Source organism: Malus sylvestris, chromosome 13 (genome assembly GCF_916048215.2).
Source record: "Malus sylvestris chromosome 13, drMalSylv7.2, whole genome shotgun sequence".
NCBI classification, from domain to species: domain Eukaryota; kingdom Viridiplantae; phylum Streptophyta; class Magnoliopsida; order Rosales; family Rosaceae; genus Malus; species Malus sylvestris.
This window is the reverse complement of record NC_062272.1, coordinates 24,648,307-24,720,034: the sequence shown is the minus strand read 5'-3', so window position 1 is coordinate 24,720,034 and position 71,728 is coordinate 24,648,307. Positions and strand designations below refer to the sequence as shown.

General features: G+C 36.8%; 6 protein-coding genes and 1 pseudogene across 10 annotated transcripts in view; 3 read left to right on the top strand and 4 right to left on the bottom strand.

Annotated features, from left to right (window-relative positions):
* LOC126596352 (probable splicing factor 3A subunit 1) overlaps positions 1-1,293 on the bottom strand; it is a 3,508-nt gene extending 2,215 nt beyond the window's left edge. Inside the window, exons 1-2 of the mRNA XM_050262907.1 lie at positions 1,164-1,293; positions 1-513 (exon numbers count right to left, since the gene is read on the bottom strand). The exon at positions 1-513 is cut by the window's left edge and continues 1,637 nt beyond it. Of these exons, the coding sequence (XP_050118864.1) occupies positions 1-508 (508 nt within the window). The 5' untranslated portion in view covers positions 509-513; positions 1,164-1,293. The remainder of the gene's footprint in view (positions 514-1,163) is intronic.
* A 20,473-nt stretch (positions 1,294-21,766) lies between these two features.
* Positions 21,767-26,261, top strand: LOC126596242 (conserved oligomeric Golgi complex subunit 6). The gene is made up of 9 exons (XM_050262759.1): positions 21,767-22,318; positions 22,490-22,597; positions 22,680-22,747; positions 23,039-23,162; positions 23,236-23,382; positions 23,466-23,729; positions 23,842-24,126; positions 24,640-24,786; positions 25,552-26,261. The coding sequence occupies exons 1-9, from the start codon at positions 21,899-21,901 to the stop codon at positions 26,059-26,061; spliced, it is 2,073 nt and encodes a 690-aa protein (XP_050118716.1). The 5' UTR covers positions 21,767-21,898; the 3' UTR covers positions 26,062-26,261.
* A 486-nt stretch (positions 26,262-26,747) lies between these two features.
* On the bottom strand, positions 26,748-32,059 carry LOC126596241 (pentatricopeptide repeat-containing protein At5g57250, mitochondrial-like). 5 transcript variants are annotated; one of them, XM_050262757.1, is made up of 4 exons: positions 28,545-32,059; positions 27,878-28,011; positions 27,715-27,805; positions 26,748-27,204 (listed from the first exon to the last, which is right to left on the bottom strand). In XM_050262757.1, the coding sequence occupies exon 1, from the start codon at positions 31,916-31,918 to the stop codon at positions 28,628-28,630; it is 3,291 nt and encodes a 1,096-aa protein (XP_050118714.1). In that variant the 5' UTR covers positions 31,919-32,059; the 3' UTR covers positions 26,748-27,204; positions 27,715-27,805; positions 27,878-28,011; positions 28,545-28,627. The 5 variants fall into 5 exon arrangements, with proteins under 5 accessions (XP_050118714.1, XP_050118711.1, XP_050118712.1 ...); XM_050262754.1 differs by having other exon boundaries at positions 27,878-28,001; positions 28,545-32,058; XM_050262755.1 differs by lacking the exon at positions 27,715-27,805 and having other exon boundaries at positions 27,878-32,059.
* A 337-nt stretch (positions 32,060-32,396) lies between these two features.
* On the top strand, positions 32,397-34,465 carry LOC126595102 (protein COFACTOR ASSEMBLY OF COMPLEX C SUBUNIT B CCB2, chloroplastic). Its single transcript, XM_050261445.1, has 6 exons — positions 32,397-32,745; positions 32,823-32,932; positions 33,039-33,110; positions 33,528-33,671; positions 33,889-34,042; positions 34,136-34,465. The coding sequence occupies exons 1-6, from the start codon at positions 32,562-32,564 to the stop codon at positions 34,336-34,338; spliced, it is 867 nt and encodes a 288-aa protein (XP_050117402.1). The 5' UTR covers positions 32,397-32,561; the 3' UTR covers positions 34,339-34,465.
* Positions 34,466-39,284: 4,819 nt separating this feature from the next.
* Positions 39,285-40,139, top strand: LOC126595086 (uncharacterized). The gene has a single exon (XM_050261429.1). The coding sequence runs from the start codon at positions 39,395-39,397 to the stop codon at positions 39,998-40,000; it is 606 nt and encodes a 201-aa protein (XP_050117386.1). The 5' UTR covers positions 39,285-39,394; the 3' UTR covers positions 40,001-40,139.
* Positions 40,140-41,605: 1,466 nt separating this feature from the next.
* Positions 41,606-46,738, bottom strand: LOC126594784 (oxysterol-binding protein-related protein 4C-like). Its single transcript, XM_050261041.1, has 7 exons — positions 46,534-46,738; positions 44,543-44,698; positions 43,892-44,137; positions 43,633-43,729; positions 43,001-43,286; positions 42,623-42,725; positions 41,606-41,996 (listed from the first exon to the last, which is right to left on the bottom strand). The coding sequence occupies exons 1-7, from the start codon at positions 46,534-46,536 to the stop codon at positions 41,739-41,741; spliced, it is 1,149 nt and encodes a 382-aa protein (XP_050116998.1). The 5' UTR covers positions 46,537-46,738; the 3' UTR covers positions 41,606-41,738.
* A 13,837-nt stretch (positions 46,739-60,575) lies between these two features.
* Positions 60,576-63,686, bottom strand: LOC126595160 (uncharacterized; annotated as a pseudogene).
* Between the last annotated feature and the right edge of the window lie 8,042 nt (positions 63,687-71,728).

The following is a 71,728-nucleotide window of genomic DNA, read 5'->3' as shown; positions in this document are numbered from 1 at the left end:
GTGGTTCGAGCACTTTGCGAACAGGTCTAAACTGGGCAGAGGGATCAGGCTTTGGGGCTCCTGCTTCACCATCTGCAGCTGGAGCTGGTGGGGCAGACTCAGGTGAAGCAGAATCTGCAGGCTGTGTAGATGGTTGCTGTCCAGAAGACTGATTCAGGGCACGGAATTCAGACAACCGATGCTGATAATATGCATGGTAGGGATCTGTCGAAATCAAGAAACTGAACTTTGCATTTCCGGTATTATTAGCCATAATCCTTTTCTCAAACTCTGGTCCATTCTTTGCCACAAATTGGGCAGTTTTGTCAACAATGTTTCTAATGTCTGGAGGAGGATGTATGATACCAATAGCCCTGGTATGCGTTGCAACTGAAGTAGAGTTGGCTTTGCTCAGCTCCTCGTTCAATTGGTTCTCATCCTGACTAAGTTCAGTCACTTGGGATTCCGGAAGAGGCCCAAGGTCTCCATCAGAAGGAGGAGCCGGTAAGGGCAAAATGGACCCTATCATTTTCCCTACAGAAAAAACAAAACACTTAAGCATGAAATCGGCTAACTAACAGGCATAAAAACAACCTTGTCCTAACCACAACCTGCACATTACAATTCCAAAAACACTCGTATTAAAATGTCGAAGCATTTATATATACGCATAAGACCACTTTTGTAAGTACCGAGCTGTCATACTACTAAATACAGAAAACTAATTCACTCTGATAGCCAAATTTCGAAGATGAATCTGAAAAAGATGGGAACACGCATACTGAAAGTAAGACATCCAAATTACTAAAAAAATCCGACAAACCCATCTGCATATATTAACCATAGACACTAATCCTATATCAACTACAAAGAAATCTTCTATTTTTCGAAGTAAGAGGAAACCCAATTCGGAATAATAACTTCTGAATCTCAAAAATTTAGTGTTAATTGAATGAGAACCTCAAACCCAGATAGGAATCAAGCACCAGAAAATAAAAATAAAAACGATTGCACCGTTAAGCAAAACAAACATAAAATTTTGTAGCAAAGCCTAGTTGAGAGATTCGTCCGCCCTGCCCTGCCCCGTACTTCCGAAGTGGGCGACAAACGGGATCTTAGAACTTTTTGGAGGACGAAAATATTAGGGCTTAAGGCAGAGAGAGAGAGAGAGAGAGTGTGTGTACCTTAGGGTTCTAACCAGATGATTCCACCTCTTCTAGGGTTTCGAAGCCCTACTCTGTGTGTGTGAGAGAGGATGAATGAGCGGGTTTATGCGAACGAAATATGCAGTGCAATAACCGTGTTTATTTATTCATGGGAGATTTTATTTGGACCGACTAATCTTATTTTAACACGCAATTAAAAAAATGGGTGTGATATCCACACATTCCATTTTATTTCTCACACATCTTTTTAATTTTCGGCCGCCGGATCGGATGAATTGAAGAAGATCAACGGACAGAAATCATCAAGGGGTGTGTGAGAAGTAAAATGAGATGTGTGGATAGCACATCCCTAAAAAAATTTCTCTGCTAAACTTTCGAGTTTACCTTTAAATAAATAATAAAAAAAAAAATATTCGTTTTTTATCTCTACACGCAATAACTAAAAGTTTAACACACCAATGTACTCTTTCATTATTTCCGACGAAACCCATCCAAGTGACATCAAAATATTCTCTCGAGCTCATCAACGTCCATGGGTGGTGGTGTTTCTCAAATTTTTCAATGGGAATTATATTGGAATTTTTAGGAATAAATTATCAAAACCATACCTTTAACTATCAAGATAATCTATCACTTACATGTGTTATTTATTTTATTTGAACATGTAGGTTATTTTTCTATTTGGAAAGAACTTTGTTCTTTTTGATATATATTACTATATGGAATGAAAGTGTAAATTTTTTGTTTATTAAATTGATTTTGAAAAGTAATATTTTTAGTTTGTTGGAATTGTGCATAGGAAAAATAGAAGTTGGGATGATGGTCAAAATAGAAGTGGGGGATGGTGGTTTTTGAACCGTTTGTTGCAGAAAAAAAAATTTGAAAATTTTGTTGTGACCTATGTTTATCTGAGGGGTACGGCATGGAGAGAAAGAGAGTGGAGAATATACTTGAGGAATTGTGTGTTAATTCCTCAGTCCTTGTGCCTTTATTTATAGTAATAAGGAGGAGAGAAACTTGCTTTTCAAGTAATACAAAGTCTATTAGGAAAGATCTTCTGGATCCCAAAGGATTCCTAATCTATCTCTACTTAGGATTTACACAATCACAATATGTATTAGAACATATGTCACACCACTCCCCATTGAGTGTGCAACTACTCAAGTAAATGGTACATCAGGCCTTTAGGCAAATGTAGAAGCAGTTGATGAAGTCGTCTCGTTTAGTCGACACAAGTAACGAATGCGAGTCTCAAAACAAACGGAAGAATGCATGGGTGGTAAAACTCATAAAACCTCGCTATGGCAAAACCCAAGATAAGACAAAAGCCCATAGTCAAAGGAGAAACGTGAGAAGTTGCATTAAGTCAAAACTATACATCTTCGATACGCAAGTAGAACATACATAAGGGTATGATAAACCCAGGATGGGTGTCTCGTTAAAACCTAGTCAGGTAGCAAAAACCCAGTGGGAGAAATGCTCCTTATCATAGGAAAAAGAGTACATTAAGGTCAAATGGGTATACTTCTAAATACTCCCCCTGAGTTTGACAAAACTTCCAACTGAAACTACAAGCATCATAAGTGAGAAAGTTACGCATACCAATTCCTCAAACAAGATTTTGGAAGGTAGACTTCGGCAGTGACGTCGTGTAGAGGTCGGCAAGATTGTCTGGGATCATACTACTTGACTTCAATCTTCTGATGCTTATGTTGATGTAGACACAATATGCTTGGCGTTGACTTGTTAGATGTATCATGATTTGGTCGATACATACAACGTTGTCTTCATGGATCGTTGTTAGGACTTAACGATGGATGAAAATCATTGAGATTTTGAATATGCTCAACCATATCTCTCACGTGATGAGATAGAGTCAGTCTTGGAATGATTCGAAGGTTTCGCAACAAATGTCTATCTAGTTGACCTCCAAGATATTGCGGTGTTTCTTAATGGTAAAGACATTACCATTTGAGAACGTACCTTGTGTGGTCAGATAGTTAGTTTGATTCAGGGAATCCCACAAGGTAGGCATAATTCTAAAAATCAAGGGGGTGTGATCTATTCTGAGATGCATAGGAATAGATAAGCTCAAATCCGTAGTAATGGAAAAACGTCTTTAACACTACTTTGATGGTAGCGAGTAGGCGCAATGCTGCTTTATGCCAAAAGATTATCACCGCATAAGATGTCTAATCTATCGCATTGAGCTCAGTACAACAAACACCAATTGTACTTAGATATGGTTACCTCACGTTCCAATATGGAACCTGTTGGAAATATGCCCTGAAAGTCAATCTTTGGAAGAAATCTTTCAGGACAAATGAATCGATGTATGGATGATTCTTATACATCAAATGGCAAAGATACTAATTAGGACTATCTCAATAAACGAAATATGTCCTGAATAGTGAATCCATGGACAATGGATCGATTGAAGAAGTAATCTAATGATGTTAGACTACAGAGACCTTCTTCACATAAACAGATGTCCAAAAAGGTTCCTGGTCATTGGATTGTCGGAGGGATACTGAAAATGCGTATACCGGTACATACTATGTCTGCTTCAATTGGAAGGATGGAAAGTCTCATCCCATTCGTGTTGTGACACTAAGACAAGTATGTAGGTGCTCATTAAGGGAATGAGTTCACTGAACACAATCGAACGGGAGTACTTGCATGGAGGTCTACTCACATGTCAAGCAAGTAACTCTAATGGTTGGAAAGATGTAAGTAATCCTTAGACCTGAGGCATCGTCGTTGTCTTGTGGTTAAGTACTTAATCTTTGATTATGTCAAAGTCTCCCCATTCGAGGGTGTCCACGGCATAATTGGGGTTAAGCCACTTAGTCATGAAGGCAAGTGTATGCGCAACAAGGAATCTCTAATCCTCGATAAGAGAGGAAGAATACTCTAAGATATGATTCGGGAATCTTCGGCCGAAGTATCGAGCGTAATAAAGGAAAGCGTTCATAAACGACTCAATTGGATCATATAAGAAGGAATAATCACATTAGGGGTTTGACATGATATATCAATACCCTAATGATGTGATTGAGAGTATTGTATTAGAGAAGGATTGAATTACATTGTAATTCCAACTGACTAGGTTCTCCGAATAAACTTCTACATTAGCTTGGGTAGCTATGACATATGGTTAGATGTCACTCATAGCTTGTGAGTTCTTCTAGATGATTAGATGTAGTCGTCAAAGAAGAAAGGTGAATTAAAATGAGGTTTTAATTCACTAAGTGATTGAATTAAATATAAGCAATTGGATTAATGCCAATCACCTCACTGCCTTGCTAATTAGAACCTAAAAGGTTGTTCACCAATACACTATTGTAGTGAGTAATTAATGGATGATGGAAACAATTAATTGGATTAATTATGTGTTGTGATTAATTTAGAAAAGTCTAAAGAAATCATAAAAGCGATAAAGATCGTTTTGGGCTTAAAGAAACGTTCGGGTTTAATTAGGCCCATTGGGCCTAAACCCATTGGGCTTTTATTCAAGCATTGGATGACTTGAAATAATAAAAGCCCAAAGCCCAAAAACAACACAAGAGGGCCGGCCATATTATGTGGGTTTTGGAGAGATATTTAGTCAAGTGTTGACTAGGTTTTCTTTTTGTCTATATAAGCAACTTTATAAGATATTGTTCATTAGGGTTTTTGTGAGTTTTGAACAACAAAAGAGGCAAAAGAAAATAGCCATCTTGAACCACAAAGGCCGGCCACCAAAGGGGGTTTTTACTAACATCTCTTACACCCTTTTGGTTATTCCTTCATCCTTCTCACTACACTAGTGGGTGAGGATCTTTAGAGGTTTCCTACTTTGGGAACTTGAAGAGAACCTAGGAGCACTCATTGTAACAAAGTGGAGGAGGCAAGGAGGGAAGCTAGGCTCAAGGATTTCAAGGAGCAAAGGCCTTGGAGGTGGTCCATCCTTGGTCTTAAGTCTAGATCAAGAGGTATAAGACTAACCTTCACTTTGTTCTTGATTCAAAAATTGTTTTGATGCATTATATATAAACCTATGAACCTTGAAGGGGATTTGCATGACTATAGCTTTGATAATATGTTATAAATGCTTCCGCTAGAATCTCATAATTTTCCCTTCAAGTGGTATCAGAGCCAATGGTTTATATATAATGTGTCCTTTTGGATTTTATGCATATGGGTATTAATGTTATGTATGACATATTATTGTTTCATTCAAAGTATATTTATCTTTTGTTTTTCAATAGTTGAAAAATGTTAGTCAAAAGTTGAGAAAGATATGTTTGCAAAAGTGTTTTGTATACATGAATGAAAAATGAGTTTAGAACTAGTTTGACATATTATTTCTTCATTTAAAAGTATGTTTGTCTTTTGTAAATCAAGAGTTGAAAAAGATATGCATGTAAAAGTTGTTTTGTATGCATGAATGAAGAATAAGTCATGAACAAAATTTGGGGTTTTGTTCAAAAGGGTAGGCACGGTTTTGGGGGTGGTTTTTTGGGTTGTTTTTGTGTTTTATTGTAAACCACTCACACATCCTATTAAAGCTTAAAAGAAGTGTTCTTGTCACTTTTGTTTTTAGGTTTGAAAAATCACCAAGAATGTATAAATCTTGAAATTGTGTTCATGGTTTTGTTCTTGGTGTTCATGGTTTGGTTTTGGGTGAAAATGGTTTTAATTGGTTTTCATGCAGGGTTTTATGGTTTTGGATGATGTTCTTACCATCCATAACCATATTAAAAACTTATAAAACCCTAGACTTGACTAGGAGGATTTCCATCACCCATCTCACCTAAGTTTTAATGGCAAAACCAAGTGACAAGCAAAATTTATTTTTTCTTACATAAGGTGGCTTTTATTGCATGTTGTGTAAGATTGTGTAAGAGAACTCCCATCCCCTTAATGTGGCCGGCCTCCCTAGTGGATTTATCCACTTGTGGGACTATTTTGTAATCTTTGAAAAGTTGATATTTACTTTGAAATATTTACGGTTTTACCCCTAACTTTTCATATTTACATTTAGGCCCCTACTAACTAGAAAGTTAAAATATTTGATTTTAATTTTGTTAGTTGTTTAAACTCATAATACTATTAAGCCCATATGCACTAAATCTAAATGTTTATGTTGCATTCCATTATGATTATTTAAATGTGTTTAAGTAGTTATAAAATGGGTGACTTTGGACTTATGCCTTAAACGATAATTGAGCTATATGACAAGGCGCTAAAATCAAATTGTTTGAACCTTGGGAATGTGTTTTAATTACTGTTTAATTGGACCTTGTCACGTTTGACGTTAATCTTTCTCTCCCCTTTTAGTATATGTAATTTATAGGAATTTGTACAAATCGGTTTGTAATTCTTATTACTTCTTAATCTCTATTCGTTAGTGGATTCCCTCTAGTGCTAGACTAGAGTTTCTTTAACTATTGGTAAGGAGACATAACTAAAAGAGGGTTTTGACATGAGATTAAAGATTAAAAGGGTCCAATGCCCAAATTAGCAATGTATGATTGTCTTACATTTCTAATGGCTCAATTAAAATGGTTTTAATTGGATTGATAAGCACGTAATTAAATTGACACAACCTCCCCGAGTTTATATTCAACAATGATGGCTCGTTGTTGCAATAACCTAATAAGTCCATAGTCATCCAAGAGCCTAAGATAACTATAAAGTCCAATTTCAAAGGAATGCAAAAACCATAGTAGTAGTAGTTACTTCCAATATTTGAAAATTTTGTTTTTGATATTGATTTGCTTTTCTCAAAACAAATAGTGGGAGTATCATACGCTACTAGACTATAATGAATACAATTAGTAGTTATATAAATATCTCCAATATTTTGAAAAATGTTTTGATATTGATTTGTTTTATGAAAACGAATAGTGGGGATATTATATGCTACTAAATTCATTAACTTTGGACTAGTAGTTATAATAGGACAATTTATTTGATTATGATTAAATAAATAAAATTGATGAGACCTTAAAACCCCTCAAACAAACAATATTAAGTTATAAGCGTAAAAGTGCTTAGAACACTTTTTCGTGGCCTTCCACCGTGGTAGGCTCCAAGCGTTTATGACTTGTACACCGCCTTCACCCTATCATGGGATAGTGACAAAGTGCATGCTTATATTCAGGAGGAGTTTATTTAAAACATTTGATGAGGTTAAGGTAGGCAACGAGTATGGCCAACATCGTATCATCGTGAGGTCATGCTTGAACCCCTAGCTAAACCGGCATGGTGGGAAAGAACTTAACTAAGAAACATAATGCCAACATCGTATCATCGTGAGGTATTATTTTCTAGAGGCCAAAAAGATGGGTAATCACAAGAGGTTGTTGTGAATGGGTACTTGTATCCTCTCATTATTATTGTTGCTAGCCGACATCGTATCATCGTGAGGTGGGCTTGGTAATAGTGAGCCTCCCATAACCTGTTAGGAGCTTTCTTTGAAATCTCCCGGATTCCATTATGGGGGATATGGAATTTGCCAAAAATGGTGGGTGGTGTCATTCGGTTTAAAGACCCAAATCGTTTGACTTAAACAACAATCAATCTAATTATTTTATTTGTTTATGTATATAGATATGGTTGGAAGCACACTCGCGAAAATACTCGACAAACATTGCCTAGAGGGGCACAATTTCCCATCATGGTATCGTAATGTCAAGATTCTCCTAACATTGGAGAAGATTGTTTACGTACTAGACAAGGCTCCACCTCACATACCTCTTGGCCCTGACGCCACTGAGGATGAACGTGCTAAGTATGACAAGCACGTTGAGGATGATACACAAGCCAAGTGCTATCTGTTGGCTTCCATGAATGAGGAGCTACAGAGACAGCACGAGGGCATGGACAGTGCATCTTCCATAATACTCCATCTTACGGAGTTATATGGTGAAGGGACGCGCAACCGTCGCTTTAGCACTGTCTGTGAACTTGTGAAGACCAAGATGGTCAAGGGGGCTCCAGTGCATCAACATGTACTGAAGATGATAGGATTCATTGAACAATTGGAGAACCTTGGTACTCCACTTGACAGGGAATTAGCCCAGGACTTCATATTGGCTTCTCTTTCTGATTCATTCTCGCAGTTCGTAATGAACTACAACATGAATAAGATGGATAGCACTCTCTCCGAGTTACTAAACATGTTAGTAACCGCCGAGAAGACTATGAAGAAAGAGAACGTTGTAGGGACTGCTGCAGTAGCCTACAATAAGCCATCCTCTTCCAAGGCCAAGCCGCAAGGCAAAGGCAAAGGGAAGGAGAAGAAGTCCCCCACTCTTAAGCCGAAAGGAGGAGTGAGGAAAAAGAAGGCAATGGAGCCCAAAGGCACTTGCCACCACTGTGGAAATGAGGGGCATTGGAAGAGGAATTGCAGGTTATACCTTGCAACTCTTAAGGACAAGCCACAAGGTATGGTTTGTGTTCTTATCTTCAATTCTAATTGTTAGATCTTCTAAATATTTATATTTGATATAAAGGGCTAATCACTTGTATAATTGTATATAGGTGGAGGAGCCAAGTAGAAGAGGAACAAGCAAGGAAAAGTGTGGAGAAGAGTTCGGCCACCATGTTTTTTTTTTTTGCTTACTACTTAGGAAGTTTGTTAGGCATTTAAAGATTGTCTTTAAACTTTCTTATTTTGTTAAGAACTAATTATATGGCTTCATTTGATGGAAGGCCACTATTAGCGCCTAAATGTATAAAGGCATTTATATTAGTCTCTAAATGTATAGAGCTAATACCTTTTGTATTAAACATTATGAATGTTTGAACTATCATATTAATGTAATGTGAAGTATGCCTTTTTAATATACTATTCCCTTAAAGTAGTGTTATGAATTGAAAATTGTCTTGTTGTATCCTAGATGAGATACAAGAGTTATATCACTTAATTGTAATGTGATAAACCAAACTTTAGATTTATCAATTATGGATAGATCTTACATGTAGGACATAAAAGGATACAATGAATCTTTAGATTTGGTTCCATTTGTCTACTTATGAGTTCTATATGAATTGACAAAAGTCTAGAGAATCCTTTCTTGAAGAAAAGGAAGATCACATTACAATGATATAAGTAATAAGAAAAACGTTTCTTATATGGTTATCACTTGAAACACAATGATCAAGATTACTCTTGATTCAATTAGTAGTTTTGAACAATTAATTGGGCATTCTTAAAATTGTTTTAAAATGTCAATGGTGTTAGTGATTAAACCAAGAAAGAAGTGTCTAAATCTATAAAAGGTTTAAAGTATTTAGTCACTTAAATAACAAGACATTAAACTTAGTGAAGATTGAAACAAATAAGCTTGAAATGTTTCAAAGCTACTACACAATGTCTTCTACCAATATAATCCAATTTTATACATTTTGAATGTATGAAATGATTTCTCATTAAAGTCATGAGAAATAGTGGGAGGCGTGAAAATGGATATAAACTTGAATGTGATTGGTTTATAGTTGTCTAAAGAATAATAGTACTTGACTATTATTAAGAGTTTATAATTTTAATTGTTAAAAGGACTCAAGCTCTTCAAACGTTAAAATTCTATGTTGTGTAACATTTAAAGAATAGTCTTTGAATGTTGGTTTCGTCAACCTAGCATAAAATGGTTATATGTTGGGAGTTGTCCATCATTCTCTTTTATGAGAACATGCTAATGACAAAGCATATGGACAAGTTGATGAAACAAAAGGGAATAAGTTTCAAAATGAGTCACAACATATGGTTTAACAACAAGACAATCCAAATTCAACATCTCATGTAACGATATTGCTCTATGTAGTTTTGATAGAGAATTATATCAACCACCTAGAAGGAATGGTTGAGTATCTATATCCTTAGTAGGAGCCATACTTCCACTAAGGAATTAGATAATTCTTATATGACTACATTAAAGGTCTTAGTATGACTAAAACTTTTAGTATGGTGTATGACATCGTATAATTAAATGAATAGACTTGATAAAACAAGTCACATATTCAAAAGGAATTACTTTAGAAGGAATTCTTTTGTATGTGATTCATTTAAATAACTTGTGTTAGCTAGGGTTGTTGATGGTCTCAAAATTGTTGAGAACATCATCAATAAGCTAATGGATCTCAATAATTCTCAATGGATCCAAGACAAGTTAGTGGGAGCAACACGCATTCAAATCAAGAAAATATAAGTGTTATTTTTGAATGAATGCTAAGTTACAACAAGGCCAGTGGGAGTGATGTCATAATTTGAGCAACAAGATGTGAATAAAGTCTATTTAATAGACTTGATGAAACATAGATGTTACTCGAAAATGACAAAACATGACACAGTCAATTTTGAAGTATAGACTTGAAATTGGACTTACTGATATAGCAAGGCTATCTCAATAATGTTATATGGGAATTAAATCTCAAATGTTGAAGATTTAAGAAAGCATTTTCCTATGTGATAGGAAATCACTTTCATAACCCTTATAATGAATGTGTCATAAAATCACAAAAGGGACACATGTATTGACTTGTGAAGTAGATATCCAAAGGTGAAGAAAACCACTGAGTTTATCACTTTAAGATATTACTATATCCCAGGATCAGAACCAAAGCAACTGATAGAGTATTATTGCCTTTTAAGAAAGAAACATCAGAGTGGGACTCTGGAAGCGTGCATTCACTTAGGTTGTTAACCAAAGTGAAAAATAAGCCATTTTAACGAATGGAACTTCATATTGGATGAAGTACTAATCATATGAATGAATTGTTAGTATTGTACTACAATGGTCTCAAGATTGAAGCAAAGTTTGTATAAAGTATACAAACGAAATATATGTAGATATATATGTTTTAGAAACTGCTTCAAAAGGTGTTTTGAATGAAAGGGGTTCTTTTAAGAACCCATGATTGAATCCAAACCATAAGGTCGTTAGTAGAGTACTACGACGTAATGGGGCGATAGCTCAAGCCATGGAATCAAGGTCTCATCAAAGTATTCGAACACATTAAAGAGACATCATCAAATGTCTTGGAAACATTTGATAAGTAAATCCCTTTTAATAAAAGAGATTAATACATAACCAAGTTAACCTACGAGCATAAACTCTCTCGACAAGCTGTATGAGATACACTAGTGATTGACTTTAGTGCAAGTGGGAGATTGTTGGAAATATGCCCTGAAAGTCAATCTTTGGAAGAAATCTTTCAGGACAAATGAATCGATGTATGGATGATTCTTATACATCAAATGGCAAAGATACTAATTAGGACTATCTCAATAAACGAAATATGTCCTGAATAGTGAATCCATGGACAATGGATCGATTGAAGAAGTAATCTAATGATGTTAGACTACAGAGACCTTCTTCACATAAACAGATGTCCAAAAAGGTTCCTGGTCATTGGATTGTCGGAGGGATACTGACAATGCGTAGACCGGTACATACTATGTCTGCTTCAATTGGAAGGATGGAAAGTCTCATCCCATTCGTGTTGTGACACTAAGACAAGTATGTAGGTGCTCATTAAGGGAATGAGTTCACTGAACACAATCGAACGGGAGTACTTGCATGGAGGTCTACTCATATGTCAAGCAAGTAACTCTAATGGTTGGAAAGATGTAAGTAATCCTTAGACCTAAGGCATCGTCGTTATCTTGTGGTTAAGTACTTAATCTTTGATTATGTCAAAGTCTCCCCATTCGAGGGTGTCCACGGCATAATTGGGGTTAAGCCACTTAGTCATGAAGGCAAGTGTATGCGCAACAAGGAATCTCTAATCCTCGATAAGAGAGGAAGAATACTCTAAGATATGATTCGGAAGATATGATTCGGGAATCTTCGGCCGAAGTATCGAGCGTAATAAAGGAAAGCGTTCCTAAACGACTCAATTGGATCATATAAGAAGGAATAATCACATTAGGGGTTTGACATGATATATCCATACCCTAATGATGTGATTGAGAGTATTGTATTAGAGAAGGATTGAATTACATTGTAATTCCAACTGACTAGGTTCTCCGAATAAACTTCTACATTAGCTTGGGTAGCTATGACATATGGTTAGATGTCACTCATAGCTTGTGAGTTCTTCTAGATGATTAGATGTAGTCGTCAAAGAAGAAAGGTGAATTAAAATGAGGTTTTAATTCACTAAGTGATTGAATTAAATATAAGCAATTGGATTAATGCCAATCACCTCACTGCCTTGCTAATTAGAACCTAAAAGGTTGTTCACCAATACACTATTGTAGTGAGTAATTAATGGATGATGGAAACAATTAATTGGATTAATTATGTGTTGTGATTAATTTAGAAAAGTCTAAAGAAATCATAAAAGCGATAAAGATCGTTTTGGGCTTAAAGAAACGTTCGGGTTTAATTAGGCCCATTGGGCCTAAACCCATTGGGCTTTTATTCAAGCATTGGATGACTTGAAATAATAAAAGCCCAAAGCCCAAAAACAACACAAGAGGGCCGGCCATATTATGTGGGTTTTGGAGAGATATTTAGTCAAGTGTTGACTAGGTTTTCTTTTTGTCTATATAAGCAACTTTATAAGATATTGTTCATTAGGGTTTTTGTGAGTTTTGAACAACAAAAGAGGCAAAAGAAAATAGCCATCTTGAACCACAAAGGCCGGCCACCAAAGGGGGTTTTTACTAACATCTCTTACACCCTTTTGGTTATTCCTTCATCCTTCTCACTACACTAGTGGGTGAGGATCTTTAGAGGTTTCCTACTTTGGGAACTTGAAGAGAACCTAGGAGCACTCATTGTAACAAAGTGGAGGAGGCAAGGAGGGAAGCTAGGCTCAAGGATTTCAAGGAGCAAAGGCCTTGGAGGTGGTCCATCCTTGGTCTTAAGTCTAGATCAAGAGGTATAAGACTAACATTCACTTTGTTCTTGATTCAAAAATTGTTTTGATGCATTATATATAAACCTATGAACCTTGAAGGGGATTTGCATGACTATAGCTTTGATAATATGTTATAAATGCTTCCGATGCTTTCGTATATTAATTTTTGATTTGTATATGCATGATAGTCATTATGAAATCCCATTCTAGAATCTCATAATTTTCCCTTCAGAACCTTATGCTCCATATCCTTCATAAAGGTCTCATTTGCATCTAGCGTACAAACGATCAGGGTATACTTGGACATAACACATTTTGGGTCTAGTTTGAGTGGTGGACCAGAATACCATCAGAACTTGCTCGAAACTTTAGGTCAAGGTAATGTTAAGTTTTCCCAAGATCATTCATCTTGAAGTCCGACTTTAGGTGCGAGTCAGTATTCTCAACTCTTGCAATTTTGGATTTTGTACACGTAGGGGCATATATCCCTAACTGATCAAATATTCACTTAGATGGGTATACCACATCTGCCCGGATAGTTCTGCATCCGTAAAGTGAATGCCTTATCAGAACCGAGAGGGTGTTCTCGTGGTCTAGATCTATTTGAATTGGTACATGTAAGTCCTTTGGAAACTCCATGTAGTTTTCGTATCAAGATCCCAGAGATAATACAACCATGTTTGTAATGTTACAATTAATTACATGGCGTATGAAAGAAGCCTTACGCCACAAGGCGTCATTCACACTATTTAATTCATCTCATTCGTCATGGATTGATTCTTCTAGTTAAGTAATCAGTTCTACGTCGAACTAATCAACGGAACGCAATTCATTATCGTTGCTTTTCATTTATGTTGGTAGTTACCATATAAATGAAACATCATCTATGATAATCTCATTCCAATTCCATATCTCATCGAACCTAGTATACTAGACTAAGAACTTCAAGTCTCAGGAGTAATCTGGATTTAATCTCATGAAATGGAAATGATTGAGAACGTGATCAAGGGACAGATTCATTCATGCCATGCTCCTCCAATTTCGAGGAAATGAATCCTCAAACTGAGTGATATGCCATGTTTTTGGTGTATGATAAATTGATTGGCTAGTCGCCAGTGTATGAGGGTCAGCCACAGTAGTGGTGTTCTTGCTTTCGGGACGAAGATCCATCGTACATTTGGTACACATCTTTGTAGGCACATTTGCAGCTGATATATATGATCTCGTCACTTTTTACTAGATCAGAGAAAGTGTCTAGTTATACTCTGACTATCTAGATTGGGATCAAGCTGAGACACAATAGGGACATCCACGATAATTCGCGTCGTTCTGTATGAATGTTGACGTTCTTATCTCTCCTTAATGGCGGGAAGACTATCTCATAAATGTGACAATTTGCAAAACAAGCGGTAAAGAGATTGCTTGTTAAAAGGTTCTAAGTAACGAATATTAAAAGGAAAATCATAACCGACATAGCACAACCAAAGACAAGCAGATGCGATATGTCGAGTTCGTATATGGTAACCAACTGACAGACGCTTTACAAGGTTGGATTGTGATGGGCCTTAAGAAGACCAACATGGTTGCTTGCAATATTGCATGGCCCCAAGCAGAGATCGGGGAACTTGATATGTATGACCAATGATCGTGCAATCATTTGAAGGCATTTAATGAATGCTTCTGTTGGGTTGTTCTGGGTATGAACATGGGGTACTTTATGTTCAACTTCAAAAAGTCAACCGACATGCAATATCCATCAAAAGTTTTCAATGTAAATTTTCCAACTTATCCAATCAAATAGGTTTAATCAGATAATCAGGGTGGTGAGGCGTGAGCTTGTTAATCTGAGCCACTAATGTGGAAAATGTAGCTTGTGGACAATAGCCACACATGTGACTAACGTGTAGATGCATCAACCAGTACTATAAAGTATCTAAATGGTCCAATCAGTCCATAAATATCCCCTTGAATCCTTTGTAGAAAAGTTGAAGGGTGCTAAGGCATGATACGCTTCCAGGTATGATGTCTTTACTTCTAGTAAGAGGATGCCCAAAACGGCGCATCACGGATCATCCTATATATCCCAAACGTACATCCATAACGAAAATTCCTTTGAATTCGCAGGCATCTGGCCTGCCACATAGTGGGCCTGAATGGGTGTAATCCATTCATTAAGTGTTTCATCTTCTTTAGAATATGCTTCTGGCTATATTTGCAGGAAGTGCAATATGGTAATATGTGAAGGAATTTTACTTCATTTTCTACATTGATTTCAATATGGTAATAATGCTCTCGAATATCCTTAAGGCTTAAAAGGCGTTATTCCGGAACGAGTGAGTATAAGGCTTCCCTTTATGGTAAAATTAGTATCATTGGACAATATAAGGCAGTGCCATGCCCCACAATTAGGTTGGATAAGCCTGAAAGGTTGTCAAGGGATGGTTAGGTATGAAGTTAGCATAGAACCAGACTACTAACTTCCCCACAAAACATACCTAAGCATAAGTTAATTGTATTAGTCACATGGTAATTTTTGTTAATTAACTCTTATTCGAGAACAATAGTGACATCCAAACATCAATCTTAAATCTGAGAATAAAATAAATTGTTCACAAAGTAAACAAATATATAAGGGGGTTCAGCAAATACGGCATTCCATGTCAAATTTTGCTCACCAAATGTGTTAGGTGGAGCAAAATTAGTCTCACAAATTGACCACGGGAATGGTACTCCTCAACAACATTGGTAAAAACACGGAAAAGTGCATAACCAATGATCTATTCCGTCAAAACGGAGTTAGATTATACAGGGTTGAGGTTTAGGAATACTATCCCGTATTCTTGAAGTTTTTAGGTCTTAGGTACCAAGGATCATGCTTCGAGCATGATACCACCTCTTAGTAACCCCAGATTCTACCATAGGTTGTAAAACAAACTGAAATTATTGTATGAGAGAGAGATGGACCTAGACTTGGGTTCGGTAGGATCCAGTCGAAACTGGAGGGGTCAGTTTGTAGCCTCTGCCGAAGCAGAGCAATAACATCCGGTACACCTCTACAGAAGCAGAGCATGCAAGTCGGTGCATCCCTGCCGAAGCAGGGCACCACCATTCGGTAGACTCCAGCTAAAACTGGGTATAATCATTCGGTATCTCCCAGCCGAATTGTTAAGGTACCTTTCTCTCACAGGTGTGGTAGTAATCAGATCTGAGAATTTGGTAAACTTCTGCTCTCTATATGTTATTTTAGGAGCAATTTAGATATAGAAGGACGAGAAAGATTTTCTTCCAGTCAAAAATTCGATCGGATATAAACTTCAAAATTGTACCTATTCATGGACGTAAAGAATTCAATCATGTTTTGCTTCAGGCAAGAATTCATCTTTGCATAATTTAAAACAGTCCATGACGAGTCAAAGAGCCATGGAGTCTTCAGCAGTGAGGTACTTCCATTTGATATGTTTCAGGCATAAGTCTTCAAATAAAGATCAGGGCAGAGGCTTATTCAGCTCTTCCACACCATAACTGGCTACAATGATTTCACAACTAATCATAGTCAAGCGAGGTGTCACGTCTTGTATTCCACATAAAGTAGTTTCTTGTTCAACCAAATCAGTGAAATCGAACTTGTTAAGGTTCGACATACGCTGAATGGTGGAAACAAGAATGTTATTGGTGTTTAGGAAATAAAATTTCCATAAACAGCAAAGTTAGAACATGTAGGTTCTAAAACATGGTTTGATTTAAACATATTTAAGTATGGAGAACTTCAGGTCTCAACATGAGTGTTGCGCGTTAAGAAACTTTAGATTTCTATGGCACTTTTCCGAAACTTTTGGTTTGGGAGTATGAACTCCAAGTTCATAATACTTGCAAACAAACACAATATATACAAGACAAAAATATATAGCAATTGAAAAATGCATGTAAGCAAGAATATATAGTGATTTGATTAAGTATTGGTCTTCGGGCCAATGGAAAGAATTGGGCAAAAAATATAAACCTAATAGTGCCTAAAAAACAAATTTAGGTGATTAAATTTGGTGGCCCAAAATGGACCAAAGTCCATAGAAGCATAAAAAATATGTGCCTTGAGGCCCATGCCAAAGCCAAGGAGGAAGGCACAGGCCTTCCTAGCATTGCTCGGTTGCATCAAACAGGCTCAAGGAGCGGGGAAAATAGAAGGCCCAAAAACAGAGGCGAAGATCCTGTGTGATATAGCGTAGGATAAACTGGAGGGCCTACCTAGGGCTGCGATCCAGTGTGGCATGCCACATGGGAGCACCACACATGTGGGCTGAGCAAAGCAACTATACTAGGCTACTGCAAGCGAGCATAGGAAGAAAAAAAACTTGTTTGTTACAGGTCGAGTTCGATGCATGGTGATTTATCCATGAACCAGTCATAATGACGGATAAGGGTCCTCGACGTCGGGGATGTGTGAAACCCAGGGGATTCGATTCGGGAATCTTCTATTTCAATGAATTTCAACATAAATTCAAAGAACGTCATTGAAGTCAACTTGAAAACCCAAACTAACACGACTGCAGGTCGTGATGTCCAAAAAGAATGGCAAAGCCATGGTCTCAGCTTCCTGCGAGGGTAGGTTTTCTGGGTTGGGGATAACGTGCGCCAAAATGGCGTCGTGTTCTCAGCGCAGCAGAGTTCTTTCAATTATATGCATATATAATTCAATTTATGCATATTCAATATAATTCAGTAAGATTATGATTCTAATGCATACACAATTTATGTAGAATCTAAAATTCGAAAAACGTAAAGTTGGTTTATGCATTATGGTGAATGTTCATGTTATCGGGGCTGCAAAAATAGCAAGATAATAATCGTTGTTTTGGAAAAACTTGATTGCGTGATGACATTGATGAACTGGTTTGATGCAAAAAATTATTTCTTTAATTTCGGCTTTCCATCTCCAAAGCTTGTATCACGTTCAACATATGAAAAATAAATTGAATCAATAAAAGTAAATATGTGACAGCTCGTCCCGAACGTATATTTTATTTTATCCTTGAGAGCGTGGAAATTTCTATTATGCCCTTTAATCGTTGAGTCGTGTGTGTGTATAGGCTAAGATTTTGGACCAATTAGTTCTATTCCTAATTAATTGGACCTAATTAGAACTAAAAGGCCTAAGGTTTTGGTTGATTGGCACTGGACCACACACACACACACCAACCAATCCCGTTGACTTTCTCTCTCTCCTCCCTCTCGGATTTTCTTTCATTTCCGTACAACCATACGGTTATTTGCTAAACCAGTTTTTCCTTGCACTGATCGAGGCTATGAAGTTGGTTTTTGTATTCCTTGCGAGTCCAGGAGCTAATCCATACCTTTGGTGGGACGTGAAGACGTCAGGAACTCAAGAACCAAGAAGCTCCAAGGAGGTACACTGTTCACTCGACGTGATCGCAAGTGTTTCTTAAAGTTTTGAGCTTTTTGGAGGTCTTAAATTGTCTTCACGAAGCTTTTAGAAGAATTTTGGATGGTTTTGAACGTTAGGAAGCTTGGGTTTGGCAATTTCCAGGAGTGACCGGAATATCGAAGGATTTTCCGGCAACTTCCCGTTGGTTTTAGGACTCTTAAGTGGTAAGAACTTGTTCCTTTCATCCTAAGCTTCATTTTGGTTTAAGTTTCATGGATTTTGGTGGAAAAATGAGTGAGATATGAAGCTTTAAAACTTTTCCAAAATCTGGCGATCGCAACGGTGACCGGCGTCGGACTCTGGCGAACCAAGGAAGAAGGAGGAGAATATTCCATCAAAGTTGATGGAATATTCTAAAGGCGTCAGGTATCTTTAACGGCATATTTTATATTTTAATGGAATATTCCCTAACGCCGTTAGGGAATCCGTCAGTGTGCTAGACACGTGCTTGGGCGTGGGCGGCGAGTCTGGCCGTGCCTTGGCCGGCACGTAAGGGCGCTTAAGACGTCAGAAATTTTTTCTAAAAATATAGGGTTGTTCCTCAGGTTGAGTAGGTCACGGTGGTATATTCAAATACCCCAATTGAGCAATGTATGAGAAGTTATTACCTAGTTTTGTTTATGTGCTTAAAAATAACGTTTAAATAATTGTTTCGCATATAGATGAGACATATCCTGAGGACGAGCACAGTCAAGCTAGGCTCAGGGGTTACTATCCTTCCACATATCAGTGAGTGGGCTTTTGGTTTTCAGTATATATTTATATACTTGGTATTTGTCCCAGAAAACTTAATTAAATGGTTTTATACTTTGAAATGCCATGTCAAATACTCTTTATGTTTAATTGTGCATTATTATGGTTACATACATATTGTTGCTCGACGCTGTGGACGCTCAGGTAAGCTTCAGGTGAGTATATTGATGGTAGTGAGTACATTAGTGTTGAGATATATTTTGAGATTATTATCCTGCACCCCGGTGTTAGTGCTTCGCCCGAGGACAGGGCTTAGCCTTCACGTGATCGTTCACCTCCCACACCACACGCTCAACTTTGATCCAAGGCAGGTGCCAACCTGTCGTACAGACCACTTTAGATGGTTCCAACTCGTAGGTGACTTGCGATACTTCGCACAGCCTTCACATGACTGTAGCACTTGAGCGTATTTATTTACACCTAGCCTGTTGTACAAACCACATTAGGTGGTTTCGACTCGTGTGCAGAATTTGATTGATGAGTTGTGGACCCAACCGTACAGGTCACTTTAGGTGACTATGGCTGGCTTACTATTTCATAGTGATTAATTGCACCTGACTTACTTATTTCTTTATGAGATTTGACATGGTATATTCAATGGATTTGTTATTTTGAATATGATTTTGAGATATAATCGTATATGCTATTTTTTGGGTATGATATAGGTTTTACGGCAAGGGGTTACTACTTTTGATAAATGAAATGGTTTTGAAAAGCTTTGTTTTTTCCCACTCACGCTTTCTGTTTTGCGCCCCTCCAGGTTTTAGGTAGGAGTGCTCGTTGGTGGCACATGGGGAATTGACAGTGGTTCTGACAAATTATCACTATTGTAGGACCATCTTTGGTATTGTATAATTAGTATTCGTCCTACTGGATTGCACTCAGGCTACTTATGCTATGATCATTGCACTTACACCTTACCTTATCTAGTGCTCTACTTGGTTGTTTTTATTTATTCGCATTTCTTATATCATTATTGCTTCCGCACTGTGCACATGGCTACGTCACCCTCACGTGACGGCCATCATGCCTCGATATTAGGTCGGGGTGTGTCAAAATGAATTCAAGAAAATCAAAATTTAATCAATTAAAATAATTGAATAGTATTACTCTCTGATTGAAGATGAATAAATTCTCTTTAGCATAACGTGAAGAGTGTGTCTTTTTATGGCAGCGCAGCTCAAAACATGCAGCTCGCTGGTTGGATTCTCGAAACCCTAGTTCATTTTTTGTCTTTCAATTATATGCATATATAATTCAATTTATGCATATTCAATATAATTCATATAATTCAATAAGATTATGATTCTAATGCATACACAATTTATGTAGAATTTAAATTCGAAAAACTTAAAGTTGGGTTATGCATTATGGTGAATGTTCATGTTATCAGGGCTGCAAAAATAGCAAGATAAAGACCGTTGCTTTGGAAAAACCTGATTGCGTGATGACATTGATGAACTGGTTTGATGCAAAAAATTATTTATTTAATTTCGGCTTTCCATCTCCAAAGCTTCTATCACGTTCAACATAAGAAAAATAAATTGAATCAATAAAAGTAAATGAATTCAAGAAAATCAAAATTTAATCAATTAAAATAATTGAATAGTAATACTCTCCTGATTGAAGATGAATAAATTCTCTTTAGCACAACGTGAAAAGTGTGCTGATAATGTGTTGCGACCTATATTTATCTGAAGGGTGCGTCATGGAGAGAAAGAGAGTGGAGAATGGACTTGGGGAATTGTGTATTAATTCCCTAGTCCTTGTGCCTTTATTTATAGTAATAAAGAGGAGAAAAACTTGTTTTCCAAGGAATACAAAGTCTATTAGGAAAGATCTTCTAGATTATAAAGGATCCCTAACCTATCTCTACTTAAGATTTATACAATCACAATATGTATTAGAACGTATGTCACAACAAAATTAAATTATTTTTGGGTAATTTTTAGTTTTATTTGACTTATTGGGTTTGATGGCAATTTCGTAAATAATGTGAAGTTGTGTTAACATTTTTGGGTTAACATGTGTTAGTAACAAACTTGGAAGAAAGATTTGATGTTGCATGTTGAGCTTGGCCTCAACTCGTGGGATTTAATTTTTTGGGTCCGTCGTATGTTATTTTTGTCATTTTCATTAAGGTGGTGCTATTCACATACCCATCTTTTACCTCTCACAAATTTCTCTCAATTTTCAATTGTCGAATCGAATGAATTGAAGAAGGTCAATGAATAAAAATTAATAAGAATGTGTGGCAGGTAAAAAGGGATGTGCGAATAGCGCTACCCTTTCATTAAATCTCAAGCCATTTTTATGAAATAAAAGTTGTAGATGATTTTTTTTTAAAGAAAAAGTTGGCCTAAAACTCTTTTATTAAAGCTCTTATTTTTAAGGACTCTTTAACACAAATTGTAAAGTAAGGAAACAGTAAATTTTTTTAATTATTCTCAATATTTGACCATCGGATTAAATTAATTAGACAGATCAATAGATAAAAATTAACAAATTAAAATGTGTGAATAGTCTTGCCAGAAAAATCTGTTGGTAGCATTGTTTTATGGTGTAAATTGAAGAGAGAATGATTAAACGTACGATAATATTACTAGAGTCGGCCTTTCCCAACTTCCAGGCTTTCAGCTCCCAAATCTGGATCCACCATCTCCCGCCATTCTGCCACCACTCCGCCACCTGACTGCCCCTAAAAATGGGAACGACGACGCTGGCGCCGGGACTGTCCCGGAAGCTGAAGAAGGTCTTGGAGTGTCGCACCGACTCCCCCGATGTGCTGGCCTCACTCAACACCCTCTCTTCTTTCTATTCCGAAAATACCCCTCAGTCGCGGCGGAACCTCCGATCCACCATCGAGAAGCGAGGCCTCGCCACCAACCTCGAGTTCCTCGAGGCCTCCCTGGCAGCCCAAGAGGCCTTGGATCGCGTGGAGGACGAGGTCAGTGCCTTGTCCACTAGCTGCGACAAGATCGCCGTCGCTCTCAGCAGCTGCACCGCCACCACCGGTGACATTATCGCCACCACCGAAAGGCTCAAGCAGGAGCTCAACGTCACCACTCAGAGGCAGCAGATCGTCTCTTGCTTCCTCCGCGATTACCAGCTCTCTAATCAAGAGGTATCCATCAAACCAATTGCGTTTATAAGTTCTGAGATTTGATTCTATTGATTGATTTGGGTTTTTGTTGCGAGATTTGAATCAATTGATTTAGTTGTTGATTTGGGTTCTGGTGTTGATTTGTGTTGAGATTTGAATCAGTTGGTTGATTTGTTGATTTGGGTTTGTTAGATAAGTGCATTGAGGGATGAAGAACTGAATGAAAACTTCTTCAAGGCGCTTAATCATGTTCAAGAAATTCATGCCAACTGTAAATTGCTCTTGAGGACTCATCACCAGGTACTCTTTACTCTCATTGAAAAATTTTCGGGAGCCAGGAGACATGAAAGGTGATCCTTACTCAATTACAATTCACTTGCAGCGTGCCGGTCTGGAGCTCATGGATATGATGGCTGTCTACCAAGAGGGAGCGTACGAGCGCCTGTGCAGGTTTTTATTTTCTTACCATCTTCCTTAATATGCGTATGTATGAGGTAAATTTCTCTTCTCGAATGGTCTAACATGTTATCTTGGAAGACTGTCAATCTAGACCACTAATTAGGTGAATTCTTGTTTACATACGTGGCCAAGATTACAATATGGCAACATAACATTCTTTGATACGGCAAGAGAACTGAGAACATTACCTATATGTATAATTGTTTCAAAATTTTGAGACTAGCATTTTGCTGGGATAGATGAGATATGATGTATGAGTCTTTAATTATTCCTGTGTTCTAGGTGGGTTCAGGCGGAATGTAGAAGACTTGGTGACTCTGATAATCCTCAAGTTGATGATCTTTTGAAAACAGCAGTTCGTTGCCTCAAGGAAAGGCCTGTGCTTTTTAAGTATTGTGCAGAAGAGGTGATTCTCTGTGCTAACCATTTCTCCCTTTTATCTATTACCTTGCTTATTCACTTGTCAGTGAATCTTCTAGGTAGCAAACATGAGGCATAATGCATTGTTTAGACGGTTTATCAGTGCTCTTACACGTGGAGGACCTGGTGGAATGCCTCGACCGATTGAAGTTCATGCTCATGATCCCTTACGATATGTTGGGGACATGCTAGGCTGGTTACATCAGGTGTGAAAACAAAGATCTTGGTTGTGTTGCGCTTCCATTTGTGAATTATATTCATCGTCTGTCTTTTCTTGCTCCTGTTGCAGGCCTTAGCATCTGAGCGGGAACTTGTCTATGCGTTACTGGATCCAGATGCTACGGGAGATACAAGTCCAACCAGAAACCAGTTCTCCAAGAGCCCTGAGAGTGATTCTCGAAAGACAGAATCTGATTTGATGTTTGTTATGGATAGAATTTTTGAGGGAGTTTGCCGGCCATTTAAAGTAAGAGTTGAACAAGTTTTGCAGTCCCAGTCCAGTCTCATAATTTCATACAAACTAAGTAATACCCTGGAGTTCTACAGTCACACTGTAAGTGATGCCTTTTCATATTCATCAATGGAATAAGTTGATCCACATGTTATCTGGCTTTTCTTTTCCTTTTTCCCTAATATATGGCTGTCTATCTACTTGCTACTTGCAGGTATCAGAATTTATTGGGAGAGAAACAGCTTTATCTGATACATTGTGGACACTAAAAGATGCTGCTCAGAAAACTTTCTTTGATATTCTGAAAACCCGAGGGGAAAAGCTTTTGAGGTACCCTCCCCTTGTTTCTGTTGATCTCTCCCCTCCACCAGCAGTAAGGGAAGGAGTCTCACTGTTGCTAGAAATAGTTGAGACTCATAACAGCATGATGCTTCCAACTTTAGGCAAAGATCCTTCTTTTGGTCCAGTCATATCTGCTTTACTCGACCCAATTGTTAAGGTGCGTTGTGCTGGACATTTCGTTATGTGAATGGCATGATTGATAAGCTTGCTTCTGGTTTCATGATGGTCAAAGCAACATTGACATTAGTCTTTAGGCATGCTTGAAGCTTCAAAACTGTCACATTCCCATTAATTAGAACAAACTTACTGAGAACTTCCTTTGAGTGCTTTGCGCCTATTGTTGTGAGTTTGTGTAATCCCTCAAACAGTTGCTTTTTATATTAGTAGAACCACTCCTGTAAATGATTTAAGTTGGCACACCTGGCCTTGGAAGCCAAACTTGTTGCAGACTCGCAGTGTGGAGTCAAATCTTGAAACATCATACTGAGAAAATTGTTTCGTTGTACCTCTTTTATTAATCATGTTACAAATTTAAAGGGATTCAAAACCGTGCTGATGCACTCCATGTGAAAATTAGTCTCTTTAACTCTTCAGTCAGAAATTGAGATCTGAGATTGACGTTTAATTTATTAAATATGTTGAATTAAGTTCCTTGCTTCTACCATTGCAGATATGTGAGCAAGCTGCAGAGGCGCACAAGTCCAAGGGAGTTGGCCACTCTTCAAGAAGAAGTAAGATGAGTTCTGACTTAGGTCAATTTGGTAAATCACCAGTTGACGCACTATTGTCCAGCAGCAATTCTGCCCCGTCGTCTCAGGTTTCTTTTCTCATTACTTTCCTAGCCTCTAATTTCAGATTAATCTCCAGCCAGTCCTAGGATATCGTGGCTTACTGTTAGATTTTGTTGTAATTCTCGTCAACTCTAGTTTGTATCTGTTCCTGGTGCTAAGTTATGATGAATCCCATGTCAATCTATACCAAAAAAAAGTGCTTTTAAAATGGCTGAAAGCACTTTCGGTGAAAATGTTTTTGGAACCAATTCTTAATAAAAATGCAAGTGAATCCTGGAAAAGCACTTAAAGTGCTTTTAGAACCCAAAAACATTTTCGCTAAAAGCACTTTCAATCATTTTAAAAGTACTTCCAAACGAGCCAAAAGTACAATGATGGGGTCTTATTCTTAGAAATTTCTGTAACTACCTCTTTTCATGCTTGTTTCAAAGATTTTTGTGACGCACTCCAATATTCTGATCAATTGCTTTATTCTGTATTTATGCTTTAAGGCTAAAACTAGATTTCTGAGATTATCATGCTCTGCTACAAAGCCGAAAATTCTGGTACCAAAGATATTATTATACTTTCCTCAGGATTTTAGAATCTTAGATATACAAAAAGGACCTTGGTACTAGAACCCTATCTGCAAATATTAGATTATCAAAACCAGCCATGACACGGGAAATTGGTGTATTTTTTGAAAATAAAAGGTCCCTGTATTTAATGATATATAAATTGGATCGTGAGTCACTTGTGCATAATCTTCCTCACTGCTTTCGTCCTAATGCCTGTTTAATGGATTGGTGCAGTCTAGTGAAACATCCTCTAAAATTTTCCTCATCAATTGTTTGTGTGCCATCCAACAACCATTGCTTGGGCATGAGGTCGCAGTGGAATATATGAAGAACCTGGGGATGATGATAGATAAGCACATGCAAGCCCTTGTAGAAAATGAAGTCGATACGATCCTTAAAAGATGTGGATTGTCGCAGAAGATGACTTACTTCCGTGACTCACTCAGCAAGGAGACTGGCACTACCCCATTGGTAGAGATAGAGGACACTTCTCCAGCATCTCTTTCCGAGTGTTTGAAGGCTTTCTTTGGGCTTGTCTTGGGAAGTGAAAGTTCCCTGCCTGAATTTGAGCAGATGCAGGTTCCGAAGTTGCGTTCTGAAGCTTGTATCCAAGTGGCTAAATCATTGGCCGAAGCATATGACCTTACGTACGAGGCAATTATGGATCCCAAAAATGACTACTCAGATCCTAAGTCGCTGGCGAGGCACCCTCCAGACCAGATAAGGACCATTTTAGGAATATGAAGCACTGATTTTTCTTCTCCCCCTTACATTTGTGTTACTCTCAGATTTTCTCGTTCTACAGATTGTTGAAAACTCATATCTCCGTCGGAACAAGTTTTGTTGGATATGCGATTGTGAAATGTTAATATTATTTAGCAGAAGAAGAATTATATGCAAGTAAATTAATCTCTGTAATGGAATAAACAAGTTGTTCAGTTGAATTTCTCTTACGCCGAATGACAGATGCGTGGAATTGTGAACAATTTTGCTCATTTGGACTACTAATTGATGTGTGGATGACAAACTCCAGCGGCGACGGAGAAAACCCTGGCATGCAATGCTGTTGTTAAAACAGTAGAACAAATTTTCCGTTTTCTGCTAACGCATTGATACGAATGTATAAAGTTTTCTTATACAACTTCGTTAAGGCTCCGAATTTGGGGTTTAGCTTTCCAACGGTCTTGAGTTTTACTGAAACCACAGAAGCCACAACAGAATGAAGCGGCAAGCGTTCCTTGCGTTTTATCCCTTTCTCGTGTGTGCGTTCCATGTGTGGTTAGTCGGGCGACGGGCTAGGACCTAGCGCCTAGACGGCCATGCAGACCAAACGGATTTAAGTATATTTATTAGATATTGTATAAATAGCTGCCTATTTATACTTTAAAAAATACATAATTGTATTGTGATACATAAATTGAAAAATAAAATGACTTAGAAATTATAATGTATTGGGATACATATTGAGTATTAAAACATAATGAGTGTTCATTCAAGAATTCAACAAGTCTCTTACATTTTCTTGAAAAAATAAAACGCAAAGGGAAAGTTATTAATTTTTTGTACAAGTGGGAGTCCCAACCTAGAAATCGGTCTAGGCGTCCTTTCTTAATTTTCAAACCCCTAAGAATTAATCGGGACGGTGGCCAGCCACCTAAGCGAGAATTTTTAGAACAATGCTTACATCATTCACCAAAGCTTGCTAAATTTGTTCCTCACTTCTGCATTTACAGCAACGAATTGGCAGATCTACTGATCAACATCCGCATCCCGGGAACTTGAGCGACAATTGGCATGATTCTGCAAACACCTCAGGTTGGTTTCACCAGACATCATTTGTTGAGATTAAATCCAACCAGTGTCACCCGGTTGCACCAAGTCCCTTGGCTGAGATTAAAGAGAGAGATTGTTAGCTCAACGTATAGCTACCAAAACTCCTTGAGAAAACATGATCATCCACCAGTAACGTGAATTTAAAAGGATTTAGCACCGAAATAAACGAAAGAACAGGATTTAGTTGACGATATATGCCGTAATAAGCATTAAAATACAAACTGATATGTGCAACAAGCATTATCAGTTTGCACTTATTACAGAGGAACCTGCAAGAGGTTCAAAGATTTTTTTTCAGATGCCGATAAAACGCAAATGATTCTTTACAAATACCGGCAAAACAACAATGACAAAGAAAGCATGATAATCATCCCAGGTTAGTTATTACGAACGGAGTATGGAAAATGTAAATAAATTTTGAAACTTAGTTTGAAGGCCGAGCAGAATAGGTAGGCCCATAATTCAGGGAACTAAAAGAACACCACACATTCCGGTCAAAAGTTCAAAAAAAAAAAACAGATGAAAGTTTAACCTAATACTCATGCATCTGAGCTAGTAAATTACCTGAAAAAAAAAACATCCGTCAAGTTTTTCCAATGTATCATTCAACAGCAAGGGCAGCATCGGGTTGAATGCCATATTGTGCAGCAGGTTTCTGTAACTAACCAATAAATTCAAACAGACAAAAGAAAAACAAACAAAGAATTGAAACAATGTAGAGGGCTACCTTTTCATCTTAATGATGCCACACAAAGTTTAACTGGCGCAAAACCATCCATTATGTATTACTATCGCTTTCAATTTTCATGCTTCAAGTTCCACCAACTGAAACCGTTTAGCTTGACAGTATTCTGTTACAAGCTAAAAGTTGTACTTTAGGGCATAATCATCCAATGAAGTATTCTTTATATACTATCTATGTTATGTATATATACATCCATATATGTAAGAATGTGTGTACATATAAATACGCATTCACATATACGCGCACACACACACACACACACACAGAGATTACATAAGCCCAAAAAGAAGAAATATTAACAGCAAATCAAAACAGTATCAAAACCAATATATTAAAGCATAGTCTGAATTTATAACTTTTAATCAATATGTTTGCTTATCTGCGAGACTGATAAAAAAACCAACGGAAGTCCAAAAGTCTTTGGATACCATTGTGAAAAAGTGAATGTATAAGATCATTCGTATTATCAATTGGACATATTCAAAGAAAGATTGCTCAGAAACAATACATATATGCCTTTCCAAAACTAAAAAATTAAATAGCATAACACAATGAAATAAATAAACAGAGCCCACATACATAACACACGTAATCAACAATTATTTAACTTGAAAGAGTAGGCAAACCTTCAAAGAATGAAAAAATATACATGCAACTGCATGCATGGCACCTGTTCCCTCAATGAAGGGGAAGAAGGTTCCAACATCACTTTAGCCGGATTTTTCTATTATACTAACTGGCCCTTCTAAAATTAGAAACCATCTCCTTTGCTAATTGACTAGCCTTTTGTATCTCCCCACATGAACAGAGTGTAGCAACTTGCTTATAGCAATCGTCAAAATCTTTAAACTGAGACCATCTCCCTCCACCGTCATAATTTTCCGCCACCTTCTCTACTTTCTTCATTTCACAAAGCTGAATATCCAAATCTGCACCGGTGGAGGTTACAGAATTTGAAACAACTATACCAGAAGGCTCCCTGTCATAAGGCTTGTCTAATTTAAGAAATTGTTGGTGATTATTAGGTGAACCTCTAACAGGGAAAAACATGCACCCAATTTCATTAAGGACAGTAAGTGATTCTTCGATACGGCCTTGCTCACATAAAGACGCAAGAAAACCTTCTAATGAATCTGTTTCAACCTCAACATCAACTCTATTTATTAGCTCCAAAACAGACTGGGAGTTGAGCATTTCTCTCAAGATGGTTCTGGCTTCTTCCATCCTTCCCTTAGCGCATAGACCTCTTAGTAAATATAAGAAACCCAAAAAATCAGGTAATGTATCTTTTTCCTTGAGCTCAACAAAGAATTCAAGAGCTCCTTCTATATCACCCTTTAGACAAAAGCCATTGATTATAATACTAACAGTGAATTCATCAGGCCTGAGGGATTTTAAGTCCAATTCATAAAGAAGCTTCAAGGCATCATCCATATCTCCAATTTTGCAATAACCATCAATAATCAAGTTGTAAACATGTGTATTTGGCTTAAAGCCCTTGAGAACCATCCTCTCAAATAACTCCTTGGCATCCAAAAGAAAACCCTCTCTACGTAAGGCATCAATCAATGTAGCATATGTGATTTCCGTGGGTACCAAATTAATTCTCTCTAATGAATCAAATAGCCGAAATGCTTCAACAAGGTGGCCTTGGCGGCATAATGCATTTATAACTGAATTATAAGTGATGATATCAAGGGCCACTCCTTTATTTTTAGCAATACTACACAAATCTAATGCCTCACTGATATGTCCTCGTTTACAAAGACTATCAACCATAAGTGAATAATCAAATGCATCCAGGATAGGTAGAACATCTCCGGCCACCATGACAAGTTTATATGCATCCAAAACTCTACCAGTCTTTATAAGTGTCTTATAAAGACTAACAGGCAAAGTGACGGCTGCAGGCTTATCCTTCATTTTGTCTAGAAACCAGAAAGCATCATCAACATTCTTCAGACTTATGTAGTAAGCTAGAATCTTGCTTACCGTGGGTTCTTCTAGGCCATATTCTTTCACAAAGATGGTCAAGAAGGATTGAGTTAGCCACTCTTTCCCATCACTGATAAGACCTTCTAAAATTGAACAGTAAGTTTTGCTTGGGGCAACTGACCCTTTCCTCCTCATCACCAAATACACTTCACATGCAGACTCAGGAAAACCTCTCCTGCACAAGAAGCTGATAGCATCATTGCAAACAATATCATACACTTCTGTCTTCAAACTATCAATCCGTCGAACCAAATTTATAACTCCAACTGCACTTTTGTCTTCAAAAATTGCCTTCAACAGAATATTATAGATACCTACATCCAAACCTAAACCTTTCCCACTGAGTTCAATAAATACCTCTGTGGCCATATCTACCATTCCCTGCTTACAGAGCGAACTGATAATACAATTATAACATGCAACGGAGGAACCTAGTGTCCTTCTGAACTCATCAAATATCTCAAGTGCCTCATCCATTCTACCAACTTTACAGTACCCGTCAATCATTGTACAATATGTACTGGAATCTGCAACCAAACCCTTATCTGGCATTCCCTTGTATAGTATATAAGCATCGTCAAATGCCCCCACCATGAACAGTGCTTTGATAAGTATGTTACACATAACAACATCCATGTAGACTCCGGCTTCCTCCAATCTTCTCTTCGTTTCAAGAATCCCCGTGATATTTTCTTCCTCAATATATCCATGTAGCAGCGTACTATATGTAATTGTATCTCCAAGTATACCCTTTGAGATCTCATCAGCCTCGCATGTCCTCCCAAATTTGCATAATCCATTAATTACAGTATTGTATGTGACAATGCTTGGATTAATCCCCCTCTCCTCCATTTTATGTAGCAAATCAAAAACATCATCGAGATCTCCTCTCATGCAGGACCCGTGAATTAAAGTTGCATACATGAATTCATCAACTACAATTCCCAAATCTTCAACCATCTTGAAAATAGCAAATGCCTCCTCCATTTTCCCTTTCTTGCAAAACCCCAACAGGATGGCAGTATACGTGATCAAATTGGGTTCAAGCCCATCTTTCCTCATCTTTATTACAATACCGAGCGCTTTTTCCACATCTCCTAGCTTGGAAAACCCATCTATCATAATACTATGGCTAATTGTATCAGGTCTTATGCCTTTGTCCACCATCTTTCTATTCTTCCGAAATACCTCCATTAGAACCCCTTCCGAAATATAACCACAAATCCAAATACTGAAGAAAACAACATCAAATGCCCAACCTCTCTTCTCAACCCTACAAACCAAATCACAAACCTCATTAACTCTACCCAATTTACAAAGAGCACCTGCAAGTGCTGTATAAGTCACAACATTAGGCTCTAAAGCTCCCGAAGCCACAGCATTCTTGAAAAACTTGACTGCGATTTCCGGCTTCCCAATCTTACAAAACCCGGAAATTACTGAACTAGAAACAAAATTATCAAAAGGGTACTTAACTTTCTCATCAGTCATCAATTCCAGCACCTCAATTGCCTTGCTCATATCCCCCTGATTGCTAAACGAACGAATTAACGAGCAAAAAGTGAAAGAAGAAGGAAAAATACCGTAGCTCCCCAAACAATCCCGCAACACCAACAAAGCCTTCTCGGGGTCTTTCCGGTTGACACATAGGCCTTGAATCAGAGAGTCCCACATCCGATTCCGCCGCAAACTCGAAGCTTCGACCATCCGGGTCCTCATAAAATGCTCTGCTTCTTCATATTTCTGCAAGTTTAGGAGAGCCCAGGTGAGAATTACGTGCGTTTGGGCGCTGCCTTTGATTTGGTTGGACTCCATTTGGGAGAAGAAGTGGACGAGGGTGTCGAACCGGCGGGTTCGAGAGAGGAAGAGAAGGAATTGGACGATGGATTTGAGAGTGGGAGAGAAGCCGCTTTTGAGCAGAGTCTGAAGAGGTTGGGGTTCGGGGAGGTTGGTTCGGCAAGGAGATGAAGAAGAAGAGAAGGGTCGGATTAGTTTGGTGTGGAAGATTGAGGAGAAGAAGATTATCATTGTTTGGGAATTTCTTGAATTTGTGTGCTGCTGCTTCCCCTCGAAGCGTTGAGTGGGGGAGTTGAGTTTGAAAGCTAACCAAACATGCGGAAAAGTGTTCCATGCTGCTGCGCGGTGACGCTATGAGTATTGGATTGCCTCATTAGACCGTGATAAAATAAAGTGTAAAAAAATATGTTGATTAAGAAAAGTTAATATAGGTTTCGGTTCTAGGTTGGAAGACCCGTCAGAACCTATAAGCACATAGCAAACTTTAATACTGTTGATAGCTCAAGATTATATAAACATATAGCAAACCTCAATACTGAGGGTAGCTCAAGATTATATAAGCATATTGCAAACCTTGTCCCTCACCGATGCGGGATAACTCTCAACACACTCCCGCACGTGTGGCGGATTTTCAAGTCTACATGATTAAAAAGATGCTATGTATATATGATTATTCGTGTATGTCTCAGTATTCGTGACTGTGTGTGCAAGTTAGGGTTCCACAAGCGAGGAGTTCCCAAAATTTCAAAGTTGGGCCTAATCTCAACTTGGACCAGTGGACTGTCTCTTCAAAGTTAGCATTTCACCCCACTCATTCCCACTTTTTCTCAGCTCCCAAGCCACCCAGAGAAGCAGAAAAAGTACCTCAGAAAATATGACCAACACCAGCTCCATTCTTTCCCCAAATCCGTTAATTCAGTTGAAAATCCAAATCCCCCCCAAATTTCGCGCCAGAAAGTTCCCCACAAATTTCTTACCAGTCTCCGCTCGTCTCGACGATTCCAAAAGCACCTCCACCGACCCCCAACTCAACCTCTCCGTCCTCCGCTTCACACTCGGTAACTCTCTCGCTCTCTTTCTCTCTCTTTCTCTGGACTGAGATTTCGATTGTGATGGATTGATGGGTTTTGGGTAGGAATACCTGGGCTGGACGAATCCTACTTACCAAGATGGATTGGATATGGGTTCGGTTCGCTTTTGATTTTGAACCATTTTGTTGGTTCCACTGCAACCCCAGCACAGCTTGTAAGAGAATGAAACGTTTTTTCTTGTGTTGTATTTGTTTCAGTTTGTGTTGGATTTTATGTTAATTTTTGTGGGTTTGTGTGTTTTTTGTTGGGTTTTCGGATAGAGGACGGAGGCTTTGGGTCTGTCTTTGGCTGCATTCTCTGTCGCACTTCCCTATCTTGGAAAATTTCTCAAGGTATACTTTTCAAGGCACTTATAAATTCCACTTAATTAGATTACAATTAACATTGGTGTTAAATTCATGATCCGATTGATGCTGAAATTCGATGGATAAGCGCTTCTACGGTGCAAAAGATATGAACTGCTAACAACCCTTAGTTCCATTTTACTTTTGAAGATGATACAGCATTTCTGTTTTCCACCGGCTTAACCGGATAAGAGAATACCATTTCCTTATGTGAGTTAGAATAGGCAGAACTAGTACAACTTATACCATTCAACACTGAGAGTTCAATCGTAACCCAGTTCCCATAGAGAAAACAGGCGATCACTCTGTTTTTCTAATAAAAAATTTCGAATATGCGAGTAGCTTGTTGTGTGCACTGCCTACTCAGCCTTTTTGTAAGCCTGATTATGTGGAGTTATATTGCAGGGTGCTACTCCGATGGATCAGACGACCATCCCACAAGGGTGTGAGCAAATATTTGTTATATCACATAATGTCTCACATACTCAGAAGGAGGACTTGGCTTGGGCTACATACATATTGTTGCGCAATACAAACACCATAGCAGTGGTACACAACAGGTTTTTATTACATTTGGAACTTCACAGTAAAAAAATTTACCTGGCAGATAGATGGAGAGACAAAATCAATATTATTTTGGATGACTATGTAAAAAATTCTGTTGTGTTGCTAGAGAGTGATAAGTAACTGAACAAATAAATTATGTGCTTATGTTTGCAAATGTTTCATATAAGCTCTTCAGATGCAGTTGTTCCTAATATTTCAGATGATATCCGTACAAAATGAATTGTGTATACGCGGCTATTGGAACATACCAGATGAGGTTTCAAAAGCCAACGCACTTGGTTGGCTTGAGAAACAGATTGAAAGTATTGGCATTTCTGATTTGAAGGAGACCCTATACCTATCTCAGATTGAAGGTAGCTATAACTTGTGCATTATTTAATCAGCGCTTTTTTTGAAAATGACTGTCTTTTCTTGGAATAGTATTGAAACCTTGATTCATGTTTCAGATTCTGGACTTTGGGAGATGCTACCGCAGGGGACTCGTTCTCTCCTTGTACAACCGATTCTCCAAGTTGAGCATTCAATTGACAATGCGATCCAGAAAGTTGAGGGATTTGTCTTGTTGGCTTCCACCATGAGGTATGCATATAGTGATAAGGACAGGGCCTGGATTGGTGCTCTTACAAACAAGTTCAGAGGTAAGCAATAAAGATAGAGCCTTGATAGGAGCATTCCCGTAAAGAAAAAAAGCCCCAGAACATATGTGCAGCTTTGTATAGCATGTGAATTACACTGCAGCAATTATTATTTTAAATGCAGCTTTTTGGTTCCGTTGATCTCTTTTGTGATTCATATAAGATTAGCATGAGAAGAAGTTTTGCTTTTAGTTCTTTTAGCACCAGAATAGGAGGAAATACAGAAAAATGAACACAGTATTAAAAGCAATATTAAATTTTAGGATTAAGTACCTAAAATTCCCCAACCTTCTAGTCTCATTCCAGATTGGTTTCAACCTCTTTAAACATTCTAAACAAGTACCTAACCTAGTGAAAATGTCACATCTGTTAAGCCCCAATTAATTTTTCAAACCTAGATTATGTTCAAAATCCACCAATTGGGTTTATCATAGTCAACATTAATTTTAGTTGCCTCAAAATTTTAATTTCAAACATAGATTATGTAATATGGAACCCAATGAACAAACGAGTATTGAATTAAATAAAAAATAGACACAAATTGAAATTATATTAGGAGGGCAATCTCTTGACAAAGAAGAGGGTTAAGAGTTCAGATAACGTTTCAATGAGCTTGTTTCTGCTCGTGATTTCCTCATACGCCGATTCTCGGCTTGTAAAGCTTCTAGTTCTTCTTTGTGAGTGATGAAGATGGTGGTGATTGCATCATGACAGTCCATACCATTTCAGCAACCTCCATGACCTTCTTTTCGATGTTGGCGGCTAGAGTTGTAGGGTAAAGTTAGTGGTTTTGTGTTGGTTTTAAAGGTGATGGCATGGTGGGGCTGGTGGCGACTGTTTGTTGATGGATGACATGCTTCCATGACCTTCGAGTGATTTTGGAGACAAAGTATGGTCTAGTTAATTTACAAGATTTTTAACTAAGCCTTAATAGATGTGACATTTCAATAGGTTGGGTACTTGTTTGGAATGTTTAAAAATGTTAAGCCCAATTTAGAATGACACTAAAAGGTTGGGGGGTTTTAGGTACTTAATCAACAATGAAACAAATATTTGGTAAAATGATTGGGAAAGGGCAGAGAATTATAGCATATGAATTATGTGAATTTCACATAGAATTAGTAGACAAGAACACATTACTTGCCCACCATTCATCATCAGGGCCCAAGTTATAGTAGGAATTATGAAGGGAAGGTGGTTTTGTATGTGTTTTAGTTAAATTACACTTTTGTATACACAATTATTAAGAATTTAAGTGATTGAGTTTTGTCCAGAAAACGGGGAACCAAGGCCGAAATGATTATCTCACCTCGCTTCCCTTGTTGCCCGGCTTTGGTGGCCTTGAATTGTCATCACCATTGTTCGTTTGTTACTGTAACGCTACTATCGGTGTTCTAGTTGCCCCCACTCATGTTTTCAGATTGATTTATCAAAATACAGAATCTGAAACCTATCTCTTTGAATTCCGTCATTTCGAAATTTCTTAGTACTATCATGTACTTCAAACTATATGTCTTGCTAAACGAAATATGATATCCAAATTGGTTGGTTGCCCCAAATCTTACTTCTTTCTCAAGAACGAATTCACCCGTTTCGGTGGCTATCAGCCGTTAGAAAAAATGAATCTCACAATTCATCTTCAATGGTTGACAGCCACCGACACGCACAGAAAGACAATGTACTTCATGGAGTGGAAGAGTCAAGAGTAGTTTTGGAGTAATGAGTCAGTTTCACCAAAAGGTCAAGAGAATTTCTACGTTTGCTTAACCACTAAAGCAGTAAAGCAAGAATTAATAATGCTCCCACTCATATGACACTCAAATCATTATCTTTCACAAACCTTAAATGGATTTCTTTTGACTATTTCACACAATTAATTACTTTTAGTTTAACTGCAAACCAAACTTCACCTGTGTAAGTTTATCTTACACTGCTGGTCTCAAGCCCAGATGAAAGAGGAGGGGAGCGCGTCAAGTAATCGACAATCGGCACTCCATTCTCATGTTGAATCCCTTATGATAATGAACTCTAAACGAAATTATCCGACCCCACTTAATGAGATAAGACGTTATTGTTGTTGTACTTAAACTAAATCCAAAACGAAACAATGGATGATTGAATGAACGGTCAAAAATTCAATGGATCCCGAGTTTCATTTGATGTTTGAACCTTATCTTGGTTAATGATGCTAGTCAACAACACGAGGCCTCTCATATCATGATAAAGACTGTTTATTTTTAAATTGAGTAAATTGTAACCTTATGATGCTAATTAACATTTATTTTATTTTCTAACATGTTTTACTTGGTCTCCTCATATTTTATTTTCCAGTCATATCATATTTTCAAGTTGGCTTGGAATTTTTCGATTTCGTCATTAAAATTTTGAATCGGAATTCAAATATTTTAAAACCAATTCGACGGAAATTGGAATGTATGCACTTGAGATTCTAACATTTACAATTTTGATCCGAATTTTTTTTTGAAGTGTTCCAAGCTTATTCGATAAAAAACCTTCGAAATATTGTAATTTTCTAATAGTTATTTACTAAAATTATGTACTTTGTGATTAACTTTTATATTTTTATAATATTGATAACGATAAACATAGTACTACGCTACATATTTTCATTGAATTTATATAGAAGCATATACAAAATATAGAACAATAAATAGCATGTAAAAAAAGTTTGAGATATAAAAAAATGTGTAAAATATATGAATCTCAAACTCTGTTTCGAAAATTTTGAGATTATTCCGATTCCGAAAATTCTAAATTTGAGACTGTGTTATGATCGAATAAAATTGAAAACATTGATTCCAATTCGATCATTCTGAAAATGAGATCAAATAAAATTGAAAACCTTGTTTCCGATTCGACCGTCCTGAAAATGAGCTGAATGAAAAGTTGTGGAGTCAGGTTAGTCCAAATTCAAACAAAATACAACGTTTAAATAGTTGATAAACCGTGATTATTTGCGAGTAGTAGTAATATGTGGGATGTTCACTAATGGCGGCGATTCCTGTTTAAGAAAGAAATGGTGGACAATGAGTTTATTTGTTATTATTGTTTGGGTTGTGCAATAAAACTAATACTTTGTTTATGATTTTGGTTAACAAATAAATTATACTATGATGTTCTACATTAAATATAAACAATAATATCCAAGGCGTCATCAAATACGTTATTAATTTTATTAGGCGTCATCAAATACGTTATAATATTCTGTTTTTTTTTTAAGCAAAGACGACTTGGTTTCTCAACTACAAAAGAAAATATTTTTGTACACCTGTTTTTATGTCAAATTCTATTTTGTCTTCATGAACATGTACGGAAATAAAAGCTCAAATTTGAGAGTACAATTCTACCAACTTTTGAAGTAAATGATATTTTGTTTGATAAATTTAAAGGCTGTTTGATATTCTTTTTAAGTTTAGAAAATTGAAAGCTTGTTTGAAATCTATTTTTTGGTTTGAAACTGCAAGTCAAAATTAAAGCTAAAATTCGAAAACTCACAAAAGTAGTTTTTGGGTTTGTTTGATAACCATTTAATTTTTATTTTTTTCTTCATTTAAAAAAAAATTGAAAACTAAAAACAGAAAGTCAAGGGACCGTTTGATAGTTTTTCTGTTTTCAGTTTTTGTTTCATTTTTTTGAAGGCCGAAAACCCATTTGGTCAATTCTTTAATTAAAAAAAAAAAACTAAAAATTAGAAACTGAAAAACAAAAAATAAAAACTACTTTCTTGAGTTTTTAAAATTTAATTTTTAATTTTCATGAAGAAAGTGGGATCCTCATAATTTTCTTTTGTTCAATTTTCTCGGAAAGGGATCCTCTCTCCGAATCCCTTCAACTAAATCCACCGAATCAATCAATCCGGTTCCTTGAAATTTAATTCAACAACTACAAATAATGGATCTCTTTAAAAGTTATAATAACTTTAACCGTTTAATCAAATTTAAAGAATCTGAATTAGGTGATTGAGTGGATTTGGTTGAAAGCTTCCCCTTCCAACTTTCTGAACTCTGACTTTCTAATCACGGCAAAAGCTAGGTGGCAGAAGCAAGACGTGCTCGTCTCCATTAGAATTTTGTATACAATTTTTTGTCTCACTCAAGGGGCCTAGCTTCCATTAGTCAATAGGTTACCAGTGCCCAAGCCCCACACCCACGAAAGATAATGCCAACAGCGCCCAACCCCCACTCCCACGAAAGATAATGCCAACAGGTCACGTGACTCATCGGATAAAACCAATCTAAATCTATCGGTTCAACCCATTTTTGCCCCAAAGACCAAATCAAAAGCATTTTCCAAATACCAAGCCAAAAGTGCTTTCCATTCAGTTGACTGCTTCAACTTCTAGTCAATCACTTGTACCCAAATATACTCTTGAGTCTTGACTTACAAATGTTAAAATTTGCAAATTTATGAAGCAAAATCAAGGCTTAAACGAGTTTGAACCCGATAAGAAGTGAATTGAAGAAGAAAGAGACTCGATGGATTTTAATTGTGAAATTACAGTTTATTTGGTTTTTATGAACTTGGTTCGGTTTTGAAAGGTCAAAATTGAAACCTCCTTGAGTTAAGTTTTTGAGTTTTTAGTTTAACAACCGAAATCCTTACAAAAGCTTTTTAGCATATCCTTAGCCACCGCCCTAGAAATCAAATTGTGGAAACGAGTCTAGTAAAAAGCAAATGTTAACTTATAGGTTTTGTATGTCGTTTAAAAAAAAAAAAAATCTCATTGTTTATCATTTTTAATTTATTTAGTTTAAGTTCTAAAACTATCAACATGTCAATAAATAAGATGAAAGATAAAGTAAACTAATAAAGACAATTTGATTAAGCATGATATTTTCTCAGCACGTCTAGTCTTTGTAACAAGCCTTAACAACACAGTCTTTCCTTCTTAAATTCTCATTCGTCATATCTACATATATAAATACAAATATACATACACACACACAAACATATATATATATATATATATATATATATATATATCTCCCTTATGGTGTGCCCTTCCATAATTCTTCTCTGCATCCAAAACACACCTCAAAAAACAAAAGGATGGGTGGTTGCTTTTCTTGCAGACCAAAAGTTGAACTCCAGAATGTGAAGGTGGTGCATCTGAATGGGTATGTGGAGGATTTTGAGCACCCAATCTCAGTAGGGCAAGTGACAGGGAAGCCCACAAAGCACTTTGTATGCACTCCATCGCAGCTCCTCTCAACTGGGTCCAAGCCATTGAAGCATGACACCCTCCTCCAACCAGGGCAGGTCTACTTCCTCCTTCCCTACTCTGCATTGCGGAGTGATGCTTCTCCTCTCGACTTGGCTTCCATAGCCAGAAAACTCACTTCTGCAGCAGCAAAGAGCAGCAGGAAGCAGTCTCCGTCTGCCCCTCAGTCTCCTGCGGCCTATTCTTCAAGCATGAGCGGCCAGTTTTGCCCAAGCCCTATGTGGAGCTCTTCGTCGTCGCCGGGGAGGAGTCCAGGGAGGAGTCCGGGAAGGTTTGTGGAGCAGGAGAATTTGAGTATGATGGTGGATTATGGCTCTCAGAGATCGTCGCGTCGTTCGTGGAAGCCGCTGTTGGATACGATAACGGAGAGATCGTTGAACAAGATGACTGAGTCTGATGTGCAGGAGAGGCATGTGGAGGTGCTTGTGAAGTAGGTTTTGGTTTTGCAATTTTATCAGTTACACTAGTATATATGTTGTAGTAATTAAAAAAGAAAAGGAAAAAAAAATGGTGGCCATGGATGTAATGATAAATTTCTTGTGGAACGGTGAATGAAAAACCTTCTTGATTTTAGGAGTCGTTTGACAACCATTACGTTTTTGAGTTTTTAATTATTTTTAAAACCGAAAATTGAAAATTCAAATATCTGTACAAGGCATTTGATTTTTTTTTTTTTTTTTGTGTATGTGTGTGTTGGTTTTCTTCTTGCTCAAGAGTAAAAAATGATATGTTGAAAACACTATTTGAAATATTCATAATTCTTCTGATGCTAATCTCGCATCTGAGCCTTTTCCTTTGCAAGTTTTCTTTGGCTTTTTTTTTTAAGTTATAGTAGTGCATAATATGTGTTTATTTGCTTAAGCTTTAAAGTATATCAAATGCAAGTTCGTTTGATCTCATAAGTGCCGAAAACAGCCCAAACACATTTCAAGTAACAAAACTGTGTACTTTTGACACCTAATAAGCTTTTGTTCTTTTGAGTACTCATCTTATGATCCTAGTAATGTATTATATGTATTTATTTGTTTAAATTCCATAGGTACTTGGTGCCTTCAAGTGGATTCAATTGGATAACTCACTATTTTTCAAAGTATGATTCAAGAAAGAAATGAAAATTTTGTTCAATTGGAAAGTAGAAGATGGATTATTCGTTATGAAAGGTGACTCATTTCAACTCCTATAAAATAATAGGAAAACTAATGAAAATGGTTTGAAAACTTTGAGTTTTAACGATAAGGACAAAATAAAGGGTAAAGTGAATAGTACCAGAATTGACTTTTTAGTGTAAAAATATGGTTTTTCGTTAAAGTGAACAGTACCGCAGTCTTTTCGTTAAAACTCTCTAAAATAATAGGTTTAGAAGGGAGAAATATTTTGATATTTCCATATAGACCAAGTCTGTGATCTTTGTCAATTATTGAGGTGTACTGTAAAGCTAGCTTTTGAATGTCGGGTGGGGACTGGGATCACCTCCGAATGCCAGCCTGCAGAGCCAGCTAATCAAAAGATCCCATCATTTCATTTTTGATCATATGGTCAGGAATAAATTTAAAAGTTTGAAAAACTCTCACGCAAAACAAGGCAGGATGAAAATGAAAGGCTGGGATCTTCTAGCCAGCTGACTCCGCAGGCTGGGATCCAGAGGTGATCCCAGTCGATTGGGTGGATGGACAAGATTTTTCTTGTCATGTTTCTGAATTAAAAACAGAACAAGCAAGACGCATCCAATGAATGTATCCATTAGCCCCACTACCATTTAATTCATATGGTAAGTTTGTAACCATTAGCAACTTGAGTGCGACCTTAAGGACTACCATTTTATCAATTTACACAAATTATAATACCTATTCAATTGTGTTTGAAAGTCTTTTTCAAATAACTAAAAGCTTTTTCTTATAAAAATATTTTTGAAACCAATATTTAATTAGTAAACATGCAAGTGAATTTTGAAATAAATAATTGAAGTGCATGCAAGAAGTAAATAACTGGTTATTCTTCAAAAAATGCATTTTCAAGTGCTTTTAGAACCCAATAACACGTTTACCAAAAACATTTTTAGTCACTTGATAAACACTTCGAAACGAGAAATCTTAGATGGAACAACATCATGATCTCCCAATTCACACAAATTAGAAGATGCCAAGTTCCAAGTTTTATGATGATGGAAAATAGTTACAAGGGTACAGAAATAGGAGCTGGTGGCACCCATTGCTGGATGGGTGCGCAGTCCCACCCACCACCTTCTTTGCTATGAGCGACACTAAAATGGTTGGGAACCCAAGTTTCACCTTTTGCTTCCCTCTCTCTCAGCAGCTCCCTCTGTTTTTCTTCCACTACTTTCTTTGCCTCTCTTGCTTTGTTCCAGTCCTTCCCAAGAATTGCTTGGCTCAGCACTCCCCAGATCACAGCTGATTCACTCGGCCAAACCCCCTGATTGTTCCAAATTTAATAAGTAATCCAAAATTTCAATAAATCATTGTTGATTACTCAATTGTCTGACGTAGGAGAATTTTTCACATCCTCACACGTCATCTCGGGCGTGACCACATTTGAAGGCAAACACATGGACAAAATATATAAGGTGATGTGGAACATGTGTGACCGTTAACATTGAGGAAGTTGGGGTTTTATCTCGAAACTAATTGGCGATAGAGGAAGTAACTCAACTCTTTATGGCCTTGTTTGATAATGAGGATTGGCTTGATCGGGATTATTAACCATATTGAAGGCATTTTGGAGGAAGAAATTGATGATCTCTAAAGTCCAACCCCCTTAGGGGAGTATCTTCATATCCAAGTCAATGTCTAACAAACGAAACCTATAAGTCTATGCTTTCCGTAATATTCCGATGTAGGACAACTCTCCACAACCTCATATGTGGTAAGGCAAGGACTTCGAAGATAAAAAGATTCAAAGAAACAAAAACAAATTTCTCACATAAAAAGGCAAAGACTTTGAACGGATGAAGAGCAATCATTCTGCATATTTTGTAGGGCACATTGACTTAATGCAATCCAAGCTAAAGAGTTCAGAGATAGAGAGGCAGAATTAGGTACCTTCAAATCGGTAACAATCGGAGCTTTCAGTCCCGAAATGGCTTCTTTTGCATTGTATATAACGGTTTCTTTCCCGCTGCTAACGTCCTTCATTTTGACAGTTCTGCATTGAAATCAAATATCCAGAATTACAGCTAGACAGATATGGATGTGTTAACAAATGTCAGTATAGTTTTTCAAGGCTAAGCATAAGTATATTTAGTAGACAAGGTTAAAGACTGTTACGTAAACTTTCAAGGTGTAACTTCAAAGTAGTCTGTGTTGGTTAATTTTATTTATTTATTGATTTTTGTATATATATGCAATCAAACCACTGTTTTCGATCTGTATGCAGATTACATAGCGGCACTTGGAAAGAAGAATGAAGCCTTGAATTACCTATCCCACTGACCATGTATCTCATAAAGAAGCTCGAATGTTGTTGAGTCAAAGATCTTTCCCTTAATTGTTCTAGGATTTCCCCTAATCCATGAATTGCTTCCATAATATAACTCCGCTTCAAGGCCCGTCTCATGACACCGGATTCTATTTTCACCAACCCAATCAACCCAAGGCAATGGGAGGAACTTTATTAAGAGTTTTGGTGAGTTCATTTCATAAGTTTCTCTGTGATTCAGGAGCTTCAACTGACGTTTTCCATGCACCTCCGTTTCCACTGAAGTACCTGCATCATGGTTCTCGATAAGGATCAATATGACATTTAAACACAACAGAATATTTGAAAAAATACTTCAAAAGTCAATTAACATAAACAGCAGCAAAGTTCAGATGAGACTGAAATTTTCTTTATCATTGTATGAGTCCACAGTGCACAAGGCTCCCGCTTTACGCAGGGTCTGTGGACTCATACAATAAAAAGGTCGTACCCAGTGCACAAGGCTCCCGCTCTCCCAGACCCTGCGTAAAGTGGTAATATGTATATTCTCACATGACACTTGAAACTTGAAACCCGATTAGGATTGCTTCTTTTATATTAATGATCACTATGATTTTTACGAAGAAGAGAGTACCATAGAATTTGGGAGTAGGATGTTGACACCAGATCATTTCAAGGTTTTCTTTTTCATCGGTTGCATGAAGAGCGGTAACTGGTGGATGATGTGAAACCTGCAAGCATGCAACCAAAAAAAGCAATAACGTTAGTCAATATATGCATATAGAATCACAAACTCGCCACTCAGCAAGGTAGTTAGTGACATTTAGTTCAAGCTGGACCATCATGGCAGCATCAATCGGAGAAAAGCTCAGCAGAATAATAAATACAAGCACCTGCTCAAGTAGAACATTGAGGTTCCCCCTTGTAACATGATGGGTTTCTCCAAGAATGGGGTTGTAAGGAGCAATTCCGAAGATCATAGGACGCAAAGTAGAAATGCTCCAAGATACAACAGCTGAGAACCTGTCATGAGGGGTTTCGGCTCTGTTGCACCTTCCTAACAAATCAATACCAACGCAGTACACTGATTCACCGAAACACTGGAGGTGTGACTTGGGAATGTTAAACAGCGGTGACAGCTGAAATTGCAAGAGAGGTAAAAAAAAAAATCAGTTACCAATAGCATTGACCATTTACAATCAATCAAGAATACACTGCTGTGTGATATTTAGTGTTTGAACTTGAGCTAGAATTGACTTGCTTCTTATGCGAGCTGAGTTTGAGCGAGCTTACAAAATTCAAGCTTGATACCTAGCCTAAGCTGGTTCGAGCTAATTACTATAACAAGTTTTATAACAAAAATTTGCAACTTAGCAAAAATTTTAATAATAAACATTATAACAAACAATATTCAAACTTAAAAGTCTTTCTTTTGTCCAAATTTACTGTAATTAGTTAGAATTTGTGAAATATCTAATCTTGAACGTTTATCAATCCAAATGTTGGTATTTTTAGCTGGTTTCCACAAAAAGAAGAGGACTTGCCTGGAAGCGTGTGAGATCAGATCCTGGCCGTGCGTTTTTAAACAGACTCAGCACACGTTTAAGTAGATTAGGAGCTCTGTAATCAACATCGGAATCCCCTTCTAATGACAATGGCTTTGTCAAGAAAATAACTCTGGAATTGTCCTCCTCCTTGACCTGCACCCACCCCCACCACACCAAATCAAGAAGCCGATTTGAAACTATTTCGTCAAGGAAACTATTTTTGGATGCATACAATTGATTCCAAGCCAAACTACAAGCGGCTATTTGGAAAAGGACATGGTGGAGTACGTTATCTGGCCCATAAATTGACACAAACAATGGGGCATTGAAAACCATATTTAGAATTTCAACTTTTTTAATGAGTATATTATTGAAACAGATGCGTTTACAACGTTGCCAAACACATTTACATTGTCTCCAGTGACTAATTACTAACCATTTCAAAAATTAACTAAAAGATCTGGAAAGATTCGCCCTCAAACAAGAAGAGTTTAATTCACGATTCAGCGACCAGTACAAATATGTTATTTTGGTAACTGAATCGGAGATGTAACCTCTCGTATAATCAGTGGTGGAGTCTGTGTGGGGTCATTAGTTGTCCTTGACCCTTATAAACAGCTAAGACAAACTAAATTACAACATCCTCCTCCTATTTCTTGTGTGCGACTCTATTGTGCGATCATGTGCTCGATGAAATACTTTAGTTTTTTTTCTCTCTTCTTGTGTGCAATCATGTGCTCGATGAAATACTTTAGTTGAAAAGCCTAGGCAATCTTCAACATTACTCTACAGTATCATACATCAGCCCTAGACAAGCCTCTACGAATAATAGTAGTTGTCGACATATGTTGGTATAAACTTTCGACATATGTTGACAGGAATTGACAGGTGCTTCGTACGTGCTCGACGAATGGCCAATGAAGTTTTTTTTATTGATATTATGACTCAATTATTTGAAAATTATGATTACGCCATTGCGTATAATTCAAAAGAAGAACTAAAAAGACAAAAAGGTTTTACAATGTCCCTACGCATACAACTACTACCTTAAAGTTTCTTAGCAAATAAGTTTTTTCATCTTCTTTTTAAAGAAAAGAAAAGAATGTTATTTTGTACTACAATTTTACCGGAATTTTTATAGAAAGCCGGCTTTACTTGAAAAAGCACAAAAAAAAGAAAGAAAAATGCCCCAAATAGAAAACAAGAAATGAATTGAAACTTTCAATTGATGACAAAACAAATATGAAAGACGAAACTGAATTATCGCTGAAACAAATAATCATCGGAGATATATATAATTTTTGAACATACATCGATATCTACACTAGGAGGCGAGAGATGAACTAGCAATAATGTGATTCAAATTTTCCTTTGATGATAATTCAACTTAAAATTTTTCATTTACAAATAAAAAAAATATCACGGGACCGTACTAAGCGGTCATTTACAAGCCACATAACCTATCTTAACGTAAAAGAAGTGGCATCATAAAGGAAGGAAAAAGATGCCAGCAGATTAACAATTCAAAGCCATTTTCATTTCCTTGGCACACAAAACAATATATACATATAATGTGTGTGTGGTACTTAATAAACATATATGGTAAGAGGCTCTGAGTTTGAGAGTCCAATAGAAAACGAGAGGGTATATTGATATAATATTATATGTGAACAGAACCTGCTGCTGCCTGCTGGCATGCTGCAATTGCAAGCCAGCAAGTCCTAAAATCAAAACAGCTTTTGTCGTTCTGAAAGCCGCCGTTTCAACGGCCCGTAAACAACTCATATTTTGACAAAGCATAGAACAATACAAACCCAGCAAAACCATTGCCGGGCTTGAGTTGATCTTTGATTTTTCCGAGTTGGGAACACAGAACAGATGAAATAATCCAAAACCAATCAAGCAATCATTCAAAAACACATAAAACCATTGTAAGAGAGAGAGAGAGAGAGAGAGAGAGAGAGAGAGAGAGAGAAAGGTTCACATACCATTTGTAACTTTGAAGAGATGGAGAGCTGAGGCAGAGAGAGAGAGAGAGGTGTGTGCTTTTGTTTCAATGAAATGTAATAGAAAGAGAGAAGTGGCGGAAACTAAGAATCGAAGAGGGGTTGTTTGGCTGGTTTTGTTTTTATCACTGGAAAAAGACGTTTTTATGCTGTAGGCTCCTTCCTTTCTACAACGCAAGGGAATTGGTGGTGTTGGGACCAATCACCAATGGGGTAACAAATTTTAGAGATATTTATTGATTTGTTCCTGGACTTTCATAGAGTTGTCAATTTTCTCTCTGAACTTTAACTTTAGCTGATTATCCCTTTGAACTTTTTTATTTAGCCAATGTCCCCCTTAAACTTTAATTTTAGCCTATTACCCTTGACGTTAAATTTTAAAAACTTTCATTTAATTTTTCATCCATCTAGTTGTTCATCATTTCTGCCCTCATATAGTTGTCATGTATTGTTTCTGTGATCAAGATGGATGAAAAATTGGATGAAAAGTTTTAATACGCTAAGGAGGAAATTGGCTATTTATAAATCAAGGAGTAATCAGCCCAAATTAAAGTTCAATGGAGAAATTGACTAATTAAAAATGTTCAAGAGAGTAATCAGCTAAAATTAAAGTTCATAGTAGAAATTGGCAACTTCATACAAGTTTAGCGGGCAAATCAACAAATATGCCTAAATGTTATGTCTAACTCCATTTCATACCTATGAGTTTTAGTGTTATTTTTTAAATGGTAATGAGGACAAAAGGTGTAAACTGATAAAATTTCAAATGTTATTGTGCAACTTAGGAAATTAGAACCTCATGGCTCATCTCAAAAATTACTTCAAACCTGAAGAGTGTCAAATTTTAATGAACTTTTCTAAGAGAAGAACTACATTAAAAAATATTATCAATTTTCCATATTGCATTTCTTAACCATTGTAATATATATTGCTTTTTTAAAAAGGTAACAAGAATTTATTAAAAAACAATCAAGAACCAAATTGGACAGACATGATGAACGTAACTAAAAGGTCACCCATAGCAAAAGAAACACCACACAAATTAACAATTACGAACTCATCATGAATACAATACAATCATAGAGACACATATTTAACAAACAAGAAATATTACAACTTTGCAAGTCTTAGAACCACTATCACAGCATCATGAGGAAAAGACCATATCAGCCTCTGATGATCTTGCAATCGTCAACAAAGAAGCATTGATATGACTCACCTTCGACAAACATCGACTTCCTCCTCATAGTCTGTCATGTGCACAAACTAAAAGAAAACAAAACCAACAATTCTCATCAATAGCCGTTGTTCAAAGATCTTGATTTGATCCTTAATCCATAGCTGCCACAAGGGTCGTTTGTGATAGAGCGAGATAATGATCACAACCACAAAGACTCTTCTTGCCACAACCAAAAAGTGATCACAACCAAAAAAGAAACACTACCTCCAGGCCAACGGCCAAATTTGGAGGTTGAGGGATTTTTTTTTCCTTCTATTTTCTATCTATATAGTAATCTGTTTGACTTCATGCAAGCATAACATGAGTCGACTAAGTGATACATCAAAAATATAAATTAACTTGAATGTTGGATTAGGTGTTATCTACACACCCTTTCTTATTTTCACACATACCTCTCAATTTTCAATCGTCAAGTCAAATGAATTGAAGAAAATCAAACGACATAAATTAACAGAAAGTGTGTAGAACGTAGAAGGTGTGTGTGGATAACACCACCCTTGAATTAATAGAGAGACCAATATTACAGGAATATATTAAGGTGTCATTTCTAAGACATGGACCAAAATGTTACTAACACTAAACTAGAGAGGAGTATAGTGTAATTGACTTGTTTTCTATTTACTCTTAGTTTATGTTAAGGGTAGTGCTATTTACACACCCCTTTTACCTCTCATACACCCTTGTCAATTTTTTTCTATTGATCTTCTTCAATTATTAGATCCGACGGACGGAAATTAAGAGGAATGTGTGAAAAGTAAAAAAATGTGTGTGGATAGCACAACCCTATTTTAATTGGGAAAACTATGAAAAGTATTTGGAAATGAAAAGTTAAGGAGGGGATGCTACCCAACTCTAGGGGTTAGAGAGTACCACAAGCCGCTTTGAGGACTTACAAATGAGATATTAGCCTATTTTTTAGTTTTTACAAATCACGCACCAAGGAAGTTTGCTGACAACAAGACTTAAACTAGGCCTTAATTAAGCAAAAAGAACGATCCTTACGTAGGAGAAGTAAACAAAACAAGATCAAATTGTTTTTCTCAATATCAGGATGTTATGAAATTCACATTATCATTCTTCTTAGAACTTGTGTGGGCCTGCTTCTAGAAGTTATAAGCGTTTTTTATTATGTTTGGCCAAAAAAAAAAAAAATTAAAAGTACTTTATGAAAAGTATTTCTCGAAATATTTCTTAAAAAGATAAGAATTAGTATGATTATCTTAGCAAAATGGAAATAAAAGATTCTGTTTTTGTATGAACCATACAGTACTTTCCATGAAAGTGCTTTCCTGAAATGAGTGTTTTATTACTATGACAAACATTCACGTCCCTTCCTTTTTAGAGTCACACATTTTAGATTTTGAACACAAATTAAGGGGCAATTATGATTAAACTGAAACTTTGTTTAGCCATTCAGGCTCATCCATAATATATGAAATCACAGCTTAGTTATGAGCAGTCCATCTCAAGAATAACCCAAGGATAACCAACCCACATGTCTTCCTTCCACACTAATGAGTTTGAGAATCAGCGCCAACCTCTTGGTTGTCCAGTTGGTAATCCTACATATAAACTAGTAACATTTAAGGTAAGGTCTCTCAGAATCCAACTCTCTATTACCATGTGTTGACCTTAAAAAATTCGCGCAGACCAAAGAGCTAATGAGCTAACAACATTCTTCGATTGAATGCAGAGCATGCCAACTCGTCGACCGACCAAACAGTAACTTTCCAGCATCGAAGGACAATTTTGTTGTTGTTGTTGTGAATTCAAATGTGGCAGATAGAAAGATAGATAAGGGCATATATCTACAATAATGTTAATTTGATCATTACTTTAATACACAGTCATGTAATTCATTTTATCTTTGAGATTCACTTCAAGAACGAGTTTAAAAAAATTAATACATTTTTGTAGAGTTCAAGAGATGTGCATATGTCATATCAATTAATGAATGGATCTCGTTTTATGTTGATTATGTGCATCATTTGCCACATTATGTGATATACAGATATAGTACAAAAATATGGTCTCTCTAGTATTACTCTTTAAATAAATGTATTCCCTTTTCCTTTTGGTGTTTGAAGATGGAATTTTGGTTAAAAAAATTTAAATGAAATTTATATATGAAGAAAAGTGCTTTTGGTATCTTGAGCATTAAATTAGTTTGGCAACGAAATGAATGACTGGAAAAGAAAGGAGGGCATGAAAGGTGAGAGAATCCGAATTCCTTATTCTTTTCTACTCTCTCCATTAATCTTTAGAAAACAAAACAAAACAAAGAGGTATTTGTCGGTTTGCCCCCTCCGAACTTATTTAGGGCTGCCATTTCTCTCTTGAACTTTAATTTTAGCCAATTACCCCTCTGAACTTTTATAATTAGCCAATTTCCCCCCTAAATTTTAAATTTAGCCGATTAACCCTCTAAAATTTTATAAATAGCCAATTCCGCCCCCCCCCAAATTTTATAACCCTAGCGTTAGACTTTTTAAAAAATTTCATTCTTTTTGTCCCCATACATTTGTCATATGTGGTACATGATCAAAATGAATGGAAAATTAGATGAAATTTTTTAAAATTTAGCATTGGGGGGGGGGGGTAATTGGCTATTTATAAAAGTTCATGGGGTAAATTGGCTAAAATTAAAGTTCAAGGCGGAAATTGGCTAATTATAAATGTTCAGGGAGTAATCGGCTAAATTTAAAATTTGAGGAGAAATTGAAAGTTTTATACAAGTGTAGGTAAAAAAAATGCTTGAATCTATGTATTATTTGAGATAAGTAAATTAAGATCCCCCCCCCCCCCCCCAACTGTTTGTAGGGCTAAAAAAAACCCAAGTACTAGTTCTAATGGATGGGTAAAGAAAAGTAGCCCAGCCCTAGAACCTACCAAAGTAACAATCAATAAATTCCCAAAGCAATCCTGAGCCAACATATGTGATTCATTCCCATAAAGATTACTAACCTTACCTTCTTTCTAACGCATTTCTTAGGGCTTTTGGGTATGCCATGTTGCATTCCAGATTATTCGGATGCTTACGCTGGACGGAATGCCATTAGCAGTTTTGGCTCTTACATATCCATTGTGTGTGTCTGTGTATTTATATATATTGATGAAAGATTCAATCGCTGATATCTGTCACAGTAGAATGACATAAACTAGATTTCTTTGACAGTACCACTGATATTAATCTTTACCTGCTTCCACTCTATAATTCTAGTGACGTTATTTGTGTTGTAATTGCGTCTGAATATATATATTTTTATGGAGGTTGGCCAATGTCATCATATAAGATGGGAAATACAAAGGAAAACAAGAGAAAGGAACAAAAGTGAAGAATGGTAGTTGGAATAATGCAGAAGAAATATACACTGAATGAATGATATAGAAAATGTAAATTAAAAACTGTTTTCTGTTATAAATAGGCAAAATTTAGAGAGATAACCTTTGCTAGGGACATGAACGAAGTGGATGCAAAATATCACACTATTTAGTTTTGTAACTATAACATGAAAGGATTGTAGGTAAAAAGAGGAAGTGAGGGATACTGATATTATTGCTTTCAGTTCTTTTCTTTTGCAGTGTGATTGTGATCACACACAAAGTGCTCTTTATATAGAGCAACATCTGTGACAAACCAAACAAATGAAATGATTGCCACTTTTGAAAACAACAAATACATCACTATTTCCAAGTCTTCCTCACTGTGGGCATTCATTCTCACAATTTTACAACACTCATTCTTGGATGCCCACATATCAACATTAGTTGCCTCGTTAAAACCTTGCTCGAAAAAACCCAGTGGGAAAAAACCATAACGAAGGAAAAAGAGTACAACTTTACCTGTATTTGATATAGTGTTAAGCATGCTTATGTTGCATTGTTTAAAACCTTGATAGAAAAGGCAGTGGGAAAAATCATAGTCGAAGGAAAAAGAGTACAACAAGCATGTATCATGGATGCTTCTCCTGATATGTATCTCCCCCTGATTTCGCATTCTTCAAATTTAACTGATTGGGAAGCCAACGTAATCTGATACCCTGCTCTATCTTATGAAACGTGCACTTTAGTAGAGATTTGGTGAACATGTCTGCCAGATTTTCATTGGAACGGATTTGTCTGACTTCAATAACTTTAGCCTTCTGAAGCTTATGTGCACTAAAAAACTTTGGAGATATGTGTTTAGTCTTATTGCTCTTGATGAATCATTCCTTCATTTGGGCAACATAGACTGCATTATCTTCATGAATGACAGTTGGAGTGTTTGTCTTTGAAGATAGACCAAATGAATTTCGAATATGATGGATCATTGATCTTAACCAAAAACATTCACGACTTGCTTCATGTAAAGCAAGTATTTCCGAGTGATTGGAAGATGTAGCAACTAATGTTTGCTTTGTTGAGCGCCATGAGCTTGCTGTATCTCCATTAGTGAACACATATCCAATTTGTGAGATGGCTTTATGCGGATCAAAGAGAAAACTAGCATCTGCACATCCAACAAGGATCTGGTCATTTATGGATTTCTCTGAATAGAAGAGACCTAGGTTTGTTGTCCCACGAAGGTATTGTAAAACATCTTTGACTCTCTTCCAATGACAAATTGTTGGAGCAAAGCTATACCTTGCTAACAAGTTGACTGAAAAAGCTATATCCGGTCCAGTACATTGTGCTAAATACAATAAAGCACATATTGCACTCAGATATGGTACTTTTGGACCAATGACCATTTCATCATCTTCTTTTGGACGGAATTGATCTTTCTTAATGTCCAAAGAACAAACGATCATTGACGTGCTAAGTGGATAAGCCTTGTCCATGCCAAATTGCTTCAGGATTTTTTCAATGTAAGCTGACTGATGGACCAAAATTCCATTAGCACAATGCTCAATTTATAGACTGAGATGATATTTTGTTTTTCCAAGTTCTTTCATTTCAAATTCATTTTTTAGATACTCAGCAGTTTTATTGAGCTCTTCAGGGGTTCCAACTAGGTTCGTATCAACGACATATACTGCCACTAAAGCAAATCTAGAATTTGATTTCTTAATGAACATAGAAGGGCAAATGCCATTGTTGGTATATCCTTCTTTGATCAAATACTCACTGAGACGATTATACCACATTCGTCCAGATTGCTTCAGCCCATATAATGATCACCTTAATTTGATTGAGAGCATACCTCGTGGTTTGTTAGTCATTTTAGGCAACTTAAGTCCTTCTGGGACCTTTATATATATGTCAGTATCTGATTCTCCATATAGATACACGGTGATGACATCCATAAGTCGCCTGTCAAGTTTTTCTAAACCCACCAAACTTATTAAGTAACGGAACGTAATTGCATCCATTATGGAGAGTACGTTTCTTCATAATCAATTCCAGGTCTTTGTGAAAAACCTTGTGCAACGACGCATCCTTTATATCTTGCAATCTCATTTTTCTCATTACATTTTCTTGTGAATACCTATTTGTAACCCATGGGGTTTACACCAGGCGAGGTTTGGACTACCGATCCAAAAACACTTCACATTTCCAAGGAATTAATTCTGCCTGGATTGCATTTTTCCACTTAGGCCAATCTTGTCGCTGTTTGCATTCATCAACAGAGCGAGCTCAATATCATCGCTTAATATGATTTCAGTCACTACTACGAATGCAAACATGTCATTGATGATTATTTCATTTCAATCCAACAATTCGTTAGTACATTCATAATTTATGGAGATTTCTTTGCTTTCATGTGCTTTTGTCTCTTTAGGGACATGTGTCTCATCAAGGACATTTTCCTTTTCTGAAAGTACATAATCATGAATTGTGAATTTGTCATTCATTGTCTTTTCCTGAATGATTTCATTTGGATTCAATTGTGCCACCATCATTCTCTATCGAGGGGCTGAATCTTTTGAACCTGGGGGTTTACCACGCTTCAGGCGTGCACCTGATGAATCATTCGCTGCCACTTTATTTTGTCCAACAGGAACATCAATTCTTGTAGACGCATTTGTAGCTAGTATATGTGATTTTGTCACTTTTGTAGCATTATTAAATGCATCTAGAATTTGATTAGCAATACTTTGAAGGTGAACGATCATTTTCACTTCATTTTCACATTGAGTGTTTTGTGGATCAAAATGAGATAAGGTGGGTACAACCTATGTCAGCTTTTTTCGTTCTTCTGGAATGGTCTTTTCTCCCCCTAACGACGGGACGACTGTCTCATCAAAGTGACAATCTACAAAATGAGCTGTAAACATATCACATGTCAAAGGATCCAAATATCTAATGATAAATGGTGAATCAAAACCACATAAATTATCAATCTACGCTGAGGTCCTATTTTAGTGTGTTGTGGCGGTGCGATAGGCACATAAACAACACAACCAAAAACTCGTAAATGTGAAATGTTTGGCTGATGCCCAAACACAAGTTATACTGAGGAGTATTGGTGGTTGGCTATAGGTCTCGATCGAACCAATAATGCATCATGAAAGATGGCATGTCCCTATGCAGAGACTGGCAATTTTGTTTTCATGAGCAGAGTGCGAGCTATTAATTAAAACAGCTTGATAAATGCTTCTGCTAGACCATTTTGAGTATGGACATATAGAACAGGGTGTTCAACATCAATGCCTAGTGTCATGCAGTAATCATCAAAGGTTTGAGATGTAAATTCACCAGGGTTATCAAGTCGAATTGACTTAATGGGTTAATTTAGGAACTGTGCTCGCAACTTAATTATCTGAGTAAGAAGTCTCGCAAAAGCTACATTTCGAGTAAACAAGAGGTAAACATGTGACCATTGGGTAGATGCATCAAACCATAAAATATTGAAATGGTCTACATGGTGGTTGAATATGCCCACAAATATTCCCTTGAATTCTTTGCAAAAATGATGGGGATTCAACATCAATCTTTAGTTGTGATGGTTTAATTACCAACTTCCCTTGAGAACAAGCCTTGTAAAGGTTTTCATTTGAGATAGCAAGGTGTCTGCTCAATAATGGATGTCCATTACAGTTGGTAATGATTCTACCCATCATGGTGGATCTTGGATAACCCAGACGGTCATGCCAAAGCATGTAAGTTTTTGCATCAATGAACTTCTGGTTCATGACAGTATGTGCTTCAATTGTCTTTATGTATGTATAATACAATCCACTCGATAAACCACGTAACTTCTCCAATGTATGCTTCTGGGTATTATTGGAGGTAATGCATAGATATTTCACATTTTATGCACTTTTTCGTTTCAATGTGGTATCCATTTAAACGTATGTCTTTAAAACTCAACAAATTTCAAGTAGATCGAGTAGCGTACAACGTATTTTGTATGGACAATATTGTTCCATTTGGTAACATGATATGGGCTTTTCCTAAGCCTTCAATTACATTTGACTGGCCTGATATTGCTGTTACCTTTACTTTTGTAAGCATAAAGCTTGAGAAATATTTTCGACCTTGAAGTATTGTATGCATGGTTGCGCTATCTGCAAAACAAATATCTCCGCCATTGCTCCTGTTTTGAGAATAACCGTAGTTTTTATCTATCATCTCTGAGTAAGGGAATCACAGTTAAAAACAATTTATTCATAATAAAATGAAATTGAAATGCCACTTTTATTGAATTGAAATGCGAGCTTTAAACTACGAGTTCAGATAATAAGAGTACATCAAATAAAAATGATTCAATCGGATCGATACACTTCATTCCTTCTTTCCACAATGAAGTCTGAGACATCTAGATGAGTTGTGTTCAATTGCCCTGATAAATCGAACACTGGATCAGGTATATCCATTGGTTTAGCCTGGTCGAGGAAATTGGTTTCGACACCCTTCACCTTGAGGGAAGTTTGATACAGGTCTACCAGATGTTTTGGAGTACGATAGGTACGTGCCCAGTGCCCATTGCCACCACACATATAGCAGGCTCCTTCAGGGTTTCTAGGAGTCTTGTTCATATGGGCTTTACCTTTATGGCGATTTACATTTTTGAAGCTCAGACTTGAATTATGCCTTGGAACCTGGTTGTAAAACTGGACACCATAATTCTTGCCTTTCTTGTTCTACTGGCCTCGCTTGTGGTCACATCCTTGTTTGTAATTATTGCCATGAGAGGATGTGATGTTCACTTCGAGGAAAACAACATTCACTTCTGGGAATAATGCCGATCTAGTAGTCGGGACTGATGATTTTTCATTAGAAGCTCATTGTTTTGTTTAACTACAAGGAGCACCGATATTAGTTGGTTGTACTCAGTAAAGCCTCGTTCTCTATACTGCTGCTGCAAAATCACGTTGGAGGAAAGGTGCTGAAAGTCTTTTCCAACATATCTTCCTCAGCAATGGTTTCCCCACAAAGCTTTATCTGAGAGCTAATTCTGAACATTGCAGAGTTGTACTCTGCAACTGACTTGAAATCCTGGATCCTTAGGTGTGTCTACTCATAACGAGCCCTTAGAAGAATCACTATTTTCTGGTGATTGTATCTATTTCTCAATGCCTTCTAGAGGGCTAATGGATCTTCAACCATTAGGTACTCGCACTTCTCCTTCATCAAGATGGTGACGGATAAAGATCATGACCTTCACCCGATGTTGAGAGGATGCACTGTTTTCCTCTTTTATGGTTTCTCCAAGATTCCCTACCTCCAGATGGATCTTGGTATCCACTACCCAGGTAAGGTAGTTGATAGGATTTTTACTACTCATGTGAACAGGCTTAAATCTCCTATTTTACTTGCAAGAATCACAAGGTTATTGTAGTATAAACGGATTTCGTAAGGTCATCTCCACAGGGATTATTAAATAATTCGAACTAATCAGATTCCATTTAATTATTGTAAAATAGAAATTGAAGTGATTGATTTTATAACCTAATTAAAATAAAAACGAATTTAATGAATTAAAATAAATAATCTGTAATATTAGGACTAGAGAAGAAAACAGTTCTGAGAAAATCAAATTAAAAAAACACTAGGGTTCCACCATCACCTAGCAATCCTATGAATTTTTACCAATTACTTATAATTTACACATGCCACTTTGAAGGTTAGATTTTCCTAATTCATATTCTACTTGGAACCTCCAACATAGAACGTATATCTAACATGAAACCCGTCCGGACGTTCGGATCAAATCTAAACATGAAAGACTCATTATGCTTTATGAAAATCCTTTGAAAAACTATGCAATCCTTAAGACGTGATATTCATCCTAAGAGAAATTACAATTATTAATCACAAGAAGCCAGCGTCAATTTCAGGGAACCTTCCGACCAAAATTGCATCAAATTACTTTTCTAAAGATCCTAATGGTGATCAGGCATTACGACATTTAGATAGTTTTTATCCCGGTGATTAACAATTCAAAGTACGCATGCAATCGATCATAAGCAATTAAATAAAAATCACATATTCATGCTAAGGCTCAAGGCTTCGCCCTAGCAAAAGAAATTAGTTCCGCATATTCATAATTGAAATCATAGAAATATCTCTTAAGAAAAGGATTGAAAACACCTTCAAGTAGAAAATCTTCAAAACCCTAGCACTTCTCTCTGTCTCCAATATTGCATAAAATAAAGCGTACCCTAAAACTGTAGACGGCCAAGCAATATATTTGCTAAGCCACCACACAAACCCTAGCAAACTAAAATTAATAAAAACCCTCAATAAAAATAGTAAAATTCGTCTAAAATCTGAACAGCCACGTTTTGGCCCATAAGCTGCTCCAAAACTGGCCCAATATAGCTGGATTTAATGTTTGGAATATTCTGAACACTTTTCCAGAAGGCCATGAACCCATCCGAGGTCATCTTGGGCTCCAAAAACGTCATTTAAGCCCAAAAACGTCATTTTCCAGCACTGCACACTGCTTCTTTATTTCATCGCCAGAAAATAACCGCTTGGTGGAAAAATCCCAAATTTTGATACAATCAAGCTAAGTGACTCACGAACGTCCTCCAACTGGAATTACTCCAAAATTCATCCATTTGGTTCTGTTTTGCTCCAGAGGAAGTCGAAGGTCCTATATTGAAAATACAATTCAAAGTATCAAAATTCTTCTAATATATTAACCAAAATATACTAAGATTAGGGTAAAATATATAATATAAAATCTACTCATCAGTAGTTCTTCCCAGTAATATCCAAGACAACAAAATCAAGATTTGCCAAGTTCGTCATTTTCTTTTCTGAAAGAAAAATGAGATGTGTAAGAACTTGCAATAATATGTATTTTAGAGGAATATAGTGTTAGAACTTCTAGTTCTTACAAATTTTTCATTTCGATCTTCAGGCCAAAATGATAAACACTCAAAACTTTAGGCTTGAGATTTACATGATTAATGAGGAGGGCGATTGTACCGCACCACTCTCATTGAAATGATATAGTAAAGTATGGGCGATTATACCGCACCACTCAAGCAACAAGAAAATTTAAATATGCAAAGCATGGTGGACGATTATACCGCACCACCTAAAATTGTAGTAAAATTAAATCTGCAGTTCAAGATGGGCAATGATACCACACCATCTTCAATCATAGTACAATTAACATAAATAAACACTGGGTTAGTAATCAGGAGCTACACCAAACAAGAAATCAAAGATATAAGTAATTGTTATATTGAGAACTAGAAGCAGGCATGGTGCTAGCAGTTATTCGTGAGGGTATATCAAGCAGGTGAGGCAAAAGAGGAAGAAGAACAAGAAAATCCTTGGAGGAAGCATTTTTCAGTGAAGGGAGATGAGAACTGGTTAAGGTTAAAGAGTCGTGCTGATAACGTGTTACAAATAGGCAAAGGTTAGAGAGATAACCTTTGCTACAGACAAGAGCGAAGCGGGTGCAAAATATTACACTGTTTAGTTTTGTAATTATAACATAAAATGATTGCATGTAAAAAGAGGAAATGAGGGATATTGATATTATTACTTTCAGTTCTTTTCTTTTGCAGTGTGTTTTGTGATCATACATAGAGTGCTCTTTATATAGAGCAATATCCATGACAAACCAAACAAATGAAATGATTGCCACTTTTGAAAACATTACACAACAATAAATACATCGCTATTTCCAAGTCTTTCTCATTGTGAGCATTCATTCTCACAATTTTACAACATTTTCAACTTTTTAGTAGGTTTTGTTTCTCATTCATGTTGCTTTCTCTTTGATTTATTCCTCTTTCCTTCTGCTCTTCTTTGTTCCTCATTTCTCTTTCTCTATATTCACATACTTTCTATTTTCGTTTTTAAAATTGAAGGAAAGAGGAAAAGAGTGAGAGAATGTGGGAGTGGAGAGAGAGAGAGGGGTTTATTTTTAATGCAGGTGAGGCTTAAACAAAAAAAGTAAAATTTTATTTTGTGAAATTACGTTACTACTCTTAACTTTTTTGCTGTGATAGAAAACTAAATAGTAGTTTTACCCTCTTTTGATTTAAACCAATGGATAAAAAAAAATGTTCAAAAAACACTCCCATTGGACATCTTCATCAAAATTCCACAACCATTCCAAATTAAAGGCACCTCGATCGACCTCTTCATTACAAGTCAACATATGTGAGAACATAAATCAAAGAAAAGATGATTGGTCAAATATAGAGGTGTCGTGTTTGAAATCTTTTGTCTGCAGTTGGTAGCTTAATCGGCAATATAATCTGCACTCATTAGGAAATGTTAGACTTTGTTTTCTCTAATTAAAAGTTAATTTAAAGGCTAATTAATTAATTGAGAAAAGAAAAGATTATCCCAATTTGCTTTTGCTTGTTTACTATCTCTCCAGATTCTCTTTGTGAGATCCAGATAATCTTTTAAGCATGTCCGTTCGTAGTAAATCGTGCGATCAATTTTCGTCAAGTACTATTTGTATTTAATTTTAACTATAATATTTAAAATAATTTCTGACTGCACGATATACAATAAATAAACATGATTAAAGAATCTTCGGAATTTTCACAAAAATGATCCGGAAATGATCCTCATTCTTGCTTTACCGGGCGTCGTAGTTTCTGCGTGGCAAACTATAATCCGGATTCTCTTTCGCAGCCGAAAAGGCAAGCAACTGCCAAGCAATTCTTCACATTAAAATATGAGCCACATGCAACTAATTGACATGAAACAATGTTAATTTGAGTTTAGTAAATTCTTAGTATTTCCTTCTTGTTTTTGCTAGATTTGTGCGGATCTAATGTAAGATTTGTTTCATATATATTATTAGAAAAGTGACTGTCTATCATTGGGCGTATGAAGTGAGATATTTTCGCAGATATGAAGTCTCTTGTAATATAATTACACAAGGGATGTGCTATTCATATACCATTTTTTTACTTTTCACATACTTTTCACATATTTTTTACTTTTCACTCTCACTGATTAAACGGGTTCATATTACTATTTTATGTATCGTATATCTTTCATCACATGACTAAACCAACGAGTATGGTTGTAAATTATCTCGAAACAACCAGCTTGAGCTCCGCATTTTGTTCGGCTCGACAAAACTAGGCTCTTGAAAGAAACAAGCCAACTCTACGTTCGGCCCGATAAGAGACAAGCCAACAGTTTGAACATTGATATGATTGACTAGTAAAGCTAGTGAGCAGTTTTGAGGTCCACAGTTATAGTAGCAAGAAATCTAGAGGCACCCATGGGATGCATCAATCAAGCACCATCAAGAACACAACCTTTCCCTTTCCCTTTCCCTTTTCACAATTTCAAGTCGTTTATTGGAACGAAATGGTGTGCTGCGAGGTTTAAGGGTAATGAAACAAGAATAAGTAGGTGCTTCAGCTAAGGTGGAACTGTAAGGTTTGAGATTTATTGTAACATATTTGTTCAAACATCCCTTTGTTCAAACATCTCAAACCATTACATATAGGCCAAGGTTTTTACATCACAAAGAATCATAAAACAAAAACTAATTAACTCAAACTCATTCGTCACCAGATTTTCACTGTGGATTTGACGACTGTATCCCATGACACTTGAAAATCTGTCTAAATCCGTAGGCACTAGTATCGTAATTGAACTGGAAGCGTGCAGATATGACAAAAAAGACATGTTAGAATAAAAAATGGAGGGGAAAAAAGATGCCGAGTGTCTGTATGCATACATAACAACAATAACAACAACAACAAAGTCTTTTCCCACTAAGTGGGGAGTATGTCTGTATGCATACATGAAGAGTAAAAATTGCTTCATGGGTTTCCCTAGAATATGGAGTGATGTAATCAGGTTGGAATGTGACATGACGGCGGAAAATCCATTTCTTAAGAAAATAACATCATAATTTGTAAGCAAGCTTGGAAACTTATTGGTAGAACTTTCACAGAGTACTTTGTAATATTTGCATCAGAAACCCTTCCCTCGTTCTGTGCCTGCATCAGAAAATTTTTCAAACAAGCGAAAGACAAGCAGGGGCATAGTGCCTAAGAGGTCTCAGTCAAAATTACAATCGAAAACCCTCAGCATATCACAAAGCTGGTCATGGAAAGAGAATCACTACTTTCTCTTATTTTCCAGAAAGGAACAAATACATCACGAAGTTTCCATTTTTATCCCGAATTTGTTTGATGGCCTTTAACCCACTACAATGAAAAATTAAATGCCATGATGGAACCATGATCAGATTGCGTGCCACCAAGACTTGTTTGAATGCTACAGAAAATAAAACGGACTCGCTTCAAGTTCAAGGTTCAAAACAAGAGAACAATTTAAAACATGTATTGGGACAAACAAAAATAGGCATTTTAGAGGAAAAAAATGTTGTCTTACTTGTTGTGGACTATGAAATATTTCTATAAATGGATATTCCTTCCTCTGCCATTGTTATACAGAAACCAGGATATTTTGGGCATTCGACCTGAAAATGCCAATGCAAGAACAAAACATAAGAGATTACTGTTTTAAGGGAAGATTAACAGAAAATTATGTGAAAGTTGCCTCAAGAATTATAAAAGCATGCTTTCATCAAAGACATAGCTCTTTCTTCATTTTTTCTGGTGTGGGCAGCTCTCGACTTTAAACCTAACACCTCCCGCTTCGAAAGAATGCCAAAAATATCATTGGGCTATAAGGTCCAAAGGTAAAGGCACAAGCTCTAAATCACACATGCTGCTTATAAATACGTTTTCAAGGCTCATACTAGCGTACAACATGTTTGAGCATTCATAACTGAAGGCAAAAAATTGATATCATTAATAATTAATGGTAGTATTTGTTTACTTACGCGCATAAATTTTACATGTGGATAAAACTCAGCCGCAGCTTCCTCCAATACTCCATCAAGATGTTTTGTGAGATTACACCTGTATTATCCGAAGCGAGTATTTAAACCTCTAACTGAAGAGAGTAGGTTTAACATAAAAAATAAAAAATGATGGAGACCAACTCTAGATGACCTGAGGGTGAATGCAACAACCACGGGGTGGCCTTCATGAAGAAGCTGGACAAACTCGCGTTCTGATGTAAAATGGATGACCCTTGATGGCCCAAGATCCTTTGGATAACCAGTATAATACCTTATATTACAGACCATAAACATAAGGAGTTGGAAGTGGTACAACCGTAATACAGTCAAGTTTGATTAGACGACCATGATAAGAGGTAGTGTAGGGAAAGCCCAGAATTAAGAAGTGCCTACATCCTAAACTGAACTTTTAAATACTTTATCAAGATTCAAGACCAACGGAAGTGGTTCAAGATACAAAAAACAGCAGTAAAAGGCCTTAGAAAAACAAAAATATATCATCTTAAGATCGAAAATGACAAGTAAAATTATAATGCTCATACTTGGATGTTGCACGGAGATGGCTGATCATTTTATCAAAAAGTGATGGCTCCCCCATTTAATAAGCAATACAGAAAATATCCTGCATGTTAATTTGATGGTAGTTATTCAACTAATTGCCACTATAATACTGAAAGAATGAAAAAACGCAAAAGATTCATGAACCATCAGCCATAGAATGCATAATGATCAAGTCTGTATTTTTCCACATCAAACTGAACCCAGCTATTCCCACTGTCAGGCATTTCATCAAACACATCCAGTACTTCAAAAGAAAGAGAAATTTTCAAAGTACCTGGTATTCAAGCGAGTGTTCCACGCGTCATAAGTGAAGGGACACAAAAAAACATATATCATTTCCTCCGCTTGTATTATGACATGTGGTGTCCCGCTTGAATACACCGCAGTTGGAAAAATCTATAAGAAGGAGAACCTTTTCTACAGACCATGCGAAATGAAGCACGCAGAACAACACGGTTACTGCATTAGAGGTGTGTTCTACTAAAACCCATTTCTCAGCAGAACTCCAACGAACAGTTGAGCTCACAAAACGCAACTTGCGCTCTGTTTCTTAACGAAATGATAGAAAGGAACAAACTTGGATTCCATGAACAACTACACAAAATTTGAGGATTAAAAACATAAGAAAATATGTATAATTACGGTACAGAAGACGAGGGAAATCACAAACTACCTGGGTGGGTCGCGGCCAATTAAATTCTACAGAAAATTAGGGTTTGCGCAACGGCAACAATCAATCTGAAAATCCCAATAGATCTTTTGTAATAAGCGACTTGCCAAAACCCAAAGCCCTGCCGTTCTCGATCAAAAGCCGCTGCATCCAAAGAGCTGAGAACTAGATTAAATTCAAATTTGTCCACTTACATTTTGTTTTTGTCCTACTTTGGTCTCCCAACTTTGTTTTCGTCCCAAACTGATCCCTCAGCTCCAGGGTGCAAGTTGGATTGAAAATTCCAATTTGAACAAAAAAAATTCCACTCTGAGTCCGAACATTTCTGATTCTAAAAAATTTTAAAAAATTTGGATGGCAATTAGAATGTATCGATCCTAAATTTTTCGAACTTAGTGTAATAAAAAAAAAACTCACGCGTATTCTTATTTTATCATGTTTATTGTTATATTTAAATATGCTTTATTTCTTAGTTTGTATATTTTAGGCTTTTTTTTTCTTGATTCCTGTGATGAGACACTATTTTTAAATCAATCAATGTGGTGAAAAAAGTGTTAATCTTAACATTGTGATGAAGTTCGTTATCAATCATAGTTCAAATTAAAACTTCTGTCAAAATCTCATTCACATGTAGGGATAAAAAGGTCATTCCATTCTTTTTCTTTTCTTTTTGGTAATTCTACTTTTTTATAATTAACAAAAATAGAAGGAAAAAAAGAAAAGAAATCCCTCCCCAATCCCTACCCGTGTCAGCCATAGCCACAACGACCACCCATCACCTTCCCCCTTTCTCTCACATAACCCTAGCCATCTCGTCCACCACTATTCTTCTTGAAATGAAACTATATTCAATGTTTGCATAATAACTTATATTCTAACCTAAATACAGCGAGATACTTTGTGATTTTTTAAATCTTGAATTTGGACTCTTGGCTCTCTTGAAATGAGAAAGTCTAATAATATGAATCTTGTAATTTTATTGTTTATTTATTCTTTTATTGTTGCTCTAAAAGTTTTAAAAATAAAAAAAATTTATGTCCATTGGCACTTTATGATTGGTTGATGGAATCAATAAAAACGAAAATAACAATTTTGCCCCTACAAATGATAGAAGAATGAGGAAACATCAAATTTGGACTATGATCGATAACGAATTTCACCACAAGATTACAATTAATATAGCTTTTTAACCACATGGATCTATTTAAAAGTAGGGTATCACCACAAGGATCATGAAAAAAATTTGGCCTATATTTTATCATGTCATTATATATTAAAAATAAAGAGTTGTTGTAACATATGCTCTTATCAATATTGTGATTGTGTAAATCATAAGTAGAGATAAAAATAGGAATCATTTGGGATCTAGAAGATATTTCCTAATAGACTTTGTATTATTTGGAGAGCAAGTTTCTTTCCTCCTTATTACTATAAATAAAGGCACAATGATTGGGGAATTAACACACAATTCCTCAAAGCCTATTCTCCACTCTCTTTCTCTCTATGCTGCACCCCTCAGCTAAATATAGGTCACAACATGTTATCAGCACGCTCTTCACGCTGTACTAAAGAGAATTTATATGTCTTCAATCAGGGAAGTATTACGTTTCAATTATTATTTTTAATTGATTAAATTTTGATTTTATTGAATTCATATACTTTATTGATTCAATTTATTTTTCTTATGTTGAACGTGATATAAGCTTTGAAGATGGAAAGCCGAAATTGAAGAAATAATTTTCTGCATCAGACCAGTTCATCCATATCATCACGCAATCAGGTTCTTCCAAAACAACAGTTTTTATCTCAATATTTTTGCAGCCCTGATAGCATGAACATTCACCATAATGCATGACTCAACTTTACGTTTTTCGAATTTTAGATTCTACATAAGTTGTGTATGCATTATATTCATAATTATTGAATTATGTGAGTTTTATATTGCCATGAATTGCATCAAATATATGTTCATTCATTAAAATTATTTGAATATGCATTGAATTGAAAAAAAAAAACGAAAAAAAGAAAAGAAATCGGAAACACAACCTGGGTTCTTTGAACCCATGACCTTGCGCCGGTCACCAGGCCTGCAACCTGCGTGACTGAGCCGAGCCTCAAGCCTCAAGCCAGCAGCTCCCTCTTTCCATGAAAACCAAACGACGACGTCCATGGCATCGTCCCTAAATCCCACCCTTGCCTGCAGATGAGTCATGGCACCTACGCCAATTTCCATTGGGACTCACGACCTAAAGTTGTTTTTTTTTTTTGGGCAAATTCATCCTTTCCAACGATGATTATCGAAACTCTCATAGAATTTCATCGAGATTTCTTAGGGTTTCAATTCGAAATCCCCATGGTTTTCACACCCAATGTTGAGAAATCAAAATTATCTGTTCATAATAGGGTTCCAGTTTGAACCTGAACTTCCCCGACCAAAAATTCACCAAGAACACGGCCACCCAATGTGGTGACGCTGGTCTTAACTCCGGCGAACTCATCCAGTAACGTTCGGATGTTTTTGGTCCTTACTCGAGCCCACTTGGGCTTGACTGCTTTTTGGTCCAAAATGTTAGCCCCTTGGGCTTTGATTTCTTAGCCTTTTTGGAGAGATTTATCTGGGCTCACAGATCGTAGCCTGTAACACATAACTCGACCTTACCTTTTTTCTTGTTTGGGCTCGACCCAACACATGACACCAGCTCGAGGGCTGTGGTGTCCTATATGCCCACGAAGCACACAATCGCTGCCTCTGTTAGGCTGCTGGATCTTACCTAGTTTTAGGCCTGATTCCTAACTCTCGGCCCTTGACATTCCAACCCATTTTTGGGCTTGGATCCCATTCCTTTTCAGGGCTTTTAATAGCCTATTAAGGCTTTGGTCCAATGCCTTGGGCTAGGGGTGGGCAAACGGGTATAGGAACCGCAGGTCGGGGCGGGTAATCAAGGTTCGAAAGGGGTACGGACTGATTCCTAATTTTTAAAAAGAGAAACTGGGTGGGCCTTTGAAAATTTAGGGGTGGGCCGGTTCCAAAAATATAGAAAACGGGTACCAAGACCGGGCCGTTTGTAATTGCAATGGATGGATGAGATTGAAGAGTAAGCTACCATTCAATCTGAACCGTTAGTTTTACCCTGGTTTCTCTCTCGTCTCGAGTCCTCGACTCTGTCACTGGAGACTGGACCTCGAACTCATTCTCTCTCGTTGTCAAGTGTGCGTTGTCCCTTCCCATCTGTCGTTCTCCATCAGTCATCTCCTCCTATCCATCACTCTTCGTCAGTCGTCTCCCAAAACCCTTCTCCAATGGTGGTCCAGCACCCAGCTCTACAGGGAGTTCCAACAAATGTACCTAGATAATGCAAACCCGATGAAGCTGATTTTGAGGATAAAGAAGATTCAAGAATAATTGTCAACTTTGGAAGATCCGTGCCGCAAACTTCTTTCGGCCAAACAACTAATTTTCAATTTTCTTTTTCAGATAAAATTGGGAAACTTTAGTTTTTAATTTTGATTTTTGGGTTTTGAAGGATTTGATTGATAAGGCTAGGACAACTCTGGTTGAGAACAGAAACCAATTGCATAAACTCCAATGTATTGGTGTGGGCAGGGTCCGATTCGGGAGCACCCATCGGTACGAGTTCCGGGTTAGATTCGAGAAGATCCACGTCGGCGTCTTGTACTTTGACGACGTTGCTTCCTGGAATAAGTTCAGGAAACCCAGGACCCATCTGGGTTTTCATTAATCTGCAGGTATGGTTTGAGGAGATTTATAACTTTGTATTAATTACAAATTGCTGGGTTTTTATCAATTTGCAGGTATCATTGCCTTTTGCTGTAATTTCTCTTCTCCTTACTTTGTCTGAGCAGTCTCAATTGATTTGTTGATGGTTTTTTTTTTATATGAAACTCAGGTGTTATCAATCAATTTTTTGTTATATTATATGTATATATGAATTGTTTGCTTACTGGAAGTGGAAGTAAGTTGGGAATTTGATTGGTTTTTTATATGAAATTCAAACCTAATACTTTTGAACTATCAGTTCATGTTCTTGTAATAGACTGCTTAATGGAGTTACTTAGTACAGACTTTATATGCTGAGTGATGAATCTCAAAAGTGGACCTTCATACTATTAATTATTATTTGTTAAGCGATTAATCATGTGGGGTTCAAATTAGATGACTGAATTCTTCGTTCAACTGCTATGTCTCTTGTAAATATGACCAAAGCTTGTCCAATGCCATAAACTGCTAATCTGGCTAGCGCCATCAATTCTATTCTTTCTTGAAATTGTTCATGTGTTTTCGAAGATTTGTTGATTTACTCTCTACTAATAATAAGATTTGTGAAAAAGTAGTTTGTGACCAAATATTCCTACCATTTATTTGCAGCCCTCCCTTGTGCAGCTATAACACCAATGTTAGCTTAGCAGTTTATAATTAAGGCTAATATGAAACTCCATTATTTGTAATGCAATTTTCTGAACATTCACATTCAATTAAATTACATGTCAATCAAACCTATATAACCTGCTCCCCCTCTCCTTATTTTTCAAGTTTTGTTGCTTGCCAAAATTGGCGGAAAAAAGGGGGGAATGTCTGATTGCATTCTTCTGTGTGGCTTTAGCTGGATTTTTTACTTTAACTGGTTTTAGATTTTCATGATTCACACGCCCCTGTTTATTTCTGGATCGAAAATGGATGTTCCCTTTATTTTAATCAAGAAGTTATGCAATCGTTGGCCCTAAAATTGTATGCATTAGGGCTGGGTTCGGTTTGAAACGGTTCAGTTTTTTGCCAAAACCGAAACCAAACTGAAATTTCGGTTCGGTTCGGTTCGGTTCAAAAAATTTTCGGTTTTTTTCGGTTCGGTTTTTTTCAGTTTCGATTTTTTTTCGGTTTGGTTTCGGTCTGGTTTGGTTTTTTTCATTATTATTATTATTATTTTTAATATCTGGATATTAGTAATCTAGCCCAAAAGAGGACCTGCCACACTAGCCCAATAGATCCAATAAACAATACAAAGGCCCAAGCCATAAAATACAACAAAAGAAAACCTAGGGTTCTACTGCAGCATCCGCCGCCGAGCATCCCTACTAGCACAAACCCTCGCCATCAACCAATCGACGCCTCACCGATTGTAACATCCGGCCACGAGCACCTGTCCGAACACAACCAAACAGACGAGATCCAAGGGTTTAATAAAGAGTATAGATCCAAAGACCAAAGATCTTTACCACATAAATTCAAGAACAACATCAGCCAATTTTTCTTCAAAAATTCACAAAGCATAGTCAACAAATAAATTCACATAGCATAGTCAACAAACCAAAGAAATAAAAATTTTAATCAATACATAAAAAAAAAAAAAAAAACTACCATTTTCAGCACTCAAAGAATTAAACAAGAAACAGAAAAAAACAAAAGGAAGAAATTGAATACTTACTATTAAAGAAATCCAGAGGAACAAAGATGGATGTCTAGACCGTGCGACCTCCATATGAATCCCATATTAAAAAACTATTTGGCTTGTATTTGAAAAGCAGAGATCGAAAGTTTATGGAGAAAGCAAGGAATATTAGATGAGGAGCAGAGAGATAAGAGGCATACGATTTGGAGAGGGAAAAAATGGGGATTGTCAAATAAATTCATCACAAACCCTACGCCTCTTGTGGTAATCCTTTGAAAAGGTAAGTTCATGTTACAACCATGGACTTGGCAGGTTGGAGAAAGGAAGAGAGGAAGGAGAGTTGAAAGGAGGAAGAGAAGAATGAGGGAGAGATCAACTGAGGAAGCAGAGAGGAAGAGCAGTGGATGGGAGAGATAGAGAGAGAGTGTGTGTTTGAGAATGAAAAGGTGAAGGAGTGACGGCTGCTAGGGTTTGTAAGCTTTATAAATTTTATAAAACATTAAAGATTAGAATACCTATAAATATTATGCTGGTACAATTATGGCAATACAAAGCCTACTGTCAAGTTGGCTTGAAGGAGCTATCCCCAACCTAGACGGAAGGGGTTCGAATCTTCATTCCAGTAGGTTTTGAGTATTTTTATTTGATTTTCATATTTCGGTTCGGTTTGGTCCAGTCCGGTTTTCATATCTCAAAAACCGAAATCGAACCAACCAAATTCGGTTCGGTTCGGTTCATCAAATTCGGTTCGATTTTTTTTTTCAGTTCGATTTTTTTCGATCTCGGTTCGGTTCGGTTGTCGGTTTTTTTCGGTTTTCGGTTTTTCCAACCCACCCCTAGTATGCATATAGATGTAGACAAGTGTTATATCAAAATTAAAGTCGTTCGTTTTTAATATTGCAGCAGTGAGAGCTCATATGTAATGGAGGACCTCAAAGAGAAGCTGCTTCCACCAAAAGTCCCAAAACCTGCATTAGTTGTAAACCTTTGCAAAGCATCTTATCGATCATCGACCTTTGGAAGTCAACCTTTTCAAGGAGTAGATGTCATGGGGCTGAAGAATATATAAGAATTCATGTCTGTGTTGCTGCTTAGCAATGCAGTTTGTGAATTACAAAAAAAAAAAAAAAAAAAAAAAAAAAGAGTTTGATCCATGGACTTGTCTCGAATCGGCCCGTTTCAAATGGGTCGGGTTAGGTCTGGTTCCAAAACTCAAAATCCCTCTACCCGGCCCGTCCTGCCTTGTTACTGTTTAAAACGGGTAAGGTTCGGTTCCTCTAAAATTCGGCCCGGCCCGGCCTGTGTCCACCTTTACCTTAGGCCACAAATTATATTGCCTTTTTTTTTTTTAGGCCTTATGGGTTTTAAATTTTTTTGCCCAACTTTTAATTTTGGCCCGAAATCCAAATAAATTACAAAGTCTATACATATTTGCATATTTTCTTGTTCCATATTTTTGTATATATTGCATTTGTTTGCAGGTATTATGAACTTGAAGTTCATAATTTTGAACCCGAAGTTTCGGAAAAGTGCCATAGAAACCTGAAGTTTCTTAATGCGCAACACTCATGTTGAGACCCGAAGATCTCCATGCTTAAATCCGTTTAAACCAAACCATGTCTTAGAACCTCAATGTTCTAAACTTTGATGTTTATGGAAATTTTATTTCCTAAAACACCAATCACATTCTTGTTTCTGCCATTCAACCTATTGTCAAACCGTAACAACTTCGATTTCATTGATTTGGAAGTTTCGACAAAGAAACTACTTTATGTGGATACAAGACGTGACACGCTGCTTGACTATGACTAGTTGTGAAATCATTGTAGCCAGTTATGGTATGGAAGAGGTGAATAAGCCTCTGCCATGATCTTCATTCAAAGACTTATACCTAAAGCATATCAAATGGAAGTACCTTACTGTTGAGGACTCCATGGCTTTTTGACTAGCTTTGGACCATTTCAAATCATGCAAAGATGAATTCTTGCCCGAAACAAAACATGATTGAAACCTTACATCCATGAATAGGTACAATTCTGAAGTTTATATCTAATCTAATTTTGACTGGAAGAAAATCTTTCTCGTCCTTCTATATCTAAATTGCTCATGAAGTAGTGGTATAGAGAGCGAAAATTTACCAAATTCTTAGATTTGATTACCACCACACTTGTGAGAGAATGGTTCCCCAACAATTCGGCTAGGTGTTACCGAACGGTATAGACCCAATTTCGGTTGGAGTCTACCGAATGGTAGTGCCCTGCTTCGGCAGGGATACACCGAAATGCATGCTCTGCTTCGGCAGAAGTACATCGACGGGCATGTTCTGCTTCAACAGAGGTGTATCGAACGGTATTGCTCTGCTTCGGCAGAGACTACTGAACAAACCTCTCCAGTTTCAGCTAGAGCCTATCGAACCTAAGTCTGGGTCTGTCTTTCTCTCATACAATCTAATTTTGAGTTTGTTTTACAACTGATGGTAGAATTAGGCCTGTTAAGAGGTGAGCATGATCCCTGGTACTTAAAACTTCAAGAATATGGGATAGTATTCCTGAACTTTAACCCTACAGAATCTAACTCTGTTTTGACGGAATAGACCATTGGTTATGCACTTTTCCGTGTTGTTACCAATGTTGTTAAGGAGTACCATTCCAGTAGTCAATCATTGAGACTGATTTTGCTCCACCTAACACATTTGGAAGAGCGAAATTTGACATGGAAGACCTATTGGCCGAACCCCCTTGTATATTTGGTTTAATTTATGAATAATTTATTTTGTTCTAGGATTTAAGATTGGTGTTTGGATATCACTATTATTCTCGAATAAAGAGTTAATTAACGAAAATTACCACATGTGACTACAATTAACTCATGCTTAGGTATGTTTTGTGTGGAAGTTAGCAGTCTGGTTCTATGCTAACTTTATACTTAATCATCCCCTGACAACCTTTCAGGCTTATCCAACCTAATTGTGGGGCATGGAACTGCCCTATATTGTTTAATGATATTAATTTTACCATAAAGGGAAGCCTTATACTCACTCATTCTGGAAGAATATCTTT

Coding starts and splice junctions, on each gene's coding strand:
- LOC126596242 (XM_050262759.1), top strand. CDS start 21,899: ATGGGAACGACGACGCTGGCGCCGGGACTGTCCCGGAAGCTGAAGAAG. Junction 23,163..23,235: donor TTAAGTATTGTGCAGAAGAG/GTGATTCTCTGT, acceptor TGAATCTTCTAG/GTAGCAAACATGAGGCATAA. Junction 23,730..23,841: donor TGGAGTTCTACAGTCACACT/GTAAGTGATGCC, acceptor TGCTACTTGCAG/GTATCAGAATTTATTGGGAG.
- LOC126596241 (XM_050262755.1), bottom strand. CDS start 31,918: ATGATAATCTTCTTCTCCTCAATCTTCCACACCAAACTAATCCGACCC.
- LOC126595102 (XM_050261445.1), top strand. CDS start 32,562: ATGACCAACACCAGCTCCATTCTTTCCCCAAATCCGTTAATTCAGTTG. Junction 33,111..33,527: donor ATCTTGGAAAATTTCTCAAG/GTATACTTTTCA, acceptor GTTATATTGCAG/GGTGCTACTCCGATGGATCA. Junction 34,043..34,135: donor ATACCTATCTCAGATTGAAG/GTAGCTATAACT, acceptor TTCATGTTTCAG/ATTCTGGACTTTGGGAGATG.
- LOC126595086 (XM_050261429.1), top strand. CDS start 39,395: ATGGGTGGTTGCTTTTCTTGCAGACCAAAAGTTGAACTCCAGAATGTG.
- LOC126594784 (XM_050261041.1), bottom strand. Junction 44,138..44,542: donor CTGATCTCACACGCTTCCAG/GCAAGTCCTCTT, acceptor TTGCAATTTCAG/CTGTCACCGCTGTTTAACAT. Junction 43,730..43,891: donor TCAATGTTCTACTTGAGCAG/GTGCTTGTATTT, acceptor GCATGCTTGCAG/GTTTCACATCATCCACCAGT.